The 60,948-nt window shown below is 39.3% G+C and overlaps 5 protein-coding genes and 1 pseudogene across 7 annotated transcripts; 3 read left to right on the top strand and 3 right to left on the bottom strand.

Annotated features, from left to right (window-relative positions):
* Positions 1-1,257: 1,257 nt before the first annotated feature.
* Positions 1,258-2,977, bottom strand: LOC147279438 (nucleolar GTP-binding protein). Its single transcript, XM_086251689.1, has one exon. It carries the CDS (start codon positions 2,783-2,785, stop codon positions 1,658-1,660), a length of 1,128 nt encoding a protein of 375 aa, XP_086107815.1. The 5' UTR covers positions 2,786-2,977; the 3' UTR covers positions 1,258-1,657.
* Positions 2,978-20,133: 17,156 nt separating this feature from the next.
* Positions 20,134-22,870, top strand: LOC147279437 (uncharacterized). Of its 2 annotated transcripts, XM_086251919.1 has the most exons (3): positions 20,134-21,647; positions 21,733-21,802; positions 22,309-22,870. In XM_086251919.1, the coding sequence occupies exon 1, from the start codon at positions 20,376-20,378 to the stop codon at positions 21,507-21,509; it is 1,134 nt and encodes a 377-aa protein (XP_086108045.1). In that variant the 5' UTR covers positions 20,134-20,375; the 3' UTR covers positions 21,510-21,647; positions 21,733-21,802; positions 22,309-22,870. The 2 variants fall into 2 exon arrangements, with proteins under 2 accessions (XP_086108045.1, XP_086108046.1); XM_086251920.1 differs by lacking the exon at positions 21,733-21,802.
* Positions 22,871-29,247: 6,377 nt separating this feature from the next.
* On the top strand, positions 29,248-32,023 carry LOC147279436 (uncharacterized; annotated as a pseudogene). The gene is made up of 2 exons (XR_015123522.1): positions 29,248-30,618; positions 31,811-32,023. The product of XR_015123522.1 is annotated as an uncharacterized LOC147279436 (transcript).
* Positions 32,024-33,074: 1,051 nt separating this feature from the next.
* Positions 33,075-34,491, bottom strand: AUF1 (F-box family protein). The gene has a single exon (XM_086251941.1). It carries the CDS (start codon positions 34,335-34,337, stop codon positions 33,333-33,335), a length of 1,005 nt encoding a protein of 334 aa, XP_086108067.1. The 5' UTR covers positions 34,338-34,491; the 3' UTR covers positions 33,075-33,332.
* Positions 34,492-38,425: 3,934 nt separating this feature from the next.
* On the top strand, positions 38,426-39,286 carry LOC147279434 (NDR1/HIN1-like protein 13). Its single transcript, XM_086252028.1, has one exon. The coding sequence runs from the start codon at positions 38,426-38,428 to the stop codon at positions 39,284-39,286; it is 861 nt and encodes a 286-aa protein (XP_086108154.1).
* A 7,567-nt stretch (positions 39,287-46,853) lies between these two features.
* Positions 46,854-49,498, bottom strand: TPPB (trehalose-6-phosphate phosphatase). The gene is given in 13 exon segments (XM_086249631.1): positions 46,854-47,023; positions 47,139-47,231; positions 47,326-47,396; positions 47,609-47,678; positions 47,804-47,881; positions 47,975-48,076; positions 48,170-48,226; positions 48,319-48,411; positions 48,535-48,606; positions 48,741-48,784; positions 48,787-48,880; positions 48,986-49,307; positions 49,420-49,498. Coding segments are annotated over 12 exon segments (1,149 nt in total). The 5' UTR covers positions 49,298-49,307; positions 49,420-49,498; the 3' UTR covers positions 46,854-46,960.
* Between the last annotated feature and the right edge of the window lie 11,450 nt (positions 49,499-60,948).

Genomic DNA, 60,948 nt, shown 5'->3' with positions numbered 1-60,948 from the left:
ATTGAATCTCATGAGAGAATGTTTGATAAAACATGTCACATATAAAATTTTTATCACATTTTAAGAGCTCGTTTGATATTACTTTTAAAATTGTCAAAATCGCTTTGGATATCATTTGACAAAATTAAATAAAAGTACTTTTGAATTATAAAAAGTATTTTTAGAGAGTTTTTTGAAAAGTGACAGGTGCTTCTTAGCATAAGCGTTTCTAGTAAAAGCGTTACTAAATAAAAATACTTTTCAAGAAATAATGCCAAATGAACTCTAAATTAATGAGAGAAGGGCAATAAGATAATAATTTAGACAAACGTGGGCCAAACAAATAGAGGCAACAACAATATACGAGATTAATATGTAATGTGAGAAAAAGATTTAACGCTAATCACCGTATAAAGAGAACAATAATTCTCTAATAGAAGACAAGAAAAGATGCAAGATAAATGTGATTGTCATAAATGTTGGAAACTTGGAATACTGACGCAGCAAGAATCTAAGGGATTCAAGCGAAACCCTAAAAGTAACAGATTCTAGAGTCCACCAAAGAAATTAAGAGAAAACCCTTGTTTTTAATATTGATAAACTGAATAATGATCATCCAGGCAATTGTAAAATTGCTTAAATATGTTTTGAAAACCCTAGGGCGCTAACAACCTCATAACTAAAGCCCACTGACATTAGAAAACTCAAATAAAATAGAAGCGAAAATTAATAAAATGTTTGAAAATTTGGAAAATAATTAAAACGCTGTTTTGAGGCCCTAAACGAAGGAATTTGGCCAAAAACTGAACGGGCTCATAGTTTTACTATGAGTCTTGTAGATCTCGTCTTTTTCCTTGAAATCGATATATTATGCACCCAATTCTGATACCAAAATATTCTTTCCTACTTTTTATGTCGCCATATTAACTGTATATGATTTATTTCTTTATTTCGTGTCTTCTTATTAATTTTCAGTCTTTTCTTTTCCTGGTTTTATTTTTCTTAAATTGAACCCTCACTCACTCGTACTACATCAAATACTCACTCACATTTCTCGTCCTTGCATCTGCAATAAAGAGACAATACGATTCGTTTAGAGTAGTTCTTGGACTGACATGATAGCAGATAGCTCATACAATTGTCCTACAATTCCTGACTTGATGTCAGTTGTTTTTCCAGTTGGAATATTCTTCCTGGTCGGAGCACCCACCAAAATTAACACTCTAATTAAAAATTATCAACTGCTAGTGTCACAAAAAGCTAGCTCATCACCCACAATCCACATTATATACACCGGACAAATTACAAACAGGACTCTGCAATTTCTGAAGTAAAACTGTTAAAGACAATCATGGTCGATATATACACTTCCCCAAAATGTAGACATGGCAGCAAAATCTTTCCCGGGAAACAAAAAGAAAATCTGTACATGTACAAGTCTATTACATGATGAAGAACAAAACCAAAGTAAAAGCTAACAAAGGAGCCTTGGATTTCCCAGTTCCCACATAACATATAAATATATAACTCAGTGGAGAAAAAAGCTCCAAAAAAAAAAAAATTTAATAATAAAAGCAAATCACCGAAGAATACTTTAAACAAAAAGTCAATACTTTTCTTTCTTTCTTTTTTTTTTTTTTTTTTTAAGAAAAAGAAAAAACAGAGTACAGTATGATCATCATCTCTTCCAACTTCGACTCCTGGATATTGAATCTTTCATTCCACCAACAACCCATGTCTCCTTGGCAATATCAGATGAAATCTTGTAGAAATCAGAGCCGTTTGTCATCACCACAAGGTTCTCTTTCTTCTTTGTCTTCTCTTCCTCCTCCATTAAACTCCTTAAAGTAGTACTTTTGGCTTTTTTCTCAAATCCATTTTCTTCTTCTTCTTCTTCATCTTCCTCATCTTCTTCTTCTTCTTCTTCTTCTTCTTCTTCTTCTTCTTCTTCTTCTTCTTCTTCTTTCTCTTCTAACCAACTTTTTGCAGGAGCAGACCTGCACCGCATTAGAAGCAGAGCATTTGGTGGTGGAACAGAGGGTACTGCAGAACTGGACCCATCATCACATTCATCGTAAAAAGTAGGCCTTTGATCATGAGCTCTCTCCTTTTTCTCTTCTTTGCAAAACCCAGAATTCTGATTTTCCTGTAAAACCATAAACCATTTCGAAAACACCGTTTTTGAACTACTTCCAGCACCTTCACAGCTTCCCTCAACATCACCCACATGTTTTTCTCGATACCCTTTTTCTTCTTCTTCTTCTTCTTCATCGTCTTCTTCATCATCAGAAGTAATATCTTGTTGAGGGAAAGAACCAAAACACCGAAGATCAAATCGAATACTTCTCAAGCATGTCAAGAATTGCATGACTTCTTTCTTGAACCCCAGAGCCTCTGCCCAATTGGGTCTTTTCTTTTTGCGCTTTTTATTGTTGTGAAGCCTCTCAATCTCCTCCATGACTGACTGCCAGCTCTTGCAAGCACCAGCCTTGTGCCTGACTTTGATCTGTCCGGCACAGGTGACTTTTGGGGAGGTGGGCTCGGAGATCTCCGAGCCCATTTGCTTCGTTTTGGCCCATAACAGAGGGCTGTTGGCTTGCCCAAGAGTGCTACTTCTGATGCTAGATTTCTTGATCATCATGTTGTGATGCTGATTGTGGCTGTGATTATGGTGGTGGCGCTTGTTGGGTTCTGAGGACCTTGCTGGGCTGCAAATGGGCTTGGGCATGAGGGTTAGGTTGGTTCTTGAAGGAAAGCATACTAACAGATCTGCTGAGAGAGCTCCTTTGGCTTCCCTTCCCTTCATCTTGATTGTAATTTGCTTCCTCAATTTCCCTTCTGTCCCTCTCTCTGTGTTTGTGTTTTCTTTTCTCAGATCTTGTGCTTGCTTTGCATTACTTGCTTGCTCTGAAGTGTGTGTGGTTTTTGGGTTTTTGAGGTGTGTTTTTGGATGGTTTTTAAAAGAGAGCAGGGAGAGATTGACAGCTATTCTTTGCTTTTGCCTTTATCTAAGTCTCTCTCTCTCTCTCTCTCTCACATTTTCCTTCCACACTCTTTAACATCGGTTTGATCATTTATCTGACACTCTTTTTTGCTCTCTTTGAAATGGGGTCACAACTCACAAGATGGCTTCTTTCTTAGCCTTTACTTTTTCTCAAATGCTTCCCAAACATATCTAAAAAATTGAGGAAAGGTGCATGGGAAAGTTGAAGCCCACGAGCCCTGTTTCATGATCCAATCATACCGCAACTAGCTAGTGAGCCCATGCCAGTTATGACTCATGCGTCATGCACTCATGCCCTACTGCTTGTGCCAACAAAACAACTACCAAACCTTCCCTTCAATGGAACCCACAAGAGTTTGAGAGGATGTTAGGCCATTGTTTAGTGATTTTCGTCCCCTCTTTCATTTTCATGGGATAAATAATTGCCTAGTGATTAGTCTAGCACTCTAGCATATCATTTTTATATACCCAAACCATTGGTTTAACTAACATCATGGTAAAGTAGAGGCAAGACTTAAGAGTTGGGAGACTTTTTCTTCCTTTAGAGGGAAGGAAATGAGGAGAACATTATCAATCTCTTCCAAATTGGACCCATAATTGGTTAAGTTTAGACTTCCACCTCAATATATGAGAGAAAATAGTACTATTTGGCAACAAGATTGGTAAAAGAAATTCCAAGTATAATAGGTATGTGATAGAAATGTGATGAAGAATATCCACAAATAATCACCAATACTGTATTTGGTTCACCCTAAAGAAAACAGTAACAAAGATTGAATTCCCTTACTATAATTTTTCCAAAAGTAAGAATAGAAAGAAATCATCTAGATTTTCTTCTTAGAATTCCTTACAAATATGTGAGATTTTGACACATATTTAGCTTATAGAGACAAAATTTACCAAAACTACTTTTTCTATTCCATCTTTTCCATTCATCTTCTCTATATAACCAAACACAAGGTAGGAAACTCTAAACGAGAAAGAAATACTATATAATTGTGGCGGCTGGTGAGCTGTTAGAATATATGAGCATTACATTTCTTACCTTGAATTTCTTAGACAACTAAACAAAGAGATGAAAGGCAGACCGAAAGTCTCGAAAAGAAATTATGGGATCCGGAGATTTCATCATCAAAAAGAGGATATAGGGGTTAAAGTAAGTGAGATTGCCATGATGAAGGGAGTAATGCACTCGAAAGCATAGGAAAAGATGACCCCGCTAACCACTACTTGCCTTACAATTATATATTAGACTTTACTTTTATTAATTGCATGGGACCTTCAAGGCTTCAAATGCATGTCTAGTCCAAAAAGTCTCATATATTCTACTCTCTTCTCCTTTATAATAATGTTATCACAATATTACTAATGGGTCTACCGAAATGGTTCATGTAGCATTATTCTTGTCATCATCATATCTTTATGTACTGGTTTATGCATAAACTTAATCGCACGCTCACTTAGTAATTTTGGGTTCGTTTAGTCTTTAAATGAAGACTAAATGTTGATGCAAATTCTCGTAAGGTAGATGCAACAACTTAGAAAAGCTGATCTGGCTGATCAGATGCTTTGCTGGATGATGAAGTGGATGTTGGTTGAGATCTTCCTGCAAAAGAAACAAGATCAAAGGAGATGGACCGGTGTGGTACCAGCCAAACACACTCCGATGATGAAATCAGTGATGGTGTTTGATGGTGGATGAGGAAGAACAGAGGATGAACTTGGGAGAATAGGAAGAACAAGGCAAATGTTCTGGGTTATTCTCAGCAAGTTGGGTAAGCTCTTTGGTGAGTGGAAATTTTGTGTAAGTGTTTGTGGGTAGATGCATAGATGCCTCATTTTGTGCGTATATGGTGCTTTATATAGGCAAAGGAAGACTTAATGATTAAGTTACCTGCATGTGAATGAATGGTTGCCAGAGACCCACGCATCTGGCCAGACCTAGTTGCATGTTCAGCTGCTTGCTTCCTCAGCATTCAATGCTGCATTGAATGCCCTATTAAATGCAAGGTTAGAAGGTTCAGGCAAACTGCCCCAGTAGTCATGAATGCAGGCCTGACATTCTATCTGTCAGAAGATTTGTGTCAGGTGCATTTAAGTGTGGCGGTTCGTCCCAGCGTGATCTTCCTGGGAATGGCGGCGGAGAGCCGAGTCGAGCCGATACGAACACATGTTCTTATGCGAAGACACGAAGTCCATGTGTGGTCGGATCGGACATGGGATTCCAGACCGAGCCGGTCCAGTAGATTGGGATCTTTCCGAGCCCTAACTGGTCGACGCCAGAACTCGAAAGGAGACCATCTCCTGTGCCGAGCCGAGCCGAGCCGAACCGGGATGATCGTGGGAAGATGGACACTCGATCCCTTGGAAGATCATCGGTTCGGCTCGGACCGAACATGGTGGGCCCGGCGTAGAAACTCGGTCTGAGCTGGCAGAGGAAATGCTGATCTGTGATGATGTGGAGGTCAAAGTTTGACCACTGAGAGTCAACTCCGAGGTGGGTGTTGACCAGCCACGTGTCGAGCCGTGATTGGCTGTTCGGATTGATGTGGATTTTCCCACAAACAGGAGTCCCCCAGCTTCCGATCCGAGCGAGCAGTGGTGGATTGGAAGTTGAAGTGTAAAGGCAATCCCAAAGATAGCATGTTGCTTGATCCGAGCCGAACCCTACGAGCCCACGTTCCCGAAGATCCGAACACAAGACGACTTGTGATTGGTCAAAATATCTCAGGGACAGGTGAAGGGACGTTTGATTTCTGCATGGGGGAACGTAAGGGTCACCTCGTTATGGGTATTTTTGAATGCTTGACAGGTGTCAAGATCTGGCATGTGAAGCGCCAGAAATGAAGGGTTGAGATCGGTTTGCATGGGGGTATAAGTTGGCAGTTTCTCTCTCTTCCTCTTCACTTTCCCACTTCCAGTTTTTTCTGAAAAACTCTCTCTCTCTCGCCGCAAATCTCTTTCTCTCACCGTCGTCTTTGAAGTTGTCCGATCTCGAATCCGACCACGTACGACGGTAGGCGAGGTGGTTCCGAGGGTGTTTGGGGCGGAAACTTTGGGCGGAGGAAAACCAGTAAGTGATTCTCCTCCTTTCTGAGTTTTTTTGCATTTTCGGGTTTTGAGTGTGTTCTTGGTGTTCTTGAGAGAAACCACTTTTTGATTCAAAAAGCAAGAGAGAGGAAGGTGAGAAGGTGTTTATAATGTCTGGGACTGATTCGAGTGGCCGCTTCGGCTCGGGAGAAGCCTTTGAAGGAGATAGTGAGGCCGAGATGAGCCGAAGCCCATCTGCGGGTGAGGCCGAGCCGAGCCGAAGTCCGCCTGCTGGTGAGGCGAGTTGGGACGGATTGTCCGAAGAGTTGGACGAGGTCGGCTCGGCGCTAAACCGCAATCCAGGTAGAGAGCGTCGAGCTCGAGGGGACCAGGAAAACCCCGAAGTATTGAGTTCCGACCGGGAACAAGGGGCGGCCGAAGGTGGTGACGAGGAGCCCCTTGACGTCGAGCCGATCGCCACCATTCCGAGCAGGTTAACCTCGGGCTCCAGTGAAAGGGATAGGGGTCACGAGGCGTCGACCTCGGCTCAGGGAATGACGGGGAGTCCGATCGACCCGGACTTCTACGAGGAATTGGCGTGGAAGGCCGATCAGATCCCCAATGAGATGACCGAGTATCATCTCAGGGACTTGAGGAGTAGGTACTCAATTCCCGAATCCGTGCTGATGAGATTACCGATCGGGGGAGAGAAGCCGAGCCGACCTCCAATTGGATGGGTGACAATGTACCCCGAGATGTTTGAGAACGGGGTTCGGCTTCCCCTGCATCCCTTCCTGCAGGACTGGCTCGCGACGATCGGCGCGGCGCCGCACCAACTGAATCCAAATGTGTACAGGATCATCTTGTCCATGCATATCTTGTGGCACAAAGTGCACAAGTGTGTGCCACACAAGGATGTCCTGTTCTGCTCCTACGCACTGAGGTCGAAGAACACCGAGCTCGGCTTCTACAACCTGCAGGCCTACTCGGGGCCGTTGTTCTCGGGCAACCCCTCCTCTCAGAAGACTTGGAAGAGGAGATACTTCTTTGTCTCCGGGGATTGGGAATTTGCCGATCCGAGCGATGTTACCCCGGCTCGGGTCCCCAGAGCCTTTAGGATCCCAGGTGGGCGTTGGAAGTTTGGGGCCGATCCGAGGGCAATCTGTACATGTTTTGTAATGATTGTATATATGTATTTTGTAGCTAACTCCTTTCTGTTTCATCCTTGCAGTCAGCTGGGGTAAATATAAACTCCGAGGCGAGCTGAAGGATCAGATCGCCGTGATCCGAGACTCACCGGCCGAATACCTGTCCACCAAGTTCCTGCTCGGGCCGACTCAGATCAGGTTGAGCGGGATCTCCTGGTTTGTACCCAGGTGGAATCCGAGAGCGGAGAGAGGCATGAGTTCGGCAGATCTTGAGGCTCGGCTCAGGAGGAAGGCGGCGAAGAGCGTCCAAAGGAGAGCTGGAGGTCGGGTGCCCGCTGAGCCGATCCTGGTACCAGCGCCTGCCGCCGCCGCAGCCCGACCCGGGCCCTCCGTGACGAGACCGGCTCGGCAGGGAGAGAAAAGGAAGGGCCCGGTGACCGATGTTCGTCCAGAGAAGAGAAATCGGGCTGAACCCGGTGGTGGGGATGCCGAAGCCTCGGGCTCGGTGCCCCTGAAGACGGTGGAGGTCGACCCCTGCATCGAGCCGTTCGTCTCGGGCCTTAAGCGCGTGATGACGGCGAAGGCGCGGGAGGGGCTGTGGACCGGTCAGGACGAGCCGAGCTTCAGCTACCAAGCTCTGACCACATCCCGCCAGGCTATGTTGGTAAGTCTTTTTTACTTCGGATTTCGTCTATCCGCTCGGTTCGGATTAGTGATAAATGTGTTTCTTTTGCAGCTCGCCATGAGGCAGTTCGAAGCTGCCCATGCCGCCGTCGAGGCCGAGGCGACACTGGGGAGATTTCGGGAGCGGACCCAGGAGCTCAAGGAGAAGCTGGCCGAGGCCGAGCGGGTGGTGAAGGCCGAGTGCGATCGGTCGGCGGGTCTGCGGTCCAAGCTGGCCGAGAGAGATGTGGAGGTAGCTCGGCTCGGGAAGGAGCTTGTGTCCTCGGAGCAGAAATTGACTGACCTGGGGCTGTACGTCGACGATCTCCAGCGAGACGTCGAGGCTGCCGAACGGAGGACCGCCGAGCTCCGACGTCAAGCTGGAGCGCCGAGCGCCAAGGCACTTGCTGATGCCCACTTCGAGGGGTACAAGGAGTTGCTGGACGAGATCAAGTCGAAGAGGCCGGACTGGGACGTCTCGTTCCTCAGCGAGTCCGACGGTGAGGAGGATACCCAGGGAAGTCAGCAGGATGAGCTTCCTCCTCCCGATTGCCAAGTCCCCACTGAAGGCGAGCCAACCCCGGAAGATCCTCCATTGCCTGCGTACGAGCCGACCCCGATCCCCCCGGTCCCCGAATCCGATCCCAACGCTGAGATGCAGATCGGCGGGGTTGAGGTGGTGCAGCTCGGCGAGGAGACGCCCGAGGAGTCAACTGAGCCGATCCAGGAGGGCCCTGCCGAGCGATCTACATGATAGCTGATTTTGTTTAATTGTCATGTTATGTTTTTATTTTTCTCCCCGAGCCGAGGTGTGGCTCGGGTTTGATTTGAATTTTGAACAAATTGTATTTGGATTTTATGTTTGTTAATTTATCAGTATTTTCTTTTTATGATACAAGTTGTTGTCGGTTCGGCTCGGAAATTAAGCTAAAGACATAACTAATAACACATGGATAAGAAAATGATAAAAGTGAAAAACATAATAAAAACCAAGGCATTTTGAGATTGGCTCGGCATGCCGATCGCAATGAAAATGAATGGTAATGATAAATTAGAACTTGTCTTCGGATCAGCTTGATAAGCATAACCAAGATAAGTAAACCCTAGTGATCCCAGATGGGCTCGGCGTACCCATTGAGATATTTAGGAATTTTGTTTTTTGAGAAAAATATTCAAACCTACTTTCAGATCGGCTCGGCATGCACGATGAAAGTTTTGGTTGGAGTGTATATTTTTCTTTTAGAAATATCCTGTTGAGCGTTAGGACTGTAGGAAGTCACTTCGGCTCAGACAGGGATTTTTATAGACCTGATGAGTCTGTACCATGCCGAGCATTGGGCCGAAAGTGGCGCGCCAGCTCGGCATGGGAGTTTATAGACCTGATGAGTCTGTAATATGCCGAGCATCGGGCCGGAAATGGCGCGCCAGCTCGACACATGAGTTTATAGACCTGATGAGTCTGTAATATGCCGAGCATCGGGCCGGAAATGGCGCGCCAGCTCGACACATGAGTTTATAGACCTGATGAGTCTGTAATATGCCGAGCATCGGGCCGGAAATGGCGCGCCAGCTCGACACATGAGTTTATAGACCTGATGAGTCTGTAATGTACCGAGCGTCGGGCCGAAAGTGGCACTTCGGCTCGACACATGGGTTTACTATTTTTTCGAAGGAAACACTTAGATTCTTCCCTCTTTGTTGAAAGTGTACAGGAGTAGAGTCCCCAGTGTTTGCTTTGAAAAAAGAAAAAAATAAGAAGAAGATGAGTCAAAAATGTGTTCATCTTTTCATTGATTGGAATGGGTGTTAGGTCGGACAGTCCCCGATCCTAACTACATTTTTACTGGTAATAAGTCTTCAAGTGTTCAGCGTTCCAGCTATGCTTGAGAGGCTTCCCAGCCAAAGTGGCCAAGTTGTAAGTGCCGGGCTTGACTATGCCCGTGATTCTATATGGTCCGGTCCAGTTCGGATCGAATGAGCTCTCCTTGATGACAAGGGGATTCTTCTTCATGACGAAACTACCCAATCCGAAGCTCCTGGGTCTGACTCTTTGATTGTAGTATTTGGCTACCCTCTGTTGGTAAGCGGCTCGGCAGAGATTGGCGTCGGTTCGCCTCTCCTCGATTATGTCCAGGCCGAGCCGAAGTCCGGTGTCATTGGTCTCGGGATTGTACGTGCCGGTCCGGAATGAAGGAGTCCCCATTTCGACCGGGACGACAGCGTCAGTTCCGAACGCCAATGCATAGGGTGTTTCCTTCGTGGAGTTGCGATAGGAAGTTCGGTAGGACCAAAGCACCTCTGGTAAGAGTTCAGGCCAATTTCCCTTAGCATTATCCAGTTTAGTCTTGAGGGTCTTCTTGATGATCTTGTTGATGGCCTCGACCTGTCCGTTCGACTGCGGATGGTAAGGCGCGGTGAAGCGCAAGTTGATGTTCAGACGTGAACAAAAACTCCTGAACTTCTTGCAGTCGAACTGCTTGCCATTGTCCGCAATGATGGTGTGCGGCATGCCGAACCGGCAAATGATGTTCTTCCAGACGAAGGTCTCCATCCGTTCGGCTGTGGTTGTGGCTAGGGGCTCTGCCTCGGCCCACTTGGTGAAGTAGTCGACTGCTACCACCGCCATGGTGACTTGCCCTTTTGCCTTTGGCATGGGGCCGATCAGATCGAGTCCCCACTGTGCGAACGGCCAGGGGCTGGATATGGAGGTCAGCAACTGGGGAGGTTGATGGGGAACCGCGGCAAATTGCTGGCATTTGATACAAGCGCGAGACAGATGATCTGCGTCTTTGTTCAGCGTTGGCCAGAAGTAACCCTGTCGAATCGTCTTGTAAGCAAGGGCTCTTCCTCCAGAGTGGTTTCCGCATATCCCCTCGTGGATTTCTCTTAGCACATCCTGACCTTCTTGGGGAGTGACACATCGCAAGTAGGGCAGGGAGAAACTCCTCTTGTAGAGCTGACCATCGATGATACTGAACCGAGCTGATCTGGTCTTGATGAGACGCGCCTTGTCCTTCTCTGGGGGAAGTGTCCCGGAGGCTAGATAGTTAGTGATCGGCGTCATCCAGCTCGGCTCGGCCTCGGTCTACATGATAGTGACCTCGTTTTCGGCGGTGCTAGGTCTGTCCAGGATTTCAACTGGGACGTGCCTAGTGGATCCGGTGTCCGTGGCCGAAGCCAGGCGTGCCAAGGCGTCGGCTCTGCAGTTCTCCGCCCTCGGGATTTGGGATATTTTGTATTCTTGGAAGTTCCCGAGCAGCAAACGGGTCTTCTCGAGATAGGCAGTCATGTTAGGCTCCCGAGTCTCATACTCTCCCAATATCTGATTGACGATTAGTTGGGAGTCGCTGAAGATGTTCAGTTTGGTGGCGCCGAGCTCCTTTGCCAATCTGAGTCCGGCGATGAGTGCCTCATACTCTGCTTCATTGTTGGATGCTTGAAATTTGAAGCGAAGAGCATATTCCATCACGACTTGTTCTGGGGAGATCAGAACAAGCCCGGCTCCGCTTCCCATGGCGTTGGAAGATCCGTCCACATAGAGGGTCCAGGTGAGAAGATCAGCCTGGACATGATTGCCACTTGTGTTCGGATCAGATGCAGTTGGCGTAGCGTCGGCGCGCGGTGGGTTTTCCGCCGAGGTGGTCGACTCACAGATGAAGTCCGACATGGCTTGACCTTTGACGGCCGTCCTGGGACGGTAGATGATGTCAAACTCGCCGAGCTCGATTGACCACTTGATGAGCCGACCCGAAGTCTCGGGTTTTGCCAGGATTTGTCTGAGCGGCTGATCTGTCAAGACAACGATTGAATGAGCCTGGAAGTAGGGTCTCAACTTCCGAGCCGAGCTGACCAGGGCGAGAGCCATCTTCTCGAATTTTGGATACCTGGTCTCGGCATCGGCGAGGGCTCGGCTCGTGTAGAAGACGGGGTGTTGTACACCGCCGACCTCCCTCACTAGAACTGAGCTGAGAGCCGAGTCAGAGACAGAGAGGTAGAGAAAAAGTTCTTCACCTTCCTCTGGTTTGGATAAGATGGGAGGTTCCCCCATGTGCCTTTTCAGATCTTGAAAGGCATGCTCGCATTGGGGGGTCCATTCTATGCTCTTCCCTGCTCCCCTTAAGGCTTTGAAGAAAGGGAGGCACCGGTCAGTGGACTTCGAGATGAACCGGTTCAGGGCGGCGACTCTTCCAGTCAGACTCTGGATTTCCTTGCGTGTCCTTGGGGACTTCATGTTGATCAAGGCCTGGATCTTCTCCGGGTTGGCCTCAATCCCCCGTTGGCTGACCAGGTAGCCAAGGAACTTGCCGGACCGAACTCCAAAAACACATTTGGCTGGGTTCAGCCGCATCTGGTACTCTTTTAGGACTCCGAACATGTCTGAGAGGTCCTTGACGTGATCGTCCGCCTTGATGCTTTTGACCAGCATGTCATCCACGTAAACCTCTACGGATTTGCCGATGGAAGATCTGAACATGTGGTTGACCAGCCTTTGATAGGTGGCTCCGGCGTTTTTGAGGCCGAAGGGCATGACCTTGTAGCAGTACATGCCGCGATCAGTTATGAAAGAGGTGCCCTCCTGGTCGGATTTGTGCATGAGGATCTGGTTATACCCAGAATAGGCGTCCATGAAGCTGAGGAGCTGATGTCCAGCTGTTGCATCGACGAGCTGATCTATTCTGGGCAAGGGAAAGCTGTCCTTGGGACATGCCCTGTTCAGGTCGGTGAAGTCCACGCACATCCTCCACTTCCCGTTGTTCTTTTTCACCATGACCACGTTGGCAAGCCAGTCGGGATAATTGACCTCCCGGATGAACCCGTTGTTTTGCAACTTGGTTACCTCTTCAGCCATGGCGGCGTATCAGACCGGATCGTATGACCTCCTCTTCTGACGGACCGGTTTGCATCCCGGGTCGGTGTTCAGCCTGTGGGTGATCACGTCAGACGATATGCCTGGCATGTCATCGTAAGACCAGGCGAACACTTCCGCATTGGCGCAGAGGAAGTCGATTACGGCAGAACGTTGTTCGGGGCTGATCTGAGTCCCCACTCGGACGAGCCGATCCGGTGTCTCGGCCGAGATCGGCACTTCCTCCCAAGCCTCGGCGGGAAGGGACCGAGTGTCTGGGTTCGGCTCGGAAGTGAAGTCGAATGTTTCCACCCTCAGCCACCTGCCTGAATCAGCGATGGAGTCGAGTTCCTGCGAGTTCGGCAGCTGACCCTTCTGCTTGATCGAAGCGGCGTAGCAAGACCGAGCCGAGGACTGGTCTCCCTGAATGACGATGCAGTCGTCGCCCACCGGACATTTGATGAGGAGGTTGGCGTAATGGACGATGCAGTCAAGGTCGACCAGAGCCGGTCTGCCCAGAATGATGTTGTAGGCTGACGGCCGCTTGACGACAATGAAGTACGTCATGCAGGTCTTCTTGATCGGTCCTTTCCCGAGCGAAAGGGGAAGGTAAATGTGTCCGAGGGGCTGAACCACTTCTCCCCCGAATCCGACCAAGGCAGGTGTATCGGTCTTCAGCTTATCCTCGCCGATGCCCATCTGCGCGAACGCAGAGTGGTAGAGGATGTTGACTGAGCTCCCTCCGTCGACGAAGGAGCGTGCAATGGTAGTTCTGGCCAACTCAGCCACTATGACGACCCGATCATAGTGGGGGAAGATGATCTCATTTGCTTCGTTAGGCTCGAAGGTGACCGGTGCCCAGTCTTTCCGTTGTCTTTTGGAAGTGCTGGGCTGACCTGCCTGGATCGACAGGGACTCGTGAGCTTGAGCCGCCTGTCTGACATACTCCTTCTGGGATCGGTTCGAGCTCCCCACGAAGGTTGGTCCCCCTCCGATCGATCCGATGGCAGCATCCTGGACGTCGATGGTATTGGTGGGCTTCTTCGGCGCGGCCTTGGGTACCCTAGGCCCGCCGGCCAGGAATTGATTGATCTTACCCGCCCGGGCAAGAGTCTCAATCCCGTCGCGGAGGGCGTAGCAATCACCCGTGACGTGGCCGTGATTGGAATGGTACTTGAAGAAGACGCCCTCCCTGATTTTGTCTGGGGGAGGTCCCTTGATCTCCCTGGCAGCTGGGAGTTGGTCCTTGACCTTGGAGTAGATTGCCTCCAGACCGGCGTTGAGGGGAGTGTACTCCGTGTACTGGACAAACTTGGGCCCCTTGCCCAGAAGTTGGCGTGGCTCCTCGGTCCTGGTCTTCTTGGATTGGACCTGGGGTTTGGGACTTGCAACCTCTCCCTCCTTCCTCTTGGCCGAGGTCGGCCTGGGATTCAGGGCCTCCACCTGAGCATCCCACTCTTCAGCCCGCGCCCACTTAGTGGCTTCGGCAGAAAGCTCATCGTAAGTGGAGGGAGGATTCCTCATTAGGTGGGAGCGGAGTCCCCCGGCGTGCAGACCTTGCATGAGGGCATTCTTTGCTGACCTGTCGTCGCAATCGTCGCACTTCGTATATTCGATGTTGAAGCGGATCAGATAGGCCTTGAGGCTCTCCCCTTCCTGCTGCTTAATGAGCGACATATCGTTCAAGTTGTAGAGTCGTTCGGATACAACCCGATATCTCGCCAGGAAGGCCCTCCGGAGGTCGGAGAAGGAGTCGATGGAGTTCGGTTGGAGAGTTCGGAACCATCCCCGAGCCGAGCCCTTCAAGGTCGAAGGGAAGATTCTGCACTTCGTGGCTTCAGATGCCTGACGGGCCTCCATGGCGTATTTGAAGCTGTCAAGATGGTCGTAGGGATCCTTGGCCCCATCTTACTGATCCATCTTGGGGGGCTTGGTGTCGCGGGAGACCTCAGCATCCATGATTCTGCTGGTGTACGGGAGGGGGAGTTCCTCTCCGTGGTCGGCTCTACCGGTGTACCCCCTGGAGACCTCGACGTGGCCGAGCCGATCGTGGACGCTCCGGATTTGGTCCTGGACCAAAGTCCGGACAAGATTTTCCACGTCGGGCGGGGTCGGCTCGGCCGCATTTTCCCCTGAGCATTCGGCCCGGTTACCGAGTCTCTCACTCACCGGCTGGCGAGTGATCCTCTCGCTCACCGGTCGACGATCCGACATGATCATAGTCGATCCCAGTCGGTCGCTCACCGATCGTCTCCCTGAGTGAGCCCCTGATGGGGAAGGATCCTGGCCGGTGATGGGGCCGAGCCTATCCCCAATCGGGACCCTGGTTTCGGCCGAATCGGCTGGACTGTTGGCCCCCAACCTGGATTGGGTCGGGGGTCGCCGGTTTGTATTCAGGTCGGCACGGTCTCCGCCTGAATTCCTGGGGACACGTTTCTCGAAAGCCGCCTGTTTTTGCTGAAGAAGACGGTGGGCGTTCAGGCACTCGGCCTGTTCGGCCGGGGGCATGTCCTCGAAGCCCGGGAAGATGTGATCCATTTCCTCCCGATCGGTCTGGTCGTTCGGTTCGGCGGGAGTGCTCTGCCGAGAAGGAGACGGCGAAAGGACCTGCTGCTCGGTTCGGGTCCGTCGCGATCGAAAACCCGATCCCCCACTATTCTCAAGCTGAGCACGGTGGCGTGCAAGTTCCCCGGCCAGCTCGGCCTGTTTTGCAAGCAGCTCATTATTCTGCTTCAGGAGTGCATTTTCAGCGGCTAGATGTCGCTGGCTCTCCTTAAGGAGCTTGTGAGCAGCTCGGATTTTTGAGGGACCTTTGGACTTTGATGTCCTGGGGAGTTGTGCTCCCCTTGTCTTTTCAGGTGTTTCAGGCTGATGTTGTTCATCATTCTGAGACACCCCTGAAGAAGAACTGGTGTCCCGGAAGATGGTAGTCATGATGACTTGCGTGAAGGAAGAGCTTAGCACTTGCGGTGATGAACACAACGGCTGAAGTCACCTTCCCACAGACGGCGCCAATCTGTTGATGTAAATTCTCGTAAGGTAGATGCAACAACTTAGAAAAGCTGATCTGGCTGATCAGATGCTTTGCTGGATGATGAAGTGGATGTTGGTTGAGATCTTCCTGCAAAAGAAACAAGATCAAAGGAGATGGACCGGTGTGGTACCAGCCAAACACACTCCGATGATGAAATCAGTGATGGTGTTTGATGGTGGATGAGGAAGAACAGAGGATGAACTTGGGAGAATAGGAAGAACAAGGCAAATGTTCTGGGTTATTCTCAGCAAGTTGGGTAAGCTCTTTGGTGAGTGGAAATTTTGTGTAAGTGTTTGTGGGTAGATGCATAGATGCCTCATTTTGTGCGTATATGGTGCTTTATATAGGCAAAGGAAGACTTAATGATTAAGTTACCTGCATGTGAATGAATGGTTGCCAGAGACCCACGCATCTGGCCAGACCTAGTTGCATGTTCAGCTGCTTGCTTCCTCAGCATTCAATGCTGCATTGAATGCCCTATTAAATGCAAGGTTAGAAGGTTCAGGCAAACTGCCCCAGTAGTCATGAATGCAGGCCTGACATTCTATCTGTCAGAAGATTTGTGTCAGGTGCATTTAAGTGTGGCGGTTCGTCCCAGCGTGATCTTCCTGGGAATGGCGGCGGAGAGCCGAGCCGAGCCGATACGAATACATGTTCTTATGCGAAGACACGAAGTCCATGTGTGGTCGGATCGGACATGGGATTCCAGACCGAGCCGGTCCAGTAGATTGGGATCTTTCCGAGCCCTAACTGGTCGACGCCAGAACTCGAAAGGAGACCATCTCCTGTGCCGAGCCGAGCCGAACCGGGATGATCGTGGGAAGATGGACACTCGATCCCTTGGAAGATCATCGGTTCGGCTCGGACCGAACATGGTGGGCCCGGCGTAGAAACTCGGTCTGAGCTGGCAGAGGAAATGCTGATCTGTGATGATGTGGAGGTCAAAGTTTGACCACTGAGAGTCAACTCCGAGGTGGGTGTTGACCAGCCACGTGTCGAGCCGTGATTGGCTGTTCGGATTGATGTAGATTTTCCCACAAACACTAAATATCATAAAGTTGAGAAAACATACGGACCAAGCAAGCCTAGTATAGAGAATAAGCGAAAAATATTTGAGAAAGTAAAAGGCATCTCATCAAGACATCAATGTAGTCGTCCTAGTGCTTATCTTATGCATCATTGAGCTAGCTCATGTAGGGTGAGGTGAACTGTGAACATGGATGGAGAAGTTGAGTTTTAAAGGAAGTTTTCCAATTGTGGGAGGTGATACAATGGATGACGTCATAGACTCAAACACAAGGATTCTTCCTATAATTAATGAATGGCGTCAACCCTATATGGTTCTATCATTCTCAAACGCACTAGTACACAAGATTGTAAACTGTTCACTGTATTGATTGTTCCAAACAAAATATAAAGATATACAGGTAAAAGTTGAAACAACAGAACCAAGCTAACAAACGAATTCCCCCTGTTGCCTCACTCTCTCAGAATAATAGTTGATCTTCTATGTACACAAATAATAATACTAGATTAGTATACTTCATTAAATTTTTTCATCAAATAATATATTTATATACATGTCAATATCTCAATTTTTAAAAATAAATGAGATCCAAATTATATAAAATGTTGCCTCATCATCTAACAAACAAATTTGATAATTATATTCAGACTTCGGAGCACACTAAAACATACCAGTAAGTAAATTAATACGAAACCTACAATACTGTTTGGCCCACCACACGATGTATTTCATAATCTGAATTGTTCAATCTTAAGTTTTACTGCAAATATCATCTTTTGAAAAAATAAAAAAAGCATTCAAATCAAAAGCCGATTAGCCATTTGATTATATATAATTACAATCATTTTAATGTTTTTATCAAAATATTGTGTTCATGTGGTGGATCTAAAGGGTGGTATATTTTATATTAACTTACTAGTATGTTTTTTTGCACTCCTGAATATATAGTCTAACTAGCTATTGGTTTAATATCTTTTCTACACTTTGTTAAAGAATGTAGTAAATTAGAATCATCATCTCCTAAATAATGAAAACAAAAGATAGATAAATGTAGTAGTGCTCAAGCATCATTTTTTGCTCGGTAAAGTCACTAACCACCTTTAAGTCTGGTAGAGAGGGGGCAAATGAGAGAGAGAAAAAAAAAACAGAGAAAGATAGGGAAAGAGAAATAGAAGGGGAGATGTATGAAGGGAGTCGGTCGACCGGTGCGGTGGTGCATGAGTGAGGCTGGTGGTGGAGTGGCTGGGTTGTGTTTTTGGTTTTGGTTTTTTTTTTTTTTTTTTTTAAATTACTTAAGGGTAAAATCGGAATTTACAGAGTTGGGATGCGTAGTGAGAAAATGTATATTTAGAAAGAATGTTGTTATATACATACCCTTTTTCTTCTCATTACACACCCTTTCTATCTAATTTTTAATTAATGAAATTACCAATATCACCCAATATCAAAAGACAATAAAGGACAATAGTTATTATTTAAAAAAAAAAAAAAGAATTTTTGAATGAAAAAATAACAAAAAACTCAAAATCATAACCTAGCCACCCTTTGCCGGCTTCCTACCACCCCGCCATCGCCTTCGTCACCGGTTGTCGAGCTCCACACCGCTCGCACCCTCCTTCTCTCTATTTCTTTTTCCCTCTTTCTCTATTTTCGCACCTCCTCTACCGAACGAAAAGGGAAGCCGGCGACCATGCTAACCTCTAGATCGGAAGTGATCGACCTTCAATCTGGAAGCTAGTATGGTCGCCGGCCTCCCTTTCAGTCCGACATGGAAGGTGTGAAGAGAGATAGGGAAAGGGAAAGAGAAAGAGAAAGATTAAAAGAGAGAGAGAGAGAGAGGAGGAGACGTTTCGCCGCGTCGATGACAAGGACATCGGAGTTTGGAAATTGGGAGGCAGGCTACAGATAGGGTGGGTCTTGGGCTTTGTTATTGGGTTCTCTTTTAGGGCTCGTTTAGTTTACATAATTGATTTATAGGGAAATCAATTCTTTTGCATTTTTTAGGGGGAAGAGAATGTGAAATTCTCTTTCCTGTGTTTGGTAAACCTGGAAAAGTTTACCAGGAATTACCTTTTTATTTCCATTCTCATGTTTAGGTTGTGCATGAATTGGAAATGAGAAGTGTCAATTTTTCAATTATACCCTCATCGATTTTTTAATTAAGGAATGACAATAAAGATAACATTTTAAAATAATAACAATGTTAGTTTTTTCCAAAAAAGAAGCAATAAATGTTTTTCCAAGAGGGAGAAAACAAAACCCAAGCTGGAGCAAGAGTTAGCTTTTTTACTCAAATACCACTTGGACTATAGGGGTGTGCTCCCGTACCACTTAAACTTTTTTTCTTGCCAATTTACCACCTGAAATTATCAATATGTGCCAATGTGGCACCTACCATCCATATTTCTGTTAAATCATCAACCTTTTTCTTATACTTCCTAGTTTGCCCTTAAATATTACTTTTGTATATTTCGTTAAAAATAGGTCGGGTCTCGGAAAAAATCACCGACAAAACATATGGACTCGTCTCAGTGAATACTAAATATCTAAGGGGTTAAAATATTATTTTTGACTTCCAAACTATTTTTGAAAATCACAACATCTTTAAATAAATTATCAAAATCTCATAATAAATCTCAAATAAAATTTAAAAAATTTACGGGGTCTCACATCGGGGGTGAGGGTGGATTGGCTGGAATTTTTTTGTTTTTTGTAAGTTTAGATTTTTATTTGGATTTTAGTTTTTTTTTTTTTTAGATATTCTATAACATGAATTGACAATAGTACCCTTTAAGTTAATAGACAAATTGATAGAAATGGATGACAGGTGCCACATTGACATATATTGATAACTTCAGGTGGTAAATTGACAAGAAAAAAAGTTTGGGTGGTACGAGAGCACACCCCTTATAGTCCAAGTGGTATTTTGGTAAAAAAGCCGCAAGAGTTTCATTTTCCCCCCAATAAGGGCATCAAATTTTTTTGGGTTAGGAATTGATTTCCCTTTCCTTACCAAACATGAGAATGAAATCAATTTCTCATTTTCAGGCCTCCAAAACTTGAATCAAACAAGCCCTTAGTGTAGTGTGGGTTTTTTGGAAATATTAAGATGTGTAGTGAGAACTTATAAAAATAAAAAAGAAATAGAGGCGTGTAATGAAAAGTAGGTGTATATATAGTGAGAAGAGAAGTGTGCATATAGCAGCACTCTTTACAAATTTTTTGAGAATTTCTAACTAATTTGAATATTTGGAAGAAAAAAGACTAATAAGAAATTTTTTTTTTTTTTCGGAGAAAAGAAAAAAAAAAAGAAAAAAAAAGAGAAGCGGCGGGGTTAACAAACTCGTTCAACAAAAAAACCCTAACAAACTGATTTTGGCATCAACAAAGGTTACTCTTTCCTGCAGAAATGTAACAAATGTTATATCCAAAAGCAAGCAAAAGTGCCGAATTTGCAGAAAGAAGCTGAGGCTGCTGTAAAGCTTAGTGCTTGGCATCACCATTTGTTTACTGGCAAATCTTGATTCTGCATTCTGAGTCCTCTAATTTATATGGGAATCACAGGCAAGTTCATATTTCACAACCAATTTATCTGTATTTGATATGCAAATCAGTGTTAATAACTAACCAAGACCCCGAAGAAAATGATAACCCAGATCAGCAAAAGGCTTATCTCACTGTCTCTGAGAAGCTCGTTCCAGCTTCACAAGACCCCTCTTTACCAATCAATCTCACTCTGCTTTTACTCTTCCACCAAACCCAAAACATCAAAATCAAATCCCACAGTAGCAGTCTCTGAATACCTAATCAACCAGCACCAATTTTCTCCAGAAGCCGCTTTCAGAGCCTCATCAACCATGGCTTATCTTAAAAAACCAGCAGAGTCGGATTTGGTGCTTTGGTTTCTCAAGGAAAACGGATTCTCCAAAACCAATCTCGAGCAAGTGATTCAAAGGAATCCGAGGATTCTACGTGCCAATGTTGACAAGACCATTAAACCCAAAATCAAGATTTTCCAAGACTTGGGATTTTCAAACTCCGACATTGCCGACATTATATCCTCTGACCCCTGGATTTTGTGGCGAAGTGCGGACAATAGGATTGGTTCTGCTATTAAGGTGCTGAAGAGCATTCTGGGTTCGAATGCCAGTGTGTCTAAACTTTTAAAGTCATCTGGGCGGTATCTCAAAAATGACTTGGAGAAGACTTTGATGCCCAACATTGAGCTTTTAAAGAGTTGTGGTATATGTTCCTCGCAGATTATGAAATATGTGTTTCAATTTCAGACATTTTTCATGTGTAAGCAGGAGAGCATTATGGATTCTGTTAAAAGGGCTGATGAAATGGGTTTTGATAGGAAGTCCAAGATGTTCCTATCGGCAGTTCGGATCATGAGTGAGTTGACTGTGAAGACCTGGGAACAGAAAGTGAAGGTTTTCCTGAGTTTGGGGATTTCGGAAAGCGATATTGTGGTGGTGTTTAGGAGGGCGCCCCAGGTGTTTTGTATATCTGAGAGGAAGATTAAGGAGACAACAGAGCTTCTGCTCACTGCTGGGAAGTTTGATATCACATTTGTAGTTAAAAACCCTGAATTGCTCGCTTATAGCCTTGAAAAAAGGCTAAAACCAAGACTACAAGTCTTGGAAATCCTGGAAAAGAAAAATTTACTTGAGAAAAAGCGTAAGTTGTCCACAGTCTTCAAGTACTCTGACTCAATGTTTGCTAAAACATACATTCTTCCTTATGCAAATGAACTTGCGGACCAACATGGCCGGTGAAGAGTGAAGACTACTAGCTCATTGAACCTGTATTATGAGTTTAGAACTTTGAAGTACTCGTAACTTGCAGGAAGAGTTCCTTTTTTTGTAAGAGATTGACCCAAGGATCGGAAATTGAAGATCATGAATGTTCTTGAGGTATTTTCTTTTGTGCACTTGTATTTCGTTCTATTAGTTTTCATAAGAAGGTCGTAGCTTTCACATTAATGTTATGATTGATCAGGTTAACTATGCTCCATGTTCTGAGATTCTCTGAAACTTTGAATGCATTAAAAAGATTGACTGCTGTACAAGTAAGCATATTTGCTACTCAAAGGTTTACTTAATGATTCTTTTAGGCTTTAAGTGTCGAATATCTTGAGCTAAGGTTATTAGTTTCTGCTGTGTGTTTGCTACTCTTACAGCTACTTATGTTCTGGCTTCAATTTTTTCAAAAGGGTTGAAGGTTGAAGGTGGGGAGACTGGGAGTGAGTCTTAGGAATAGTGACTGTAATCCGATGGGTTTAGTCGCTGTGGGTGTTGATTTTTACATTGGTGAGGGGATTGGAGATAGGAAGTTCTCATTCTGGAACCAATGGATAGTTGGGTCTGGAGGTAGGGAGGGAAAGGGTTAGAGTTTTGTTGTGGTTTGGGCAGAATCATGTTAGTGTTTTTCTGCTCTAGGGCTAACAGGAGTAGGTGGAATTTATAGAGAACCGATGATGATTTGGGGTTTAGTTTATGTCTTTTATTTTGAACTTTTGTAGCGACCGTTTCAGGTATTTAATTTTCCTCATTTGCATTTCTTTTTGAAAAATAGATGTGGTTGCAACCAAACCATTGCTGCTACCTCCCCGTCAGCTGATGCCATATTGGAAACCCTACGAATCTGTGTGCTTGACAAGCTATGGAAAATGAATGTCGAAGCTTCTATATTTTTTTTTTCAAAGAGGCAGCTCCTCTGGTGATGGGTTCTTCTCTTGTTCCCGTTTCTGATCACCGGTTTCCATGGCAATGTTAATGGGGTCAGTAAAACTTCTCATCTTGAGCTAACCAAGGCCCTTGTTACTGAGCTAGCTTCTAGCCCCAGATGCTCCTGGTTTTGCATACTTTGTTGAATTCATTACATAATCTGATTATGTGAGGAAGGCCATGGAGGAGAAAACGTTACTTAACAGGCTTGCTGCCACTCCTTTTTGGCATCAATAAATCTGTTTTGCTGGTTTGGTCTCCAATCACCCTCTCTTTGCACGGAAATCTCACAATTATAATATCACTGTTACTTTTTGTGTTAGTGAAGCTTGCTGGCAAAATGTGGGTTCATTAAGAAGAAGAAGAAAATATTTATTTATGTTGGTTCTATAGAAATAAAATGGAGGGCTGCAATCGCATGGGTGACTCAATGATAAATGGTGGGTATGAAGCGAATCGCAAACTTGGATGTTCTAGGTTTAAACTTTCACGGGCGCGAAACACTTTGATTTACTTATTGTGGATGATTGATAATGATTGCACTATATGGAGTGTGGATTGTTGGGTTTTTCTTTTTACTGAAAAAATATATTCGTATTTATTAATTTGGGCCATAGGCCCATAGATAACACCCGCCCTGACCTGAGCAAGCCCAAATGAATATGGCTGCGAGTCAGACACTGTCTAAGAATCCTAACCTAGGTCCAGTCAGACTAATATATTAAGGTTGAGTTGACCCTACTTGAGTTTGGAGTCTGGACTATATTTGGCCCAACAAATCGGATCATAATATTTATGCATAGGGTAATTCTAAAAAGGAGAAATGCTAACTGCCTTTTTTTTTTTTTGGCTTCTCTGTTTTTCTGTTTATTTCGTAGTGTAGTGTCTGTTTATTTTCTAGATTATCCTTTAAAAATCATTTTTACAAACAATTAATCAAATCGAAATTCGTTTATTTAACTGTTACCAAATAATAGATGATGAATCTAATTATCATTAAAACCGTCAATTTATTTTATCACATTTAGATAATTAAACAGTTTTTCATTTGGTCTTTTTTTTTAGAGGGGATCTTTAAAAAATGAATAAAAAAATAACCGATTTCAATCATAAAACTATAAAAAGGAAAAGAATGCACAAAAGAGAAGACAACTGGCATTCTTCTTTTAAAAGGACCTTCTTGTTCACTTTCTAAACCTCACAAGAAAATTTTCTCATATTTTCAGTGATACATGTGTTAAAAAAACAAACTAAAAAACTCATAAAAGACCGCCTCACCCAATCCTAACCCCCACTATTGGTGACCCCTCCTCTTCCTACTCCTCATTCTATCCCTCTCATTCCCCTCCCCCCACCTTCTTTTTCGGGATCTACAACATAGTCTGAAACCACCTTCTCTTTAATGGAAACTTGAGGAGAAATTTGAAAAATTAACATAAATTGAAGTCAAATAAAGATATTTAACTTCTTTTAAAATTTGATCCTCGAGAAGTGTTCGAATCTCCCTCGAGAAGTGCTCGAACACCCCTCGATCACTACTCGATAGGATTCGAGTACTTTTCGATAGGAGTTTGAGCATTACTCAAGAGTCGAATTTTTAAAAATTTTAAAAAGAGGTTAAAAGACTTTAATGGTTTCCAAATTTCTTAGACTCGAGACTGTCAATTAGGTTAATGGAATCTGAAGACTGAAATCAAAGACCTCAACTCCCAACTGGCAAAGGATGACTGCCTGCTCCTAAGGCCTTCCACTATGCACCGGTTTTTGTGACCCAAAAGCCCAAAATGGGTCACATTTGCTGAACAATCACTCACTGCGGGCCGGAAAAAGTGAGCCAAAATGGGGTGTAACCCAAATTGAAACCCACTTCTGGGTCACAGCTGTGAGCCAAAAATTGTGAGAGCCAAATGCTGGCTGGCCCACCCACGTGAAGGAAAGCTAGCTTTCCAGCTGCCTGCAGCTATACTAACACAAATACATTATCTGTCTGGGATAGTGATATACTAGGCGTGCTTTGAAATTGAGATGCACCAACGGTCCAAATGGCTTGACTGTTGGTGATGAGCGGCTAGCAAGAAACGGCGGTTGGGCCTTTTTTTTTTTTTAACCCAAACCAAATTGCAGGGCCTAGATTAAAGGACTGTTGATTATCAACGGTCCAAAATGGTAGCCAATTAATTTTGTTTAAACAAATGATTTAAAAATAAAAAAAAAACACCTGAAATTTTTTTAAAAAATTTCAAAAAAATGTTTAAATTGTCCAAACCTTCCAACAGCTATATTCTCAAATGGGTGTATATATATCCTACAAAACTCATAGTTTTTCATCACAAACTACAACTTTTTTTACCAAATTTGCACAAATTTTTTTTTCTTCGTCATGGCTCCTAGAGGAAATGCTTGGGGGGTAGCTGAAGATGAAGCCCTAGTGATGGCATACCTAGATAGGTCTCCCGACGGTTGTCTTGGTGCCCAAAATAGAGCCGACGTGCATTGGGAACAAATTTATCAAATTTTCAAGCGTAACATGGGGGGTGAAACCATTCGTAAGGTTGGCGGCGTTAAAGCACGATTCAAAGATACTGCGCGTGATTGCAACAAATTTTATTCTTGCGTATTGGAGGCCGAGTGAATGCGCGCAAGCGGTGCAAATGATGCCAATGTGGTAAGTTTTTATGCATTTATATATTTGTATGATTATTATATGTTTTGTTTATAAATGAAGCATATTTATATAATGGTATTATTATTTTTTGTTTTGTTTATGTATCAAACATATTTATATATTTGTATGATTATTTTTTGTTTTGTTTATAAATGTAGCATATTTATATAATGATATTATTATTTTTTGTTTTGTTTATCTATCAAGCATATTTATATATTTGTATGATTTTTTTTTGTTATGTTTATAAATGTAGCTATTTATATAATGGTTTTATTATTTTTTATTTTGTTTATTTATCAAGCATATTTATATATTTTTATTTTTATTTTATTATTATAGTTTACGCAAGCACTTGAAGGTTTTCAAAACAAGACTGGATTCAAGTTTCCATGGGTGCACATTTGGGAACAAATAAAGGAAAGTGCAAAGTACGCTGCGGTTCATGCTCCTGTCCGGTTTAGTGATCCAGAGACCCCTGCCACCGACGATGCCAACACTCCCGCCGATGATGATCCTGAGGAGGCCGATCCAGTCATACCACTTGGCGAGGACGAAAACCCACCACCATTCCAACCAATAGGTTCATCGCGGCCAAGGCTACCAGGGAGAAACCATGCAAAACGGGCCAAGGCAGCCGAGCACGTCCAAACTCATATGGTTGTGGCAGTAGATCATTATAATGAAAATTCAAAGGTTTTCATACAAACGAGACTTGACAGGGAGCGTGCAAGGAGTGAAAGAGACGCCGTAAGAGAAGCAAGAGAAAAGGTGAGGATCGAGAGGCAGTTATAATGGGAAGAACAAAATATTATGGGCCAAGACCTCTCCAAAATGAATGAAGAGCAACAGATGTATTGGGAGCAAAAGATGGCTGAAGTCATTGCAAATAGGCAAATGCGTGCTAACCACAGTTCGGAGTACACTCCATCTGGATACTACCCGGATCTTTCCAACCTCAATCAGTCAAACCAGGGGTACCCGCCTAATAATTAGAATGAGACCTTGTATTATGTTTGCTTTTTAATTGTGTTTTTTTATTTTGAATGTTAATCTTGTTTTAAATTATGTTTGCTATTTAATTGTATCCTTTAATTTGAATGTCAATCTTGTTTTAAGTCATGTTTGCTATTTATTTAAGTCATGTTTGCATTTCCACCCAACATTGGATTCTAACTTATTATGGTACAACTCCAATGGATGCATGCATGCTCTATAGTAGATAAGACTAATGCATGTTATCATTACTGCATAACAGGCATACTGTTGAAAATGACTACTCAATCAAAGGACATCAAATGACTACACCATCATAAAACAAATGAATGTGGACCATTCAATCCTGATCTCACATGCATGTGGTTTTAATATAAATACCACATAATTAACATGTTACACTCAATCTTATTTCAAGATCATTTTTCATTCCATAAACACTAAGATGAATCCTTTGTACGTGTATTCATCCTCCTCCTCGTCTTCGGACTCTGATGCTGAATAGGATAGGGAAGAGGATGGAAGGGAGATGGTGGGTCAGTTGATCATGTCAATGGGTCATACTGTCGTCGCCGGACGTCCAAGGCATGTCGGTACTTCTTCAAGTCGCCGGTACACATACCGGAATCGAGAAGCCTCCCACGAACGTCTCATGGACAACTACTTCATCCCCTCGCCAATCGAGGACACCGTGACTTTCCGCAGGCGATACCACATGCACCAACCGCTATTCAATAGGATTCTCGAAGCGGTTTGCCTCCAGAATGAGTATTTCCGTCTAAAAGTTGACGCTCTCGGTAGAGCGGGTTGCACACCTCACCAAAAGGTGACTGCGGCACTGTGGGTGATGGCATATGGCATTCCGTATGATTTGGTCTCAGAGTCAATGACCATTAGCCAAACCACTATACGACAGTCATTCTTGAAGTTCGTGAGAGCCATCACTAACGTCTTCGGACCGGAGTATCTCCGGAGGCCTACCCCGACCGATTTAAGAAAACTTTTACGAAAGGGGAGCCGTAGAGGATTTCCAGGTATGATTGGTAGCTTGGATTGCATGCACTGGGTATGGCAAAATTGCCCAATGGCTGAGCAAGCTGTTTACCGTGGGCATTATAGTGTCCCAACAGTTATCCTTGAAGCCGTTGCAGGGTACGACACGTGGATATGGCATGCAAATTTTGGTATACCTGGGTCGAATAATGATATCAATGTGCTGGACTGTTCGCATCTCTTTGATGATATGATTTCCGGCCGGAACCACAGGGTGAAATTCACTGTGAATGGGATAGATTACACCATTCCATACTATCTTGCAGATGGGATCTACCCTCAATGGTCTACTCTTATTACTCCATTGCACAGTCCCGTTCTTCCCCACCACAAGTTGTTTACCGCTCGACATGAGGGATTCAAGAAGGATGTGGAGAGGACATTTGGAATTTTAAAAGCCAGGTAGCAGATTATAAAACGACCTGCTCGTTATTGGCGTCCGATTGAGCTTGGGTATATCATGAAGGCGTGCATAATATTGCACAATATGATCGTGGAGGATGAGCGCCCTGAGGATGACTGTAGGGATGACCCAATAGACCCAGAAGTAAGCACTAGAAGGGCAGAAGCTGAATATGAAGGTGTAGAACCATGTCCGACCGGTGTCGCTCCATCATCATTACCTGAGATGAATATTCGTCGGAATTTGCTTAGGGACCGAAATGTCAACGAATCCCTAAAAACCAATTTGATTGAGCACATCTGGATCCGAGAGGGGAACCCACCACTTGCCCCAACCCATTGAAATCGAAATCATGGTTCATCAATGTTGTTCTCATTATCGTATGTTAGGTTAATCTTCGTTGTTGATCCTGAAGTTTGTTATTTGTCTTTCTATTTGCCGTTTAAGTGTGTTTGTGTTTGTCGGTTGTAGTTTGTAGTTTGTGAAATGAAATAAAGGCATTAATTTCTCTTAGCTGACATGACATGACACAACCATCACATGCTTGCAAAATAATTCACTGAACCAATGACAAGACTATACACTGACTCCACACTTCATCCCATGCACAACACTGTTGCTTCACATGTGAGATTCGAGTATCTGTGAATCTATCAGGGAATCCAATGGGCAAGTTATCATACTTTTTTCCCTATAAATACCAAGGTTTAACTATAAGGCCAACACATCCACATAACTATCGTTTAGAAATGGCTTCCTCTTCCAAGCAAAGTGTCGGTGAGAGCTCCAAGCAAGGCGTCGGTGATAGCTCCAAGCAAGGCGCCGGTGAGAGCTCCAAACAAGAGTGCGATCAAAGCTTGTGTAAGTGCCTCCCTAACTGTGCTGCACCATTGTGCGATTATTGTTTAATGATGGAGCGTGCAAAAGAACCAGACTGGAGGTTCTGCAAGTGTTCGGATGATATTTTGGTTCCTTTGTGTGAATTTTGCATGAGATTGGAGCTCAAGGATCTAGCTAACCACCCAAATCTTCGCCGCCAATGGTTGAACCATCTGCCAGAGCCCAAACCACCTGTGCCATGCACTTGCGGGAAGAACCCTCCGGTTTAACCATGTGATGAGTGTGAAACCGAACAAAAGATCTCAGATTGGTATAATTACGGGAGTGTCAATTCTTCGTCATCGGACTCCGAATAAGAAGTTCGCTTCATTTCTGTCATGTCGGATGCAGTTGTTGTTGTTTTTTTTTTTTTTCTTTAAATCATCGTATTGTTCTTGTTTTTTCTTTTAGTGATCGTGTTGTTCTTGTTTTTCCTTTAAATCATCGTGTTGTTTTTATTGTTTGTGGTTGTTGAAGTCCTGATGTTGTAAGGCTTATGTTGTCTAATTTATGAAATTTTCTTATTTTAAATATATTCAATATTAACCTTATTTTAAAAGTCTCATTAAAATAAGATCAATAGATTAGTTTTTATTATAATTTAAATTTTAAATTATAAATTAAACATAAAATAATTAATATTAGTCATATTTTAAATATGTATAAAATACTGTGACCCAAAATGAATCACAGCACCATTACAGTGAGAATTGAATTTCAGCACTATTTATTACCCAAAATGAGTTTTGGGTCACAAAAAATGGGTCTTACCATAGTGTGGAAGGCCTAAGGCCTGGCCACTCCCACAAATCTCCACTGAGGATTTGGGACTGCAGAGCATAGTGCTTGTCATCACCAACCCTTTGGTTCTGCATTCCGAGTCTCACAAATTATTCGAATCACAGGCAAGTTAATTTTCCGTAACCAATTTTTCTGTATTAGATATGCAAATCAGTGCTAATAACATACCAAAACCCCGAAAATTATGACAACCCAAATCAGCAAAAGGCTTATACTCACTGAGAAGCTCGTTCCAGCTTCACGCGCCCCCTCTCTACAACTCAATCTCGCTCTGCTTTTACTCTTCCTCCAAACCCAAAACATCAAAAAAATCAAAGCCCACCACAGTAGCAGTCTCTGAATACCTAATCAACCAGCACCAGTTTTCCCCTGTAGCTGCTTCCAGAGCCTCGTCAACCATCCCTTACCTTGAAAACCCCACACAGTCGGATTTGGTTTCTCAAGGAAAGCGGATTCTCCAAAACCCATCTCGAGGAAGTGTTTAAAAGGGCTCCGATTTTTCTACGAGCTAATGTTGACAAGACCATCAAACCCAAAATCAAGATGTTCCAAGACTTGGGCTTTTTAGACTCCGACATTGCCGAGATTATATCCTCCGATCCCTGGATTTTACATCTAAGTGCGGAAAATCGGCTTGGTCCTGCCATTAAGGTGCTCAAGAGCATTCTGGGTTCGACTGCCAGTGTGTCTAAGCTTTTAAAGTCATCTGGGTGTTATCTCAATATGACTTGGAGAAGACTTTGGTGCCCAATATTGAGCTTTTAAAGAGTTTTGGTATATCTTCCTCGCAGATTATCAAATATGCGTGTCATTATCCCAGATTTTTCGTGTGTAAGCAGGAGAGGATTATGGATTTTGTCAAAAGGGTTGATGAAATGGGTTATGATAGGAAGTCCAAGATGTTCCTACCGGCAATTCGGATCATGAGTTCGATCACTGTGGAGAACTGGGAACAGAAGTTGAAGCTTTTCCGGAGTTTGGGGCTTTCGGAAAGTGAAATTTTGGCGGTGTTTAGGAGGGTGCCACAGGTGTTTGCCGTGTCTGAGAGCAAGATTAAGGAGGTAACAGAGCCTCTGCTCACTGCTGGGAAGTTTGATATCTCATATGTGGTTAGTCACCCTGAATTGCTCATTTTTAGCGTTGAGAAAAGGCTGAAACCAAGACTACAAGTCTGCAAGTACTCTGACCCCGTGTTTGCTAAAAAATACATTCTTCCTTATGCAAATGAACTTGGGGACCGACATGACCACTGAAGACCACTAGCTCATTGAACATGTATTATGAGTTTAGAATTTTGAAGTGCTCGTAACTGAATGTTATTGAGCTAAGGATTGGAATTGAAGCTCATGAATGTTATTGAGGTATTTTCTTTTGTATTCTTGTATTTCTTTCACATTAATTTTATTATCATTCAGTTTATAACATTCTCCATCTTCTGAAATTCTTTAAAACTTTGAATGCATTAAAAAGAGTTACCACTGTACAACTTCATAACAATTCTTGACAATTCATTTAGGCTTTATGTATCCAATGTCTTGGAGCTAAGGTTATTAGTTCCTGCTGTGTGTTTGCTACTCTTGCAGATTTATGTTCTGACTTCGATTGTTTTTCCTTTTGGGCATTTGTATTATGATTTATGTAAATTTTGCTTCCCGGATGGTCAGATTTTCATTGTAGTCTGTAAATTTTTTGTTAGACATTATCATCTCTAATCAGAATGCATGTAATTTTGTTGGGTTGACATATCTGAAAGTGAACAACCAATTTCACTATAGAGTTGCTTTGTAGAATACCTATGATGTTTGAAGGAAGTCTCCTATAAAATAACCTTTAACTTCCGTATCTCTTGTATTGGTTTATTATTGTTGTATGAAGAAAAATCTGCTCGAGAATAAGCATTTAGACTAGAAAAATAATAATGTATAATGAAAATGCAAATAATTTTAGTGCCATGAGCATTAGAAGAAATATGTACGACTATAATTTTAACCTTACATTTTCTTCAAGAAAAAATAAGAAACCAAGAGAAGTCCGAGACTTGGAAACATGGTTCTAGGGCTTGAAGGTGGGAACACTGGGAGAGAGTCTTATGATTAGTGGCTATAATTTGTTTGGTTTTGTGGTTGTGGGTGTCTATTTTTATATTGGATGGGGGATTAGAGATTTCTCATTCTCAACAAATGAATAGTTTGTTCTGGATGGAGGGAGGGAAAGGGTTAAGAGTTGTGTTGTGGTTTGGGTAAAATCATGTTGGTGTTTTTCTGCTCTAGGGCTAACAGGAGTTCTATTAGAACCAATGATGATTTGGGGTTTAGTTTATGTCTTCTATTAGAACTGCGGTATTACCTATTTATCTGGGTATTTAACATGCCTCATTTATATTTCTGTGAAAAAATACATGTGGTTGAAACCAATGCTGCTGCCTGTGTGCTTGGCAAGCTATGTGAAATAAAAATGTCGAAGCTTCTATATTTTTTTTTTTCAAAGAGGCAGCTCCTCTGGAGATGGGTTCTTGTGTTGTTCCCATTTCTAATCACCAGTTTCCATTTGCAGGGTTTTGTACGTACAGACTTTGTTGAATTCATTACAAAAGCTGATTATGTGAGGAAATGTTATTTATCAGGCTTCTTGCCGACACTCCTTCTTGGCATCAGTAGATCTGCTTTACTGGTTTGGTTTCTTTGCTTTTTAATTTCCCATATTCCTACTGTAAGGCTGTTACTTTGGAAAACAGTATCTGTTACTAATTATAATTATAATATTTATGGAAATCTCACGATTATAATGCTATTGTTACTTTGTGTATTAGTGAAGTAATTAGGCTTTGCTGGTAAAATGTCAGTTCATTAAGATTTAAGAAGAAGAAACTATTTATTTAAGTTGGCTCAATAAAAGTAAAATGGAGGGCTGCAATCACATAATTGACTCAATGGTTTTTTTTTTTCTGGTCTGAAGAAACTTTCATTAAACCCAAAAGGGAAAGAGAGCAACAAGAGCCCAAGGCCAGCCCAAGCTGGGCAGGAACAAAAATAGGAACCTAACAAAAAGGAAAAGAGGCAAACGACTCTAAACAGCAGCCACTAAGACAAATAGCCTAAAAGGGAAAGATACAGAGATGAGCTCCAGACTAGACGTGAGCTACCAGTCACAGAGGATGCGCACTCCCTGAGTCAGAAAGAGGAGGACATGGGAGGCCGTCACGGGACAAGATGAAGACCAAGGAGGATGGGGGTCTACGGACCCAGACATCGGGGCACATCCTCCTGCAAGCTTTGGCAGCGATGGTAAAGGGTGAGTACGAAGCGAATCGCAAACTTGGATGTTCTTGATTTAAACTTTCTCAGGCGTGAAAACACGGGTCAGACCGGTCTGACCCGAGCAAGCCCAAATGAATTGGAGTAAGAGTCAGACCAAAGAATCCTAACTTGGGTCCTAGTTCCACCTAATATGTCGGAAAATTTAACTAAATAACTCTGTATAACCGATACATAGTCACGTAGTGTAACCAATCTAACGTGTTATAATTATTAATATTATATTTTACTAATATAAATTTATCGTTTAATAATACTTTTATACGTTAAATTGGTTATACTACGTGACATCCAATAATTTTTTTATTTTATGACCCTAATTAAGTTTGGATTACATTTGACCCGACAATTAATTAGATTACATTTGACCCGACAATTTGGATCATGATATTTATGAATATCCTCTTTTGGTAATTATATATATGCATATCTTCAAGTTTCAACCACCATAAATACTTAAGAGCAAAAGAAAAAAAACCATAAATATCACAGAAATATATGTGGAAGTTTAAACAACATTAGCAGTCTATTTTACAAAATACTTGGACAAAAATACAGAAAGAATGTACAAAGTTACAAACTACAACCCAGAAAATCAGAAATGCATGTATAACAATAAACAGTAGGTAACAGTAAACACAACCCAGAAATCAAAATTCGAAAAATATGAGCCCGAAAGCCACCAGTTTTGAATATAACAAAAATAGAAAGCCCCCATTTTTTGAGCTATGAATGATGATGATGATGATTGATTACCCTATTTAGAATGAGTTCATTTCCAGTAGGTAACTCCGGTCCTTGAGCAGCTTCTCTACAACCTCTCCATACAATCCATCCCCAAATGCCCCCAATGCCAATTCCCCATCCTCCGCCTCCACGTCAGCAGCGCCACCTAAACTGGTGGGCCTGACCACCACAAGAGTCGCACCCTCGACCCAAACCCCGCCTTTGAGCTGCAGCCTAGGCTGGTGCCTCATCCTCATCCCCACGCTAGGCACTCTGCTCCTCTTCCTATCCCATCCCTCCTCCTCCTCCTCCTCCGCCTCCGCCACCACGTCACCACCGCAACAACACTCCCTCAGCCCCTCCTTCCCCATCACCACCGTCCCCTCTCCTTCTCTGTCCCTCAGAACCAGAGACTCCAGCGCCCTCTGCTCCATCAACACCTCCTTCAGCAAGTAGTGCCTCGCCGACGCCGCGATCAGCGCGCTTATCGTCCACACCACCCTCACCTTCAGGCCTCCCGCGAAGTCCACATCTCCACCTCCTCCGCCGTCTCCGACGTCTGGAGACGGCGGAGCCTCCCCGGAAGTAGCAGCTCGGAAGCCGAGGATGACGCAGCTCTTTAAAGTCTTCCCGAACTCCGCCTTCCACTTGAGCACCGTGCCCTTCTCCAGCCTGAGGTCTCCGGAGGGGAGGTCGATGTGGAGGTGCTTGACCCGGTGGAAGCAGCGGAGGATCTGGGCGGGGGAGTTCTGGGTCCGAGTCCGGGTCGGGTTTTCGGGTTTGGGGGAGACGAGGTCGTGGAGGGAGGTGAGGATGGATTTGAGGAAGGTGAGGAGGAAGGAGGAAACGTCGTCGTCTTGAGGGTCTTGAGAGTCGGAGGAGATGACGCGGTCGACGGTTAGAAGGAGGGAGTCGGTGTGGGGGACGAGGGAGTTGAAGCGTTTGGAGACGGCGCGGCAGCGGATGAGAGTCTTGATGTCGGAGACGGAGTCGAAGATCTGGAGGATCAGCGAGTCCGGCAGGAGATCGAAGCCATCCATTTTTTATTTTTATTTTGATTTTGATTTGATCCGAGAATCACAAAGACTCCGAGATTCGGAGTGTTGTGGTAGGTGTTATAGAATTCGCAATGGGGATGGCCCACGTTTGACCGTTTGGGTGGAGCCCCATAGTTTGCTTAACGCCGGCTACGGTTCTTTCGCTCTCTCTCGTGTGTTTGTTTGATTTGTTAGATTTCCATTCACATCACATGTGCAACAGTGTACTTTACTCTAGATATCTCCTCTTTTTTTCCAAATATCTTCTTGAGTTGAGAGATGTTGGCATGCCATGCCATAAATCTCAAAAAAATTTAGTGGGGATCCTGTCACGAGTATAGTGCAACATTCATTAGTCGACATAAGTTTATAAAGTAAATAGAACCGGTGGTGAATTCAGGAATGTTACTTCAAGGTGATAGTGTTGTAAATTTTTTTATTGACGAAAATAACACTAAAAAAATTAAACTATACTACTTTCATTCATAATTCATAATAAAAATAAGATTATAACTTACAAACTATAATAGTCCACGACAAATTTTTATATTCTGAAAACATATTATTATAGTTTCATTATCAATTATAACAAAAATATTTTTTTTTTAATGTAAACAATCTAGCCATCACTCAACCATTGACTTGGAAGTAATTAGGAAGGTCATGAGTATTTGTATTTGGTTATGCAGCTTCTGCTGCTAAATTGTTTAAAAAAAAAAAAAACCTGGGGCAAACCACTGAAACCAGGGCTGTTTAAAAAAACAAATTTGGCCCAAGCTAACTAGCTAAGGCCCTAAGAGACTAAGACATTGAGGCATTTTGCAGCCTTGGTGATCAGACTCACGAAGCCATTGAAGCAATTTCACAAGCAGGTGGTGTGCAGTCCGCAAGGTCAGCTTCTTCTCCGGCTTAGTGGTGGGCGGCAGGCGGCTATGGGTGGCTTCCTTCTTCTTCGGCGTCTACGGTGTCGGACGACCCCGCATGACCCCATGTGGATCTGCCACTGAATAGAAATGTCACTACAGTACTAAATGATCGTACCATACACGTGATACAATTGTCCCAATCAATAAATTTTCACAAATTTAAATCATAAAAGGAGTGGACCATCAATTTGTCACAAACCACAACATGGTAGCAAATTGCTTGAGTCTTTGCTAATTAATGAAGAGAGCAATTTTTTTTCTTGGGTCGGGACTCGGAAGCAATTTTGCTGTTTGAATGAGATGAAAAGACACGGTTGAATCATTAGGACTGCTTATAACTGCTTGGACACTTTGGAATAATCAAATGTTCAAGACAAGCAAGACTCTGTCCAAATAATGATACAAAATTGTTCCAAGTCTATCCATATAAGCCCGCTGATTTCTTTCTTATTTTTTTAATATATATTCGTTTATATTTGTTAGGTCCTGACCAGAACCAATTTCTTCTTGTTTAATTATTTGCTCTAAAAGGAAAAATTGTGGATTACTGTGGTTTCTTTCTTACGTTATCCACGCAGCTCAGCAATCAGTGATGAGTGATAGAGATTGGACTATTAGAAAACTAAAGACACATTACAAACCAATTCATTTTACAACAACAATTCTAGATAAGTCTTATATCCACGAATAGTGATCACTTACAATATACAACGAGCATAATTAAAGCATACGAACTAATTGAATACTTGTACCAGAAATTCCCCGATTCAAAAGGTTGCACCTGTCTGGCTGCTAATGGAAGAGCTGTGTTCAGCTGAGTCATTAGCATCAACTATATAATCTCAAATTGATTAAGTAAGGAGATATTAATTGGTGTATAAAGTAGGAAATTGCACAAACTAATGTTGAGGCTTTGAGTGAATTGGTACAACTCCATAGTTGTTTGGAGGTCAACGTGATATATTGGTTGAATTAATTGAACACTTTAATCTCAGCTTACTGAACTTTCTCAACTAAAAACTCTTTTAGAAATTAACAGCACCCACAACCCACTTAAGTGCAAACTACAACCAACATTTACAAATTTTGTTCTTGCCCACAATTAATATTTTTGTTAATGGTTTTTGTATGCTCTAGCTGCTGATCTATTAAAGAAATATTCTATCTTTTACTATTCTAATCATATCATTCTAGAAAGCTAGCCTAGCTAGCTGTTTGGCTTGACTTTCCCCTCTGCTGGTTTTTTCAAACTGTATGTGAATGGGAGAGCAAGAGAGGCTTTAGAATGGAGGTACGTTGCAGTTCAACTGCAAGTTTAATAATGGCTTATTCACACTATTGCTCTATGTAAGATACAATTTTTTTTTTTTTTTTATCCCCTGAAACTTAAATCCTCTCATTTTGTCACTTAAATTTTACACAGTTGTTGCAAAAGATTCTATACCGTCAACTCTGTTAATTTTTTTGTTAAAAAAGCTGACGTAGCGCCTATGCGGCATGAGTGAGACCCTTTTCTAGTTATGTAAGATCCATATGGACAAAAAAAATTATAAAAAATTGAAATGGATTTTATTATTTTTTAGTTTAAAAATTATTTTTTATTTTTTATTTTTGTTTACATGTATCTTACATAATTAAAAAAAGGTCTCACTCATGCCATATAGGTGTCATGTCAACTATTTTAATGGAAAAATTGACAGAGTTAATGACATAGGGTCTTTGCAATACTATGTGAAGTTCAGGTAGAAATTTGAGAAGATTTAAATTTCAAAAAGTAAAGTGAAAAAAAGTGTATCTTATAGGGGACAGTGGTGTGAATAAGTTTTTAATAATTAAATAGCACAAGGAGCAATTTAAATGCATGGTACTTTTGAGTTAAACACTTAAACTCAAGTGGTATTCCAATAGGGGTACGTTTCAACTCATAGTATATCATGTGGATTTTAACACAGGCGTGGGGTCCGCATGTTTTTGGCCAGCCGCTCATAGTGTGCCACGTGAGTTTCTCTCTCCTTTGTCAACCAAACCAGCAATTGTCTAGTGAGCCCGACTGTGTCACCTACATTACATGTGAGCCTTGGAGGCCTCCAAGCCTTGTTTGTTATCCGTCTAGTTGCAGTTCATTTGAAAGTTTAGGGAGTTCAACTTTGAAGTGCAACTCAACCAAGATGCACCGTTCATTCGAAACCCATTTTTCACTCAAGGTTGCAACTCTCGATTGCGCTTGCTCTTGTAGTTGGGACTTGGCCAAGTTCTTAGAGCATAATTATGGATCCTTAATTTTTTTTGGAGTAAATTGCACCAATTGTCAACTTTTTCTTTAGAAGGTTTTATATTGGTCCATGAATTTTTTTTCCGTTCTATATTAGTTTATTAACTTTGTAACGTTGCCAATTATGATTCAAACCGTTAAATTAGCACAAACGATATTATATTTTAGTAATGTGTTGCGCACATGAGGCACTGTTGTGTTCTACTAATTTTTCATTTAATTCCATATTGATCCACAACAGCGCCTCCACGTGTGAGGCACATGACTAAAATAAATGACTGTGTGTGCTAATTTGATTATTTGGACTACAATGAAACACGTTACAAAATTAATGAATCAATATGGAATGGAAAAAAAAAAAAACATAAACCATATAGAACTAAGTGAAAAATAAATTGACCAACGGTGCAATTTCCTCTTTTTTTTTTTGGGACTAGAAGTCCTTGTGAGTAATTAATTAAGTGAACCAAAAATTTCAATTGGGCTGAACTATAGGTGAACCAGATAATCCCACTAATAGCTCCCTTTACTCTTGTGATTTGTGGTGAATCTGGTGACTAACCTTTGTATAAGTAGGACAAATTTCTCAAAATCCCAAGTGATCAATAGAGTAAAATCCACTGCTCTTTTCTCTAAGAGGAAATTAGGGTGAGCCAAAAAACATCAGCATTTGGATATCTAGTTGACCTAGTAAAACAACTTCTAATAATAGACTCTCAATTTGAAAATCTCTTCACCTCTCTCTCTCTCTCTCTCTCTCTCTCTCTCTCTCTCTCTCTCTCTCTCTCTCTCTCTCTCTCTCTCAGCCTCCCATTTGTCCCATGCAAGCTACCTCCCCTCTTGAATTGCCCATACACCATCCCCATCTCCCCACCACCGCTCCCCATCTTTCCATGGCGGAGCGGGTACCACCACCCCCTGCAGGCAACCCTGAAGTCGTCGTGGTCGACCCTCGTCTCCTCACGCCCCACCAATATCCTCATCCCCCTCCACCTGCATTCCAATTTGCTCAACCGCCAGCGCCGCCACCCTCCTCCGGCCAACTCATCGTCCATACGAACCCCTTCGCCGCCTTCGGCGCGGGCACCTACATCGTGCAGGTCCCCAAGGACCAAATCTACCGCATTCCACCACCGGAGCACGCCTCTATTGTGGAACGCCACCAGAACCCGGCCAACAACCGCCGCAGGCCCCTCTGCTGCTCCTACTCCTGCCTCGGCATCCTCGCCGCCATCATCCTCATCGTCAGCGCCATCGTGACCACCCTTCTCGTCTTGCTCGCCAAAGCCAAGGACCCCAAGTTCTCCGTCGAACGCCTCACCGCCACCACCGTCCGCACCCGCCCGAACTACCACCTTATCCTAAAAGCCAAGAACCCGAATCCCTGGGTGGCCATCATCTACCAAGACGGCGGCGCCGCCACTCTCCATTTAAAAAATCGCAAAATCGCCACCGCCAAGTACCCGTCGTTTTCCCAAGGATACGGGAACACGACGGAGATCAGGCTGGTGATGCAAGGGGCCGACATTGCGCTTCCGAAGGAGATCAAGAAGAGCATGGAGAGCAGCAAGAAGAAGAAGGTGGCCGAGGTGACAATGTCGCTGAAGATGAAGATTCCGGCGAGGATGAAGATGGGGACGTTGAATGGGAGGAAGATGAGGTTGGAGGTGGAGTGTGAGTTGACGGTGGAGGCGTTGGGATCGAAGAAAGGGAGTCGGGTTGTGAAGCAGGAATGCAACACCAGACACAAATAGCAATTAAATGCCATCGTTGTTGTTGTTGTTGTTGTTGTTGTTGTAAGAGTACGTGAGATTAGAAAGGATGAGCAGCTGCTAATTGGCAGCAGCAGCCATGTAGCGGTGGTAGTTTTTGGCAATTCAAACCCTTATAAATTTTCTTCTTGTTTTCTGTTGTTGTTCCTTAATTATTCCCTCGACCTAGATCTATTATTTAGGGCCTAATTACATATATGTATGCATGGATTTGAACCATGCATGTTCTCTTTGATGAGAAAAAGGTTTAGAGGTTTCATGAGTATATTAGCTATAGGTTATCGAATTAACATTAAATTATGAATTGCTACAATGTGTACTATCTCTTCATGGGATGGTTTCGAAGAAAGGTAAATGATTATGCATGCATGGTAGCTTGGAAACCAATTTTTGAAAATTAAGAGAGGCAGCCTGCAACTAGCTAGCTACTTCAAAACGAGTATTACTGCTAACGGTATTACATTGGACCACATTAACTAACCATATTATGTGGCAGTGGGTGGTGTACGTGCATCGGTGCATGTCCATTAACTATTGGATAGAATATTGGATGTACCAATTAGACCTTATTTCATGCCACATATTGTGGTCAGTTTATGTGTTCTTGACCCATATGTTTCTCTAACATTACTCATTCTAAGCCCATATGTTTTCAATTCTAGTATTTACACTCCAAGCTAGTTCTTCTACTCCCTGAGCTTTTCATACCCTGAAAGATGTAGCATTAAAATTCACAGCAAGACGTACAAAATAGGGCAATTAACATGTTTCTTCATAGCCGGCTATTTCAACATGATCAATTATTAATAAGGGTAGGATATTTTCACCTATATAAAACAGTCTCACCTCTATTCTATTACAGGTACGTACCTGATCAATCTCCATGTACAATGTAGTTCATGAATGTGTTAATTAAAGATGTTAAGAGTAGTGATATTGTATCATTGTCTAAATAAAAGCTAGCATAATCACATTTTGTGAAAAGTCTGTTAAGTCAATCTGTTAGATGAGCTATGGTCTGTTATTCAAGTTTGTTATAGAGTCTGTTACATTTCATTCTGTAGCCTTAATATAAAAGTCAATAACCTCACTTATAAACATGAGCTCAATTAGCGTTAATCGAATACCTTCTTCTCAATTCTCTCAATTCTTTCTTTTCTATTGTCTCTCTTTTCTTGCTTCACAAGAATGTTAACAAAAGATCGAGGCCATTAAATAACTTATGTAATTGCAATTCGTGATTGTTTTAGAGTAGATATGTGAGTGTCAACTGAGTTTTTGGTCTATGTATATGGACATTAATTCAAGGCTCAATACAAATACAACTATGAAAAACAAAAACAAAAAATTTAAATTCATACATTAACTAACGAGAATTTACAATATAGTACATCCATCAAAATTTTGGTAAAAAATAAATAAATTAAATGTCATGCTGGCATAGCAGACATGGCATTTTTAGTGACATGTACACTAAATTTATGTCATGTGGTCAGATTTATACCCTTTATATATAGTTGGTAAATTTAGTATTTATACTTGAGCTAGCCTTAATTCAACTTAATTCAATCGGAGTCATAAGCTTGTTTCAAAGTGCAGGAACAATATCGAGTGCCAATTATATTGATATATACTACTAAAAAATTAAAGATAACCCACCGGCCCAAGGCAGTGCCCTAAGGCATCAATTGGCACGGTTTCGCGGTGGCGCACAGCCTTCGGGTCAACTAGGTAAGGCCTTTATCTAGGTCTCCAATAGTATTATGTCACTGTATAGTTCAATAGTGCCCTACTTAAAGTGGGTCCCAACGCCTTACACAGTTGTTGATTTTACTTAATAATATTTTATTACAAAGCCATCACATAGTAACATCACATCAGAAGAACCACATCAGTGTGGACTCCCACATTTGAAAATAACCTACCTATCTCCTGTGTTAGAGAATAAGTGGTATCATAAAAGAGAGAGAGAGAGAGATGCCAACTAGTATCACTTGCGTGTTGCCGGTAAGTTCTTCTCCCCACATTTGAGTTTTGTCCAATTTTTAATATATTATGTATTAAATCAAGCTTTGAGGTACAATGGTGTTCTCAACTTTTATCATACTGACCGGATTACCACCACCGCCCAAATGATCGGATTACCACCACCTCCCAAATGGCCGGATCAATACCACCTCTGAAACTACCAGAAAAATTACAAGAGCAATTAAATTTAAATATTAGAAAGCCATCAAACCAACAAGTAAAACAAATTAAAGGACAAATACCAGGTTATCAAGCCATAAAATCAAAAACTTTAATGGGCAAAAACCCATAAATAAATTGGTGGTGGAGGAGAGAAATTAAACAACCAGAAGACATGGGTGTTGTGGCCAAAGACATATTGGTCGACATAGGCAATCGGTGTTCATTATCACACTGCACACTCGTCTAACTCCGACAGTGGCATGCTAGACCGTGCCCTAATCCCTATGCCTAGTTTTCTAGTAGATATATATGCTTTCTACTATTGAAGTTATCCAGTCCTCACAGGCTAAATACTACTTTTATTAGAGATCTAGAAAAATGGAAATTCAAACTTGGAATATATACTAGTTAAGTGGATAAAAATATCACTAAATAAATAGCTAATCAATCATTAATAAACCTGATTAATTTTGACCCATTTATAACACAAGATATAGGCTATATAGCTGAAAATTTAACGAAACAAAATCATGAGCCTCAGGCTTGGTTGTGAAATGAAATCTCTAAAAATTCAACAGAAATTAACCAAATGGATCAAAACGTCTTCTTCCTTTGGACCCAGCCCATGAGCCCATTCTAGCTAGGATTGAAACCCAGTTAGAATATCTAGTTTGTTTAGTTTATTTAGGATATGCATACATACAAGGACTAATAATTAATTAGGTAACTCCAAGCCACCTGCTATGCAAACACCTTATGCATCTGCTCCCTCCAACAATATCATGATATATCGTAACCTCACATCTCCCAATAATCAAATAATCCAATATTCCAAAACACACACATGCCCTACAATACTGATCACCATCAAATCCGTACCAAATTATCAATCTTTATTACCATCTTTTCGTGTGTGTGTGGACAATGCACCACCCTGCGCTCTAGCTCAACCCTCAATATATGCTAGGGACCAGTAATTCCCACAAGCTCTGTATATAGCTGACACGTTTTATGCACATCATGTACTCAATCCCAGAAACCCTGTAAAAAAGACACCCCCATTATGCAATTTTTTATAGACATCCTTTATAATAAGTTCTTCCTTTTCAAACCACATGCAAACGGGAAACCTCCACCACTACTCTTGCACTCTTAATGCATGCACTCTTTCTCCAACCCACTTTTGCAGATCATCAGGTGTTTGTTTAATTGCATTCTCGCCTTTTTAAATTCCCCCCAGGTGTTGTTTGTTGGGGCCTGGTGTGTACTTCAGGATCACTTAAAAATGCACCAAAACTGCCTCCAAGGGTTTGTTTTTGAGACACACATTGATTTATGATCATATGATATAGTTCATGCATGATGAATTAATAATATGAACATTCGAGAGAGTGGTAAAGCTAGGTAGGCTAGGTTAGGTATCTAAGTGTGATACAGAGAGTTTTAGTTGGTTGTGTGCCTTTTTGTTTCCCCCAATAATTGGGGCCGGACCTAGCTCTAACTCTAAGGGACTTTGTTTAATAGTTATATCTGTTTTTTCTTTTTTGGCCATAATAATTATTCTGTTTAAGGTGCCAATAATGGGCCGGGGTTGAATTTGAATATCTAGTGGGTCTCTGGCTACCTTTAAATATTTCTTTACACGTATGAAAGAGCTAGCAAGGCAGAGGTTTTCCATGGTTTGGAAGCATGCTGAGTGTCCCAATAGAAACCCATGTCCATGTCCATGTCTTCTACACATTAAGCACTTTAAGTGGATTCCAACTCCTCTTTCAACCCCTATAGTAGCTAGTGGGTTTCCCTCTCACCACCTAACCCTCTGAAAATAACCCTGCCTTTCAATATTATTATCACAACTTAATTGGGATCCAATAAAATACAACTTTTTTTATTCCACATTCATCTTTTCATGTGGGCTCTCCCAAATCTTGGTGCCCAATGGTTTAATTAGGTCTCTCTCTCAAAAAGCTAGGATTAAGAATGTCCTCCTCTTCACTCATTTAACCCTCTAATTAATATCTTAAACTTCATTCCTTTTGGATATTATATACATTTGTTTACAGGAATATTGTTTAGGATATATATATATATATATAATTATATCAATATCCATCAAAGATTTACAGGATGAACTTAATTATTATGTGATGGGGTTTAAAAGCAAAGGATCTTTAATTGCTTTTAGCTGTCTTAAAGTAGATCAATCAGTTGGCCGGTAACATGAAAAATGTGTGCATAGTCATATATATGGTTGTTCCTTTGTACCCCTGTAGTGGTGCCATGATCTCTCGATCTCTTTCTCTCAAACTTATAATTAATAAATTTAGGTCTAGTAGTACTACTCGTGCGTGCAACTTTCCATGATCTCTTGTCTGAGACAAGGGTGAAGAGATAAATGGTTTCTATCAAAGGAAGCAACAATATGGGGCTAAGATTTATATAGCTAGCTAGGTTACTTGAAAACACATCAATCTAGTTTAAAGACATAGCTAGGTACTCTTCTTTTTATCCCTTCCGTTATTGGTTTTTTATAACCCATGCGCCGGAAAAGGCTTGCTGTGATGGAAATATATATAGATAATGTATTGTTTTACTAGATCTTTCCCCATTTATCATGTATGGCTGTGAATCCTTATACACAGAAATATTTACACAAAATTTATAATTATATATATATGATGGAGTCTCTTGACTCTCTTCCATTAGTATGTCACATATATTCAATTATGAATGATATATCTATATGTAATCTTTTTCTATAAGAATATTATATACGGATCAACATTGTACATACCAACTTTTTTTTGATGCGCGGTAGTATTTTATTTATTCTTATCTGTTTTGCATTGTAAATAATAATTACGAGAATTATTATAATGATTAATTGCAGTTATTGTATGCCGTCAACAAAAAGTTACTACTTCTGAACAAAAAATTACCACTTTAGGAATATATGATTCCACACTAGAGGTGCACAGCATCTTTCGATCGTGCCACATAGATCTCATATTCCTTGATAATAGTATATATAATACAATCATGCAGACAATGATGAGAAAAGACAAAATGATTAATGAAAATGGAAAAAAAGCATTAAATTGGTAAACGATTGGGACTTTCATTAATGGTTTGGTTTGGAACTGAATAATGTGCGTGATGCCTTGTTGCCAAATTAAAAAGATACTTAATGGTTAATTGGTTTGTGTTCAGAGATGATGAATATATACTTTCTAAATGTGGGTAAAGGTAAAGATGTGAATTTAATACATGCAAATGTTCTCTTGTAGTCCGATAATATAAGATGTTTGCATTGTTTATAATTCTGGATTATTGATCAAATTGACCTTTTCGTACTTGAACATGTAGTTTCAGATTCACTGTGATATATAAGAGAACACTACTAACCGAGCAATATAAGCATGATCAGTAATTGATGCAGTACTGTCCTCTCAGACCAAGAATTAATATAATTTAATAAACTAATTGTTGCATTAGCATGTGGTTGAAGAATTATAAACGTCACCAACTTGTATATTTTGGGCAATGATTGCAGTAATTCATATATAATATAGAATTAATTCCTAGGGCTCTTTACTATAAAGTAAGTCACAAAGTCTAACCTTAAATCAAGAAAATGTGTTTCTATTTTAATGCATTGAGAGTGCCACTCTGCCTAACTATTTGGGTATTTTGACAACTCTTACAGATGCTTCCCATTATTGGGGGTTTTAACACAGAAAGCTTTGTGTGGACAGAAGTCACCCAATTAGCATTGGTGTTTAGAAACACTTGATTCAAGAATTCACATTGTGAGCTTAATTTGACTGTTGTATGCATCTTTTTATATGCTAGCAATTTGTTAGGTGGCCGGGTGTTAATTAATTAAACAACAGACCTATAGATATGGAAGAGGATCTTAGAGCACTGCTTCCAACACTATATTCAATACCAAATAACTTTTATATATATATATATATATGCTAAGGCAATGTGCAAGAAACTTCGTCCCCAAGTTCAATTCTAGCTTGGAATATTCCCAAGTGCAAGACAGCTTATATAAGGATGTTCTTATAATTAATATTGCACAAAAAAAAAAAAAAAAACTGGAAGTCGGTTTATTAAAAAAAAAATAATAGCATCTAAAAAATAAAACTATTTATTTTAAAAAAAGTTGGAATGTGTAACTTCATCAATGCTCATTGCCCACCTTCATTTACAGAATCATATAGATTCTGATCCCTCTCTCATTTATTGAAATAAATAAGTAATTAAATGTTTGATTGTACAATATTCATAAGCTCAAATGATCATTATATATATGTGGAGTAAGTAGCTAGGGTCTAAATCAGTAGTGCCCCTCTAAAGAGACATGTTTTGATTCCATAATACAATTGGAGCAAAGTTCTGTAGGATGTTAGGATAGAAGAAAATAAAAAGTAAAAAACAGATCTAAATGCAAGCAAATGACTCGATCTGTCCGTAAATATGTAATATAAGGAAAAATGTTTGCCTTTTCCACATGTGAAGAGGAACTTCCTCCTGATATGAATTTATTATCATATATATGATGAAAGTACTATTTACAACAATTAATTAATATGATAGCCTTACCATTTTCATTAATTCATATCGATAAATGCATTAGTTAAGATTTGTTGGATCAGTTGTCCCACATCAAATAACTAATTGGCCATCATTAAATATATTAAGATCGATGGATATTTAATTATTAATTGTCTAAATTTCTTTTACTCTAAAATTGATCAAGTTTAATAAATAATAACTTGCACTATTAGTCTAGTTGTAAAAGGGTGATTATCAAACAAAGGATCGACATGGTTTGCTGACATGTGGTTCTTAAGATTGATTTAAATGTTTTATGTTTGAATCCGTGCCAAAACATCTGAACTTATTTCATACTTGTGATTTACTGACGTGATATTATTGTATGTACTTGTATAATTTTTACCTTTAAAGTCTTGTACGTACTCGGTGAAAATTTAAATGAGAAACCAATAACACTTCTTTCCAGAACTCTTCTACCAAGGTAAATACCAAAACGGGTCGGGAAAGTCTTTCTTCGCTTTTGGTCCTAAATAGTAAATGGGAATTTGAAATTTGTTGGTTGTTCAAAGTGGTTTTTCAGCTTTTAAAATAGAATAAGAAGCAAGTGTACTCACATAGTTTTCATCATAGTTAAACAATGGCCATGCAGCCATGCATATATGGTTGATCGAGTAAACAAATAATAGAGCAAGAGAATGAGATCGATGAGAGATGTTGAGAGAGACTATTTTATATACATTTGCCAAAATTAATAATGGGATCAAGTAGTTCAATAATTAATAATCACTTAACACGAAAAATACATAATTCAAGCTACCCTTGACAAAATTTTAGGGTGGGTTTGATCATCAATTACTTCTTCTGCATGTTTAATTTTCATCCTCTATGAGTACATGCACTCTATTTTCTTTGTTGCAGTGACAATCTTTTCCATTTCACCAAACGCCGCAAAAAGTCCTTAACCTATAGAAAATAATAAACATTAATTATATGTTAAAAATTAAATAAGAGAAAACAAAAATATCAAATAGAATAAATCCCATGTTGGGATCGATATATCAATAATATTTCTAAGTACCTCTGATGGTTCTTGTAAAGAATAAGAAGCATTTGTTTCTTTTGGAACTTTAGAAACTAGAATTCCAAACCCTTGTCCTCTTTCGCGTAGCACCTAAATATTTCAGAAAGGTGGAAATATGTTAAATGAAAAGACATACGAAAAATATTACTTTGACATATATATAGTAAGGGAATGCATTTGATACCTTGAATGCATCCTCATCAGTTCGATCATCTCCAATATAGACTGGGAATACTTCACTAGAATTAGCATATCCTAAAGAGGCACCATAATTCATGATATTTAGAATATTTTACAGTCCAAGATATTATATTATCAAATTGTGAATCAAAACAATTATTAATTAGATGAAATTATTATTTGAATATATGGTCTTAGCCAACAATTTTATAACATAATATACAGGTTATTTTTCAAACAAATTAAGATTACGGTCTTTTAATGAGAGAAATTGACCCAAGACTCACCAAGGGACTCTAGCAAGAATTCAAGAGCTTTGCCCTTGTCCCATTTGATGGTTGGCCTAATCTCCAATACCTGTTTAAACCAACACATACAGTTAGGCAGTTTCTATTGTATATAAACTGTTGCCAACTTGCCATGCAAAAATTCACTGAACTTTTTGGTGTCAAGTTGACCCCATTAAAGATGATGATCAGTACCTTCCTCCCTTGACTCAATCTGAGCTTTGGATACTCATTGAGCACCAATCTAACTTGCTCTGCTAAAGCAGCCCAACTCTGGTAATTAAAAGAAAATTATAAATCAATGACCTAAAACATACTAAAAGGAAAAGAAGAATAAAAAAGAATAGGTGGAATTGAAGTGTTTACTTTCTCATCAACACAACGAAAGTGCACAGACAAGCAAAACTTGTTATTTTCCACCCTTGCACCTGAGATGGATTTTGTTTTTTCCAATAAAATTTTGTTCACCTGTGAAAAGAATTACACAAATTTAGTCCTTCAAATACCACTTTTTCTTCTCTGTTTTTCTTTTTTCCTTAAAGTGAATCTCAGTGAACAAACCTCATCAATCATTGGTACAAATTCACTGGCTGGTTGGAACAGAACTGCTTGGTGACCCTGATCAGTTCAACAAAGAATAAATTAATTACCTAAAATAATAACAAAAAGATAAAGAACTTTTTATTTATTTATTATAGGAGCAAACTCACATTCTTATACTTGTTACTTTTGGATGGTCCTTTAATGTCCATCCCATGGCTGCCTGCATAATAAAGCTCTGCTAATTTTACAAAGCTATAAACCTGCAAATGTATTCCAAAACATAAACAACTTTTTAATAATAATTAATTATATTCATCAAGAAATAGAAAATTCATTGGGAGATTTCTACTTCTACATATGGAAAAAAATAAAAAAAATTGTACCTTGTCTCTACACCTCCCACTAACTATGGCTGTAGGGAAGTATCTAGCAACAGCCCTCACAGCTTTTCTCATCTGAATCAAAATGACCAGAGCAATCAGAAGCTAGAAAAGACTGTGTGAATGATGAGGAGTACACATATACATACACACACATATATATATATACACACGAAGTTGAGGAGGATGAGATGGGACAAAGAAAAAACCTCATTGGACATGAAAGCTCGATCTGGGTCTTCAACAATGGGGAGAGGGTGCCATCGTAGTCAAGAAACATCACAATCTGCTTGCCCTTTGAAGCATTTGTTATCTGCTCGAACATGCTCATAGCTGATGGGTGGTGAAGCTATATATTTCCAACACCAATATTTAAACAAAAAAACTAAATCAATAAAAAGAAATCATATAAAAATTGAGAGTACGAGTAGCAAATTAATTAGGCAATGCTTACATTCCAAGAGTTTTGATCCACAGTTTCAAGAGAGAGAGAGGCAGGGGTGGATTTAACAGCACGAGGTGGAGAAGAAGCTCTGAGTGAGTCAACCCAAGCATTGACTCGGGCAGCTGCCCCTGCCTCTGCAGTCTCAACCTTCAAAAGCTTGATACTCCTGGGAATGGTGAAGTGTCCTCCTCCGGCAGCTTCCTCAATCATGTGTCTTGGGACTGCCGGAGAGAACATGGACTGGTTGGCCATGGCGGCGGCAGAGACGGCAATAGCCACGCCGCCTTTCGTGTCGGAAACAACCACATTTTGGTTGGTCATTTTTTCACCCCTGCATCACACAAATTAATAAAATAAAATAAAAAGAACAAACTTTCACATTCCAACTCCCTGGCATAGAATTACAAGCAAAACCCATTTGAAGAATCGTATTTATTTTATACCTTTTTACTAATTTTGATGGAAAATTTGAAGCAGAGCACAGAGAGACAGAGGAAAGAGAGAGAGAGAGAGAGAGAGAGAGTGTGTGTGATGTTTTGGGGCATGAAACAGAGGAGGAAGGAGGGGTTTAATAGAAGCAAAAACCTGGAAGAAAGTTGAAAATCACACGCGCACAGCCGTACACGCGCACTCACGCACACTCGGGCTCTCTTCTCACAAGTGTTGTGAACTGGGGTGCTAGGGTCGCCTGTCAATTTATAACTGCGATTCACGGCACAAACCGACAAAATACCCACTTTTGTTGTTGCCTGTACATTTCGGCCTCAATATTATAATTGAATAGATGGACCACTATGACCCCCAATGCACCCAGTAATTACATTTTTCAAACCTTGTCAATTGTCATTTCAAAGTAAAATAAAAGAGAAAATTACAGATTTGGTCCACTTATTTTATACCTAGTTCAATTTTGGTCCATAATCTTTTTTAAGTTCTGTTTTGGTCCACTAATTGTTTCATTTGTTCAGTAAAGGTCCAGATTTGTGACTTTAAATCCTTTGGGTTGTGTTTTTTTCAATTATAATTGAACTATAAGTTATATTTCATCATTTCTTAGTCATAAAAACAAATTTGGAGTATTATAATCTAAAAGAATTGAGATTGGGTGAAGTTTGAAAAATTGGCAGTTTCGGGTACCCTACTTTGGGGTCAATTATCTTGAGTTTTAGAACTCCAATTTGAATGATTTTTATATGGTTGTAAAGAAGAAATACATAGTTTTAAAACAAGTATATGTTCGCTGAATTTGGGTGAGATTTGATAGGATAAAAAGCATGCCAAATTTGAGAAAACAAATATGGACCTTTACTGAACAAGTGGAACATTTAGTGGACCAAAACAGAACTTAAAAAAGATTGTGGACCAAAATTGAACTAGGTATAAAATAACTGGACTAAATCTGTAATTTCCTCAAAATAAAATTACTCATTAAATCTTTTTTTCCAAAGAAATTCACAATAGTACCAATATATATCACAACATTGACAAAAATCCAATTGATATAGTACTTGTTTCGACATCTATTGCTCAACCCTCTCCCGCTGTATATGCAATAATCTTTTATACGATGTTGTTCCTTTATTTTGTTTGATCCAACCTTGAAATTAAGTTTAAATAGACAATAATGCTAGGAAATTTGAATTCCAATGTAAATGTTTTACTTGTTGTGAAATGAATGAGCATTAAAGTGGGTCATGTATGAATCAATGAAACATTGATATATCATTTAGGATGTAAATTTGTGATAATTTAAGATTCCTACCGGTGCTTTTAACAAAATTATTTTACAAAGAATCTATCGAATTACTCTCGGAGTATACACAATTCATTTTCTTCTTAGCCCTAATATTAGGTGATTCCCCAACACAATTGCAAAAATTAGTAAGGGAATAGTAGCAAGAATAATAGCTTTAATTGGATTTGTTTCTTTGAGAAAAAACAATTTCAATGGTTCCAAATTTACCAACTAAGAACAAGAATTTTTTTAGGCAGCTTAATATCCTTCTTAGTTTGTCTCTTGCTTTGTTTCCATATATATATATTCTACTAAAAAAAAAAAAGAAAAAAAAAAAGGAAAAATCTCAATTTGAATCAAAAGGAGAAGGGCATCGAAGGGGGTAGATTATGACATTGAGTTTTGTCTTGAGAAATGTTTATGTGTTTGATGTAAACATTCATTTTCTTGACTGCACAAGGAGCAAGTGGGATCTTTTTAGAATTACTTATATTTACACCCTTTGAGGTTTATTGTCTTTTTACATATACCCCTTAGAGTTTCAAAAATTACATATACACTCCTTGAGGTTTCAAAACTATTGCATATAACCCCCTACAAGAGAAAAAAATAAATAAATAAAAAATAAAATATTTGTATTGAGGTTGGACCTTACACCTTGAGTAATATTATTAGGCTATTTCACCCCTTAGCATGCATTTTTGCATAATTTTTCATCATTTTTCATCTCATTATAGGGAGTTATATGCAACAGTTTTGAAACCTCAAGGGGTGTATGTGTAATTGTTGAAACCTCAAGGTGTGTATGTGAAAAAACGATAAATCTCAGGGGGTGTAAGTGTAATTAACTCGATCTTTTTAATTACTCTGCAGAATTACCAATTCTATTTTTAACCAACCAAAAACTAGGGAAGTTCAGCTAAAGTCCCTTGGCAAATGTTCCTTACGTTATTGCATAATTTGCATCCAATTAAGTACTTAATTGTTTATAGAAAATTTCCTATCAGAAGCAAAACCCCAAATAAGCTCATCTTCTGATTCCGGACAAGTGCTATCCAAAAGAAAAAAGTTCCAAAAGAAATACGTGTAATATTAGAATCATACTGATCGAATGCATAGCATATATGGTGTATATGTATGCATATATAATATGTACAAGGCAATGGTCCCATTATACAAAATTTTACTTGTCCATGCCTCAATCTCTTTGAAATTTTTTCCCGAGTAACCTGTCTCCACTTTAACTCTCTTCTCAGGTGCAATTTGCACGTAAAAAAATAGATATATAAACAATATAGGTGTAGCTTCACTCAAGAAATAATTACTAAATTGTGATATTATGTCTCTTATAGAATTAAGGCTATGATATATACCATGTTAGATAACCACTAAATTTTAAAAATTTAAACCAATAATGGATATCAAATTAATAGAGGCAATACTTTTACTCGCCCTCGTATGGATCCACAATGTGAATCATATAATATATTCATTCATATATATTATTACTTTGAGTTATTTATACTTACACCCACTGAAATTTATCGTTTTTTCACATAAAATTCCATGAGGTTTCAAAAATTACACATGAGGTTTCAAAACTATTGCAAGATAAAACAATAAATAAAAAAATAAACAAATAAGATATTTGTATTGAGGTTGACCTTATACCTTGAGTAATCTTACTAGATCATTTCACCCCTTAGTAAGCCTTTTTGCATACTTTCTCGATCATCATTATTCGTCTCACTGTAAGGGGTTATATGCAACAATTTTGAAACCTGAGGGGGTATATGTGTAATTTTTGAAACTTCAAGAGGTGTATGTGAAAAAACGATAAACTTCAAAAGATGTAAGTGTAAATAACTCTTATTACTTTATACATGGTTTTGATGAAGTACAGGGTGACGGGTCCACTATGTGGAGAGACTTGAGTGAACTTTTGAGCGATGGATGCAAAAAAAGGACATATATAGTTCCAGCACTATCTTGGAGCACTTATCAGAAAATGGAGAAGGACCACTTGAAGTCTAGCTAGTACTCCCCATGTTTGATTGTTAAGTTTGAACTATACAAATCTAAGGACAATAAGAAAGAATGATGCTTCTTGCAAGCAAAAAAATAAAAAAGCTTAAATCATGCAAAAACACAGTATACATTGCACTTGATTTTGTAATATATGACCTGTGCAAGAGTTATTGTCCTAAAAAAGCCAAGATGACAAATTTCTCTCTCTACTTATAGCATATTAGTAATGCAATGATATGTGCAAGTCAGTTTTAAGATGTGACTCATGTTTCTAAACGTGATAGTAATTAAAATGTTACATGTTACGTATATATATAGTAAAAAATCGGACAATAAAAATTATGAAGAAAATTATGGTTCACGATTGTCAAATAGCCAGGGCATGGAAGCCTCTGACAGTGCAATACTAATATAATTAGAGCATCCAACCCAAAATTAATTGGCAATGGGTGGAGAGGCCCAAGACTTATAAGCACATATATTAAGCTTTAGTTTTCCGATGTGGAACATTGCTCTACATTACTCTCAACAAATACATTGTGCTCTTAAATTGTTACAAAAATACCTATATTTCTATTTTTTTTTTTTATAGAGCTAATTAGAGATACACTCATACACCCATTTCTAAGGCTTAATTTGATATTACTTCATCCTTTTGATATACACCCATTTTTGAATTTGCTACATAGGATTTTCTATTTTTCTATAGAAAATTCATTTTGTGATTTTCACTTTTACCCTTTGAGTTGAAAATAGGTATATTTTAAGTTTGACAATTAATGTCTTATTTCAAGGTATTGTCATTTAAAAATTTTATAATTAAGTGTCATTAATTTCTGAAGTTGAATATTATAACTAACGTTAATTCAAAGATTAAGAAAAAACATCATTTACATTTTTCAAACATCATTAAGCTTTCATCATCACATATTCACTAGGTAAGTAACGTATTATTTTGCTTTGGTGGTGTTTGTGGTTTCTTCGATTTTCTTTTTCTTTTATTGTCTTCTTATTTGATCTTCCTTTTCTTTGATTTTTCTTCATCATCAATCTTCGATCTTCTTCTTCTTTCTCCCATCTTTTTCTTTGATCTTTTTTTCAACTCCAAGCCCTCTATGATTGTTGTTTTAGTTTTCTTCCACATTTTTCTACCTGAGTAAGAGGTAATGAAACCATTGGTATATATACCTCAAAAGGAGGTTGAATTTGGGGGGATATGTATCTAGCTTCTTCTTGACCTGAGTAATAAGTATCTTCTTCTTGACCTGAGTGATAGGTATCTTCTTTTTTTTCTTCTTTTGTTTTATGTACCTGAGTCCAAGGTATTGATATTTGTATTTATATATCTTAGTGCTATATTTGTATTGTGATGGATTTGTTATATTTTTATTAGATTTTTTTTTAACCCAAAGTGGAGGCTTACTATGTTCATTTTTTTTAATCTATATTATATGTATATTGGGTGTTTAGGACCCGTTTGACACTGCTTCTTAGAAGCACTTTTATTTAGTAGCGCTTTTATCATAAGCACTTATGTTAAGAAGCGCACATATAAATTTTTATAAAACTTCTAAGTTGTTCATACAAAAGCACTTGAAAGTGCTTCTTGAAGAAGCACCTGACAGGTGCTTCTCAAAAAACCTATTAAAAGCGCTTTTATAACTCAGAAGAACTTCTATTTATTTTTACCAAACGCTATTAAAAGCGCTTTTACTAATTTGCAAGCGCTTTTGATAATTCTAAAAGCAGTGTCAAACAAACCCTTAATGTTTTTTGTATTTAAGTGTTTATCTGTTGATGTGAATTGGTAACAAATGTTTTTTTAATTGGATGCATGAATCATGATCATCAATACAAACATTCAAAATTAGGAGTAATAAATGACTCAAATTATGGATCTTTAAATATTGCTTTTATTAGAGCAATGACATCTTTTGTAAATATCCACAAATTCATGCCTAAACCATTATCTGGCGTGGAAAAAAAACCGCACACACATTTATTTACCTATTGCGCCTACTCTAAAATGGAGTATTGAAAATGGAAGTATATATATCTAAAGGACCCTTTTTTATAACTAAATTAATGTATGTTTCAAATATAATAATGTAATGTATTTTAACTTTCTCTACTCTTTAGCTAGTTGAAATTTCCTTCGCACATTATCATATAACTAAAAAAACCCTTAACATGTGGCACTTTCAAAAAACACAAAAAACAAAAAAGGAAAACCTAAGCAGAAATATTCAAAGAACCAAATTAAAACATGGACATCCTGCCTCCAAACAGTAAATTAGGTCAGGCGACAAAAGAATAAACAATAATATGTCAGAAACCCGTTGAAACATTAGTATTTAAAGTACCAAGGAAATTAAGGTTGAGATTTGAAACTTGGAAAACAAGAAAGACCTGTCTCTAAAACTAAAAGCATGTGGGTAGATTACACCTGTGATCAAACATATTCATATATATGGTAGCTCAGGCATGCATGAGCCGAAAGCATAAATTCTTCTACTAATAAGAACTTTCGCATCATGCCAACTTGTAATTAAATAATATTGGTGCATATATAATTGTTAGTGAAACTAGCAGCTCCAAACCTAACCTACATTCATATATTCCTGCGTTCCTAGTTTGATTTCAAAACCAGCAGCGTACTTTCGATTCTTTTGTCTCCTACCTTGTCTGCATATATAAGAGATCGAGCCTTTTCAAATTTCATTGGCCGGCCTTATTTTCCATATATAAATATATTTCATGTTGTCTGCAAATGAAATCCGACCGTGATTTTTTTTTTTTTTTCAGTTCTTAATTAACCATTTATTAATTTAATATATGAAATGGGACGGTGTACATTTTCATAAAGAAAAAAGCAGTCTCATTAATAAATTATAAGATCAAGGTCGACATTGTTGAATTTATCAGTCAATCCAAAATTAAAAGAGTGATATACAATACATACACACACACACACACACTTAGCACTTTCCTTTTTGAAAGTTGAGCTAGCCTTTTGTCTTTGGCCTGAAAGCTTTGACAATTAGAACTTCTGTTTCCTTTTTCTTCGATCTCTGATTACATATGTTGTTGGAACTTGGAAAATGTATATGTCTCAACGAGGAAGGATGATGTAAGTTTCCTAACAATTCTACTGCTATATACATTGTTCGATCTTTTAATAAATATCTTATTGTGCTAACTTAATTACTTAAACCAATTATATATTTTAATATAAGTTAACTTGTTCCTACGTTTTGACCATCAAAGAATATTATTTGCATGGTGACCTGAAAATGCCTACGACATGGACTAATTAACGTCGCAATAATATAATAAGAAATTAACCAACCTAATTAAATTGAATATTCTTAATTTAAATAAAACGATAGTATAGGTACCATAAAAGTTTTTCGGAATTTTAGACTGCTGTGAAGATGATATATTAGTATTGTTGAAAATATGAATAAATGAGACTTAAGTTTTTTTTTTTTTTTGGCCAATGAGACTTAAGTTTTAACTGATCGAGATCATATATAAACAAATAAAACATTGTCATATTAGTTGGTATTCAAAATTTAGAGTTTCTTTTGATATATTAATAATGTTGAGAGTATGTGCATGTATCGACCAGATATTCCACATGAAAAAATATAACATCTTAAATTAGTATACGGGTTCTTTGGGTATCTTTTTCTTACAAATTGGTTTTGCAAGTGAGAGTTATGTGCATGCATGTGTTCATATATACCGGCCAATATCCCATATTCCCATATTGAGAATGTTTAGTTAAAAAAGCACAAGATTATTCGTGGTATTATAGAATCAATCAACCTTGAACCTTCCTAGTCATTTACGATTATTAATTATTTTGCAACACAAAAGAGAGAAAGGATCTCTTAAAATTAAATATTGGCCAGTAGCAAGCTAGCTAGCCAGCCAGGTCTTTCTGATTCTTTCTACGAATTTGCTTGCATGGCCATTGTTTATAGTCAAAGTCGGTGGCAGAGATGCTTTGAAATTTGAAGCCGAACGTGATTGATCGAGAAGTATAGCAAAATTTTAGGTACGTACGTAGCCAAAGATGGTCAAAAAGACAAGGAGTTAGGCAAGCAAATTAAGGAAGATTAAAGACATCAAAACCTTTGAATTTGGCCCTTCAAAAAGGAATAACTTTTTGGTTATAAGAAAGTCTCTTCATCACCACATTCATATATATTAAAGTTTGGCTCTAATTAATAACTTACTTAATTCTCTTTTTTTCTCAAAGAACAATGTTACTTAGTCCAATATATTTACCAATTTATGTGGCATGCTGATTCGACTAACACATTTAAAAAATTAAGAAAATAAGAAGAAAAAGAAATGTATGTTGAACTTTATCAAAAATCAGCTCATTTCATATCCGAATTTTTTTCTAGGAACGAAACTACGGATATAGGTGTTGACATTAAAAATTTTGTCACCTCTAAGCAATTAGGACATGTTCATTGCTTAGATCTTAGATTTTAATTCTCAGATTTTGGACTAATATCTAATATCTAAACTCTAATGGTGATTCAAATTTCTACACTATAAAATAATCAACTCTAAAATTAGATAAAAATTAAAGAAAAAAAGTTGTATATAGAAATTGTCAGGAAAAAAAAAAAGTTAATAAAAGCATTGGATCGACTAAACAGCATTATCCTCTGTAATTAATATTCTTGCGCTTGTTTTCTGATTTCCCAAGGAGTAATAATGAGAGATCGAGGAATATATATATAATCCTAATCCTAATTATTCCAACCCCAGTTGCGATGTTCCAGGAGATCTAGATTCTCACATTATTGACATTAGTTGTAGATTTTAGTATCCATCAGTGACCAGATCGATCGAGCATGTAAAGTACAAAACCATTTGATACTTTATAGTGCAATCTACGTGCCATATCTTCACATATATAAACGTGTGTGTTTTAGGCTTAGTCCATGAAAATATTATAATTTTATTAGAACGAAGGAATAATGGAATATGCAAATCTTGATAATATATATAATTAATTACTAGAATATTATTATTCCAATTCCATCACTCACATTCCCCTGGATTTTAGTTCTTTTGGTAGCTTTATTGTGGGATGAGAACCTTCTTTTTGGTACGCTTGCTTCTCTTTTCTTTTTTTATTAAATTTTTTGGGTGAATTACATTTTCAACCTTTGTTTAAGTTAAATTTCACTTTGATCTCTGGCACTACAATTATTGCAATATCAACCCAAATATTTAGACTTCGTTTCAATGTTTAGCGTTTGCCAAATTTACTCGTTATCTCTAATGATTTTTGTGTACCCACGCATCTCACTTTACACATTGTATAACAATGTTAAAACATTGATACCATTAGTTACAATGATTGAAACGTTAGGACCAAAATGAAATTTTGCCTAATAGTATTATAGGATGCAAATTGCGATGAAGCTTAAATTTTTAAGACAACAAAAGTTTTTGTCCTTTTTCTTTTGAAATGTTTTGGCTAAAATATTCCCATCTTTCGCATGGGACTCACTTGTGGCAATGAAAGAAAATTCCACTCAAATACAAAAAATAAAAATAAGAAGGTAATATAAAAAGGAAAGAAGTTCCATAAGTTCCCCTTTACCACTTGGTCACTTGTCCAAGTTATTATCTTTTGTAGTGTCCCACATGTTTTTATGTTACTTTACTCAGAATATAAATAAAAACTTCAACCACTTTCATGTTAATTAGCAAATTTCCATTCGGAATTCTGGTCAAAACTACAAATCCCCAATGGCAAGAAGTTGAACTATGAGCGAGTAGGGAAGGTCAAAGACTCAAAGTCTCACACAAGCTTCTCTCATGTTGGTCTGACTTCAAACCACAAATGGTGGTGTTCTATATAATTTATTAAGGAAAAAAAGTCACGTACACTGATGTACACACAATGCACACTTTTATAAATAGTTTAAGAAAAAAGTTAAAAATAACTTTCTTAACTGTATCAAAATTATTGACTCGAAAACCCCACAAAATTATTTTTTTTAATATTAAGCCCAAAGAGTATATTTATAAAAAAAAAAAAAATAAGAGTGATGGAGAGATACATTTAAATAAGAAAAACCAGTTACAAAATAGTTCATTTTCTATAAATTAGGCAACCTGGTCTACTTTTTATTTCGGCAATGTCATTTTCACATAGTAATATTCATGTAACTATGTAACATATGAGTTAAAGATAGTTAATTAATTACGTTAATATGACAGTTTAATTATACACATAACTTTTGTATTATATGCTACTTGAGTTTTTGAATATTGATTACATACTACCACAATACATTAATACACACAAGTTTTTATAAAAAAAAAAAAAAAAAAAAACAAATTTTCTTAAATTTTATATATGTCACAATAATATCAAAAAGTATCTTTTTTTTTTTTTTGCCAAGAATATCACAAAGTATCAGTAACACCAAAGTCGTCAACAACAACAAAATTTGCTTAAAAGTGAACCGGAAAAATTAAACAACTACCTGCATATATGGGTCAGAAAAAAATTATTGGGTTCTTTTATCAATATAAAATCTATAAGGAGTGTTTAATATCTAATATTGTTCCATCATTTTGAACCATATGATTGTGAATAATTACCTTTGGATTCGAATAAAAAATTACATTTAATTTTAGGTCTTAGCAATTCTTATGAGCACTATTTTTGTTTTGTTTTGACAAGGCTTATGAGCATTGTTAATTATTAAAAAATTTGTTCGCTAACATGTTTTGGAGTTCTTATGTAGGAAACGCTTTTACTTAGTAACGCTTCTAGTAGAAGCATTTTTGTTAGAAAGACATATAAATTTTTTTTAAAAAAATCTAAGTGCTTTTTGTGAATGTACTTGGAAGTGCTTCCTGAAGAAGCACATGATAGGTGCTTCCTTAAGAAACGCTTCCAAGTGTTTTTATATATAACCGAAAAGCGATTTTGACTATTTGAAAGCGTTTTTTAGGCTTCTAAAAGCACTATCATATCTCCCTTTTTTTTGGGTAAAATTATATGGTTGTATCTCATTTATTTAAATCAATATATGCTGAATTTAAACTCATTTATTTAAAAAAATCTTTATTTTTAGAGTTCTTTATTAATAAGCCACAACATACAACCTTTTAGTCATAAACCCAAACTTATAATCTATTTATTTTTAAGCTACAAAAAAATATTTATAAGCCACAATTCAAAAAAAAATCAAGTATAAAGCATTCAATACTATTCAAACTCAAGTATTCCCAAGTTAGGTATTCAAGCATACCCAAGTTTTAGTTTAATCTTTTTTAAATTCTTTTGAGAGTTTAAGATTTATGGTATAGTTTTTAGAATTTAGGGCTAAAGCCCTAAAACCCTAAATATAAAGTCATAAAACCTAAGCTCTAAATGCTTAAACTTTAAAACAATATTACATCATTCAACAAAGTGTAATTCTACGAAATTATAAAGTGTAATTCTAAAAGAGTTACATTCTGCATTATAACAAAATAAATATTACATAACAAAATAAAGTGTAACTCTGTGAAGATTACATACGGCGTCAGAAAAAAAGTATAGTTTTAAGCCACTTCTTATGGCTTAAAAATAAATAAATCGTTTACATGAGTTTATGAGTGAAACTTACAATTTTTTGTGATTTTTTGTTAATTTACTTTTATTTTTAACAGGTTAAATATTTATATATATATACAAACACATCAATTAGTTAGTGAATAAATTAAACGGATCCTAATATTATTGGATGCTATTGCTAGCTTATGGCTTATATACTTGATCTTGTGAGTCAAAGATTCTTTAATTGAAAATAATTAATTACGTGTTGTGGTATCTTTGTAGATAAAGTCATGGCAAACTTCGTAGGCCGGTGATCAGGACAAAATCTCAATTGACAAGCAATGAATCTGTAGCAACGAAAGCCATAGGCATTAAAAGGTGCAATGATTTACCAAACCAAGTAGTTGTATTTTTTTTCCTTCACATTGATATGCAGAATACTTATAAACTCATGGCCGTCCCTTGTTAGATATATTTGTCATTTAAGCGTTGTCATTAATTTGAACACTAATCCCTTATATAATATACGGCGTCCACACCAAAAAAAGCTCTTATATATGAATGAGATGGCATCACACAATGTGGATTGATTGAGTTGATTAATCACGATGCATCAAA

The sequence above is a fragment of the Dryas octopetala genome, chromosome 7 (assembly GCF_963921425.1).
Source record: "Dryas octopetala chromosome 7, drDryOcto1.1, whole genome shotgun sequence".
Classification (NCBI taxonomy): Eukaryota; Viridiplantae; Streptophyta; class Magnoliopsida; order Rosales; family Rosaceae; genus Dryas; species Dryas octopetala.
The sequence above is the reverse complement of the archived record's forward strand: the minus strand, read 5'-3'. Positions and strand labels throughout refer to the sequence as shown.

Excerpts from the sequence above, each read along its gene's own strand:
- LOC147279438 (XM_086251689.1), bottom strand. The coding sequence starts at position 2,785 with ATGAAGGGAAGGGAAGCCAAAGGAGCTCTCTCAGCAGATCTGTTAGTA.
- LOC147279437 (XM_086251920.1), top strand. The coding sequence starts at position 20,376 with ATGATAACCCAGATCAGCAAAAGGCTTATCTCACTGTCTCTGAGAAGC.
- AUF1 (XM_086251941.1), bottom strand. The coding sequence starts at position 34,337 with ATGGATGGCTTCGATCTCCTGCCGGACTCGCTGATCCTCCAGATCTTC.
- LOC147279434 (XM_086252028.1), top strand. The coding sequence starts at position 38,426 with ATGGCGGAGCGGGTACCACCACCCCCTGCAGGCAACCCTGAAGTCGTC.